This window comes from Mugil cephalus, chromosome 20 (assembly GCF_022458985.1).
Source record: "Mugil cephalus isolate CIBA_MC_2020 chromosome 20, CIBA_Mcephalus_1.1, whole genome shotgun sequence".
In the NCBI taxonomy this organism is placed as follows: Eukaryota; Metazoa; Chordata; class Actinopteri; order Mugiliformes; family Mugilidae; genus Mugil; species Mugil cephalus.
Window position 1 is genome coordinate 12,334,416 of NC_061789.1, and position 70,165 is coordinate 12,404,580.

Consider the following 70,165-nt stretch of genomic DNA (forward strand, 5'->3'; position numbering starts at 1 on the left):
GCAATAAAAAACTTGTAATGGAAACACCTACATTTAAAAAACAATTATCACCAAAACATTTTTATACAACCACCATGAGGTGGTTTTTCAGATGTATCGATATTTAAGTTTATCGCAAGAGTGCAATTCTCTGTCACCGACATCACTCAAGATGACTCAAGGGGTCATTAGACCAGTTCATTTAAAGTCTACTTTCCTCAAAGTGAAATCTCGCGTGATGAGAGTTTAAGAGATTTATGGGATATTGTGGGACGAGACTTCATGAGAGTCACAGCTCATTTGCAAAACACATTTCAATAGAAACACGTACAAAGAGCAATTATACTGCATCGAAATTTCAGAAATATCGCCTTTATTTTGCGAAAAACTGTAATGAAACGCAGCTACTGGGTTAAAAAAATATATGTTAGTATAGCCTCCATCCCACCCATTGTCCTCACAGTGTAACTTACTATTGGGGAACTGTTTTTGCAACAAAATAAATTAAAATAGTCAATGGAAAGCTGTGATGTTGACTGTTTTTTTTTGTTTTTGTTTTCTTAAAAGCTTTGCCTATATACCTCACCCGCTTGACCAAGCCCTCCATATATTTTTCCATACGTGGCCCTCAATCAAAAATGTTTGGATACCCCTGCCTTAACCTAACAGCATCAACATGAAACTAGTTTTAGAGCTCAAAATATCACAGTGCCCAGAAAAATGTCCATACAAGGACATCGTGTCCCAACAACGTTAGTGTTCCTAGAGGGTTTGGTCCCCACAGCCTAATAAAAACAAGTGCACAACCACACACACACACACACACACACACACACACACTAAGCAGCTGACAATACTTGCCACACTACACTTAAAGAAAATTATGCATCAGGCTATAAACAAAATACATTTGACCGCGAATAGATCTGTAAGAAACTTGTCCTGTTTTAGGAAACATCCGAGGAGTCGATCGATCACAGTTACAGACGTCAGAGGATCGAAGTAAGGGATAGGGGATAGGGGCGTCCCATGCTGCGGACTGTTTGTTTTAGTGTCTTTTGCCCCCCTGTCCCATCCCGCCCTCCTCTCCTCTGATTGGCCCGTGCTCTGCAGCAGCCTCCTCGCTGCCAGCGCACGCCGCTCCGGGCTGTCAGTGTTCCCGGTGTCTCTCAGACCGGAGGACTCATGAGCGACCCGGAGAGCGCCGCGTTAACCGGGACTGCCTGACCCGGAGACCGAACCCACCTCCACCCACTCGGGCCCCCACCTCCTCTCTTGTTGGACCTAACCCCCACCGGCTCTGCTTTTCTCGGATTTCTCCTCCCCTGCCCCGGTACGGACCGATATGTTGCGGAACCTGAGAGCGCGCCCGAACGGATGAATGAATGGCAGAGATGGAGCGAAAACTACTGAGTCAGGTGAGAGGAGGAGGAGTGTGCGTGTCTGGTGATGTGTGTGTTTAAAGTCAATAAATCGTTCATTTAAAAATTTTAAATGGAGCACTGTTTAATTTAATTTTGTTCTGACCGAAACAAACAAACAAACAAATAAATATCATGACTCCTGCTCAGCTAATTCCTGAGTGATCCATGTGGTCGATAACCACATGTCCCGTCGGTTAATGCAAAACAATCCATAAAATGTTTGCAGGAACCAGCATGTTGCCTTTGGGCTGAAATGCATTAGGCTTTCATTTATGTAGTAATACATGAGTCTGGTTTCTCTCTCTCTGTCTCTCTCCTTTTTTTTTCTTTGGAGGGGGGGCGCTGTCAATAAAGTATAGGCTCTGGTCTGGAATGTCTCCTTTTAGGTATACCCTAAATTAATCAGTGAATAAGTAAATAAATGTTCTAGCAAATTGAGATCTGGACCAATCTTTGCAGCAAAGATGCTGAGACACAATGATGAAGTTTTCTGTTTCCATTTTATTGGTGTGACTTCGCATCAGAGATAGAGAGGGTGGGTGATGTATAAATGGAGAAGGTTTTGGCGTTTATCCAGTGCACATCTGTCTATTTATAGGACACACAAACACACACCGCACTCGCGTGCACACACACACACACACACACACACACACACACACACACACACACACACACACACACACTCACTCACTCAGGTGCGTTTCACTAGGATGAATAATGAAATGAGGGAGAGAGAGAGATGTAGAATGACGGACAGCACCTGAGGGGGCGATCGACACTGTCATCCATCACTTCCTGTTTCTCCCTCTCTCATCCCTCCATCCTCCTCCTCACACCACTGCGGTGTCTGTGCGTGTGCTACAGTGTGTGTGTGTTTCTTGGTCTGTGCATGTCATCCGTCTCTGGATTCGGTGCGGGTGAGGCTTTGCCTTGTTAGTTGCAGGTGATCAGGAGAAAAGCGGGAGGTGAGCGGCTCCAGTTTGGCCGCTCAGTCGGAATCGACACGTTAAACAATTAAACGTTTAGATTCAGCGTGGGATAAACACCAGCGTGAGCAACCGATCAATAATGCAACAGCTACTTTGGCATCTGTGAAGACATGCGATGAACAGTGAAAACGGCTTGAAACAGATGCAGTGTCTGAACCCTGAGAGTTGCTTCACTCTTTGACGCGCCGAGTGCAACTTTAATCTGAGGCCAGATGTGATCAGGACGGAATGTGTGTTTCTGCGTTGGATAAGTGTGTGTGTGTGTGTGTGTGTGTGTGTGTGTGTGTGTGTGTGTGTGTGTGTGATTAACATGCAGATGTCAACTCCCAACACACACACTCACACACGCACACATGTGGTAGCAGCTGATCAGCTGAGGATTTGAGAACTTGTTTTATCTCTGATGCGAAGACGCAAACGTACACGCTGTCGTTCATCAGTTTGAAATGTGACAATAAAACAAAACCAGGATCTGTCCTCTAATGCAGGGGTCTTCAATGTTTTTCAGGCCAAGGACCCCCGAACTGATAGAAAGATTATAAACGACTATAAATAGATTAATTTATTATTGTTATCATTTTGCATTCAGTATTATTCTATCCCTTATCCATTTACTAAAATATGACGGATTCATGTTTATGTGCATTTAAAGAAATTTAAATTTGTGGGGGAAAACTTAAAAATATATAAAAAATGTCTAATCAACCAAAGATTTTGCGACCCCTGCAGTGACCCCCTGTTGAAGACCTATGCACTAACAAATCAGGATGAAAGTCATGGAGAGTGTTTGATTTGTTGATCATCAGTTTGAAACGGAGTCCAGTCAGCTCACAGCAGGAGCGTCAACTCTGCCACGCTCAGCAGGTCAAATCATTCACATCTTGTTCTAAGTTTGCGGGTAATTGTCTGAGCGCCAGTGTCCGGTGGCGCTGCGTGTGCTTTTCAGTTTGTTGTCTGATGCCTCTGAGCTCCTCTCAGCAGCTGATCGGAGCCAGTTATGTGTGCGTCCGTTTCTGTGATGGGTTTTGTGCACGGCTGGTTTTCTGGGTTGGATTCTTTGCTTTTTGGTCTCTTGTTTCCTTTTTGTCGGTCACTCAGAGCTCAAACAGCCTGCAGGCAGGAAAACACTCAGCTCTGCTCCAACACTGAATCAAACACCAGCAGGATGAGGACTGGGAATGAAGTTTTTTTTAATGTTGATGCTGAATGAAAAGTATAAGATAAATGTTGAGGATGTAAACATGTGATCATGTGTTTGGAGGAGCTGAACAGAACCAAACAACAAAAATAACTGAAACAAACTATAATATTAACAATAGATTCTTCTTGGTGTATTTACAATCATCAGCCACTTCATTAGGTACACCTTTCTAGTACCGTTGGACTCCTTTTTGTCTTCAGAGCTGCCTTAATTATTGGTGATACAGATTCAAGTTGGAGTTCGGCCCATGTTGATATGATAGTATCACACAGTTGCTGCATATTTGTTGGCTGTCCCAGAGGTGCTCTAATAGATTGGTGACTGTGACAGACATCTGAGTGCAGTGAAGTCATTGGCATGTTCGATGAACCAGTCCAAGATGAATTCACCTTTGTGACATGGCTCAATATCCTCCTGGAAGTAAGCATCAGAAGACGGGTGCTTTGGGGTAATAGAGGGGTGGATATGGTCAGTAACAATACTGATGGTCGGTGTGGTCTTCTGCTAGCTTTCAAGTTGTGACGTGTTGTGCATCAAAGATGTTCTCTGTTATACTTCAGTTGTGACAAATAGCTGTTTGAGTTACTGACTTACTATCAGTTAACCCTGAAAAGCCTGTGGTATTTGAATTACCGCAACTCACCGCTGGACAAAATTCAAAGTGTGGCTGAACACTTGGAAAAATATCTGCCGTTACGGTAATGATGATGAACCGCTGCTGTCAGCTGCAGGTTGGGGAGCGATGCAAGACCGGGGAGACCCAGAAAGAGCAAGTCTTTTACTGGAATTTGTTGGTAAAAGTGAAGTTAGTTATATCCACGAGGTGTCACGAAGGTCTTCCAGACAAAAGCACAACTTCACTGTGTTCAGCCACACTTTTTGTCAATTTTGTCAATAGCCCAAACCATTGTAATTCACCGTAATTCAAGTACTTGCTTTAACATGATCCATTCTGATTTACAGAGTTAAACCCAGTTTGACCAGTGCTCCTGGCTCAACTGGCCTGTTGCACTTGTTGTCAGACCATTCTTTGTAAACCCTAGAGATGGTCACAAAAACCACATTTAAAGTCACTTTAATCACCTTTCTGATACTCGGTTTGAAATTCATCAGATCATCTTTACCATGTGTACATTCCTTCCATATGATATTTTAGTTAACAAGCAATTGAACAGGTGTACTTAACAAACTGGCTGGTGAATCTAGGTCGACCACCCTGTTCTTAGTCTTGGAATATAACCGTTAACAAGAGCTTATCTAGAGGCTTGAGTTGCATTTTCAAAATAAAATCTTAACCGGGGATGAAATCAAGTTCCTTTGCCCCTGATCTGACCTTTAAATATTCAGTATCGAGCCAAGAAGACATTTTGGCACCACAGGGACAAGGTCTGCAATTTTTGGCAGACCTGAAATAAAAAACTATTCACTGATCGATCAGTAAAAAATGTCTGAATTGGCCTTCATACCAATCTGGACAACCTTAATCTCCTTAACCTCACAACCAAAACTGTCTCCTGTCCTCCTTCCCGACTCTTCATCCTCATTCTGTCTTGTTGTTTTCCAAACAACAGAATATATTTCACATCTCAGTTTCCTCCAGCTCGAACAGATATTCTATTTGTAGCTTCAGCCTTTACCAGCTTTTCTAGGGAGGAATTTAAGCTCCCAACTGCTTCTGCGTTCAGATTTCTTCAGCGCTCGGTTTATTATGGCAGCAATTATTTCAGCTGCCGTCACTCATAGAGACGTATAGTTTCTCTATGTCTATATAACATTTTTTTTTTCTTAGTCGCTGCGCAGAAATGTTGACCTGAGCACTTCAGCTGTGAAACAATCCGACAGTTATTCTTTGTGTTGGATTGATGTAGACTTGATTATGTGTCTGCAGAGTTTCACGAGTGTGACAGCAATCTAACCAACCGGAGACAGACATAAAGCAGTTCATGAGGATCGGTGTCATCAGATTAGATTTAATTTTAGAGATCAGAGGCTGGGATCATGACCCGAGTCAGAGGGAAACAACAAACACAACATTTTGTTATCAGACCTCCACACAGCAGAGGAAGAGCTTGTTAAAGCTGACATACTCATTACTGCCCACCGCAACAGCAAAGCTCAGACCACCGTTTCATTTTCTCCCCTCATTTCATGAAGTCATACTCTGAAGGCATCTGTGACTTCAAATTATTTTCGGTTTCAGCTGGATTATTAGTTGTAGCTCAGCGAGGGGCTGCTGTGCTGCCTTCACTACCCTTTGTTCCTCTGAGAGTTGGCAGTTCAGAGCAACATGACTTCAGTTTAATGTCACATTCTCGCACAGCTGTTCCCTCATCGCGATGCATCAGCTCCAGTCTGTTTGTTTCCTCAGAGAGGAAACCTCGAGGCTTTCCTTCTCATCTTTGTCCTCCGTTTATCTGGACGCTCGTACCACCATGAACTGTTTCGCATAACTTCAAACCCACTACCTGCTGGGTAATCATCGCTTGGCCTGTTAGGATTTACACGGACAGGAAATAAATATTCCTCATACGATTCCTGACACCACATGAGACGGTGAAACTCAACATGGAACTCGTCAGCTGCAGGTCTTAATGAGTTCTCAGGGGCCATTTTTGAAAATGAGCCACGGTGCTGTTTATCATTCTTATTTTAATATCTGCAAATAATAAATCTGTAACAATTCACTACGAACATCACACTGCAGTGGGTATAGTATTATTAGGATGACAGATTACGTGTTTCTATATGTGGAGGTGATTCAGTTAGAGAGCGGACCAGATGGACAACACTCCCGAGACCTCTCAGCCAATCAGATTGCAGTGCACCCCCCAACACACACCCACACACACACAAACGCGTGTTTCTATTCCTTAAAGGACTTTACATTCATATAATGCATTCCCTGCCTCCTTATCATAACCAAGTACACGTCTAACCCTTACCCTAACCCTAACCCTAGCCCTAACCCTAACCCTAACCTTAGCCCTAGTCATAAATCTACCTTAAACCAAAGATTATGTGCTGAGAGGGGGCAGCGTATTTGTGTTTCTCTCTCTCTTTCTCTCTCCCACACACACACACACACACACACACCCTCCCAGTTTGTGTTCGTGAGTGGACCGCCTGATCTGTGAGGTCTGGTAGTGCCCGCTGATTTGTTGATTTGGCCCCAGCGTGGCCGGGCATTGTCCGGGGACCTCATGAAAAGCAGTCCAGCCAGAGCATCAGAATTTCTTTCTGGTATCCTGCCTGTGTAGACATTGAGCTGTGTGGAGTTGTGTACTCTGTATTAGTGATAATAAATGTGTGGTGGAATGTTGCAGACTATAGTTTGGGGTGCACTCCACCTCTGCCTTTGTAATATATACTCTTGGATTATTGTGTTTTTGATTACATTGTTTTGAAGATAGGACAGTAGTTTAGGTCATTTTCACACCTGACCAAGAGGTTTTTTCATTTATCATTTGGTTCGTTCTGCTTTCACGCTGCAAACTTTCTGAGCAATGCCACGTGGTTGAAAGGAAGCTCGTTGATTGGACGATGTAGGAGGGGAAATCCATCCCTCCCTCTCAACCTAGGAAAACAAGACGGTAGGTCTAAAGAAAGTCAACAGTCAGTGGCGCTGAATACAAACGGCGTGTTGTGTTTCTTTTCATCATTTATCAAAGGCATAGCAAACCGCGCACTATGACCACAGGAGGCAGCAAGGCACAGAGGATTTATCTCTTGCAATTAACGTTAAACAAATGAAATAAATGTCCTCTCGCCATTTGTCATATTGCCATGTTGCATTACTTCCTGCAGTTGGTCCTGTGTTTACTCCGGTGAGCATTCACACTGCCGAACGAACTGAACCAGAGTTCACTTGCAAGCGAACGGCGACCCCCATTTCGAAGCGGACCAGAGTTCAGTTGAGCTTTCACACCTGCCCAAACAACTATTGGAGGAAACGAACTCTGGTCCGTTTAAAGTCGACCAAACAGCTCTCGTGTGAAAGTTGCTCTTGGCACAATTGCATGGTGCCATGCTTCCCCACCGTGTACGTGTAAAGACTTCTTGGTCATGTTTTGTTGTCGAAATAAATCTCTACCCAACTTCACTGTTTGTTATGTGTTCGGCCCTAAGTTCCCCAAGGGACGCAACACAAGTCTTAACAGGATTAAACCTTCAAAGGGCCTGTTCAGCCCTTGCATTAAGATTAGATCTGGGCAATCCATCAAGCGTCAAAGACAGGTGTGAACACCCCCCCGTAGAGATCCAATGTCTGACCACATTTGGAGGTGGTCTGGATTTCATATGTCCGCATTGTTTGCGTTTTTTTGGTAGTTTGAATGCAATGTGTCGTGAGAGACATTAAAGAACCCCTATACTCAACAGGGTGCTCCTGTGTTTTGCCTCATCCATTCAGAAAAAATAACTGCTATTAAAGACTGTGAAGGAAAAAAAATTATGTTTGTTCATTACTAAACAAACTAATTACTGGAGCGTTTTAATGTTTTTGTAGCTGTTAACCAACTAATAAATGAATCTAAGCAAGAAATAAGAGATGAAAGTATTTAATATGAATACACAAGTGTAATTCTGCCGTTAAATATCGTATCAGAATAAGATTTGTTATTGATGTAATTGTGTTGATGTACGAGGAGCCATGTGATGATGCACACACACAGAGATAACTGCTGCTATAATTACTGATGTGGGTATTTATTTGCATAGAGAGGTCGAACCTGAGATACGATCTGGAGAAAGATTTTGAGACACATGACCTACGTACCCAAAGCTGGTTGCTTGTGATCGGATAGCTCAGATCAAATCTTACTGCAAGGTCTGAACAGGCCCAGAGACTGTGCGGACCATAGAAACTGTGAACCTGTCTTTTGTTTCTATGTCAGAGGGAGGCGGTTGAGACGAGCATCTGTCCAAGCCTCAAAATGCAGCACAGACAGATTACGGAGATGCTTTCATCAGCATCTAAGACTAAGACCAGCAGTTAAAATTAAGAGCAAAAATCCTGCAGTGAGGCTGCAGTCCTGTCAGCTAAATGCTAACCTCAGCAAACAAACGTGCTAACATGACAATGTTCTATAATGTTCACCATCTTAGCATGATGCTAAATATCTGTAAAGGTTCCTGCTGACGGAGTCGTCTCCGGTTTAAAACGTCTTGCTGTTTGACGTGGCCTGATGGTGGTGCTAGAGGAAAGGTCAGGAGGATCTGCTCAGTTCATCCTGAGAGAAACTTGAACATCTGAAGCACATTCATCACCATCCACCCAACTGTCAATTATTTCTGTCTGCTCCGCGGCGGTGGCCGGAAGAGGATCTTTGCGTTTTTTTTTAATCTATTTATTTATTAGTGCGTCTGTTGAGTGTCTCCACCCCATCATTCAGAGAAACCGCACAAAACAGCAAATATTTGGACTAAAAGCTCAACCTCCCAGGAGCTTTGAGAAAGCTGTTTCTTACATGAAGTCTGACTGAAGGGAACAGATAACAACCCACTCAGCGTGCCCAGTCTTCATGGCCTGCAGCTATCCACTCCTACCTGAATGCATCGTTATATCAGCTAACTCACCCGTAATTGAATTCCCACTGTCACTAACAGTTTAATATATATCTATGTCTATGTGTGTGTGTGTGTGTGTGTGTGTATATATATATATATTTGTGAAGCATCTTGAGACTGTTATTGACGCTACATAAATAAAACTGAACGGACTTGAATTGTTTTGAATAGCTCCATCTGGGGATACTTGACTGAATCATTCATCCATCACTTCGTTTACAGGTTTGCAATGGTGGATGAGGACCATCTCATGCCATTTCAGTTTGATGATTGTCCATGTTTATTCGGTAGATCTGACTGCTCGTCCTCAGATGCTACATACAAGTCCTAAAACGTACTTTTTTACATCTGCAACACAACATACTTTTGGTGACTCGAAATTCCAACAACATCCAACATAAGAGTAACATTTGTGTTAAGAAATTAGATCATTTTTCACTCCTCATTTCCCTGAATCTCTACAACAGAATGTACAGTTGGCGTGACGACTAGAGACGCAGCTGACACGCGAATGAAAGCGCAGCCGGAGGATGTGAACGAGAATTTTCTCTCCGTGAGCTGAAAAACTATTGTCATTGTTTGTTTTGGGGCATCTGTGATGTACGGAGACTCCCTGACTGTCGGTGCGTGATGAGCGCCGCTAAAGTGCGAGCTGCAGAATCATCAAAAGTAACCCCCAATGGAAACAGGGCTGAATATTGTGCATAAGTGAAATAAAGAGGATGCTGCGGACACTGATACGACCCCCCCACACTAAGAGGATGCACACGCTGCCAAGACCAAAAGAAAATTTACACCCAACGCCTAGAAGACTGAGAGTGTGCTGCACTCAGCTCTCTGTCTAATTTTAGCTGCTGCGTCACAACAATAAATCTCTGCGGACGGCAGATTTACTTGGTGTATTTTAGAGTGTGTGTGTGTGTGTTCAGTGTGTTTCAGCTCGTGCGTTTGAAGCACAGATGGAAACCTTGCCAGCTTCTGAGTGCTGAATACCAAACAGAGTGAAGTCACGCTGAGTGAATAATGAGTCATGACACAAACATAATTGCAGAGACTGAACATCTGATTAATCGTCAATTACTGAGCTAATTGGAGATGAGTGAACGACTGTATTGTTGTTGTTGTTGTTCAAATGACAGCCACGAATGCCACTCCATCCCAAAGCCTCTGGTGTTTGTCGACAGGCAGGTGACAACTTTAAAACGATCAAGTGACCATCTGGCACGGCCGACACACAGCAGCTGGACTCAGTGACGGAAACAAAGCCAGAGAAGTTCAGCTCCCAGAGAGTGAGAGAAATGATCCAAGAACACACAGACCCTCTGAGCTCGTCTTTATTATCTGATTTATTATTAACGTATAATATTTTCCTCATCCCTTTACCTCAGAGGACAGGCCGTGTTGTCTGTGTGATGTCAAACACTGATATGAACGTCTGGGCAAACAGATGAAGCTCTTCACCCACCTGTCTGTCCCATGTTTTGTAATATAAACTGGAAAAAAAAAAAAAAGTAATGCGCTTCGTCATTTCGTTTCAACATTTGTAGATCAAATACTCAGACACAGCACCCGAGCGGGAAGTGTCTTGGCTTCATTTAAATCCTGGTTCTTCTGAAGGAAGCTCAGGTAGAGTTTCTCTAAAGGTTTTCAGTCTGTAGTTTCAGCTTTAGCACTAAGGTTCAGTAATATGTGACATTATTGTCTCTGCTGCTGCTGCTCTGTTTATTTCCTGTGCAGTCCCTTGAGTACTGGGCCCTTCTACTTACCCTCTGCTCTTATGGAGGCTCCACACTCTCCACACTCAGACTGCATTTGTTGGCTGTGGCTCTTTATCGACCATCTTACTGCAGGAAAGACGAGGAGGAAGCTGGTTACACTGTAAAACATTTCAAGGTGATAAACTAAAGTTCACCTGCCTGCTTAAAAATGTGAGTAAGCTTGTCTGTTTCAAATCAAAAAGCTAAATTACAACTAATGATCATTGCTTGATTCACCCTGACAATATGAGTTAAAACTATTTATTTGTTTATGTAAGAGAACATTTATTTCTCCCCTGACCCACCAGGAGGGGTCACTTCGTCGGACAGTCCATGATGGACAGGACTGTTGTTTCCTTTGCAGATTTCTGAGACCATAAAACAAAGCCATAAAACAAGCTTTTAAGTACAGTCCGGTGCCAATGAATAATAATTTAAGGTTTTCTCCCTTTCACATATAATCCACCACAGATAAGAACGACCAGACTTCTCGGCGCCTGGGCCACCTGAAGATAAAGATCGTAAATAAATTAAGGACTGCAAGATCTCTCTCTGACTAGAACTACAAACTATTAAATGTGCCCTTGTAACCAAAATTACAATGTTTAATCTATACTCAGCTCGTGATTTGTGTCGTTTTTCTAACTCGAAAAAGTTAGCCCTTGAGTATTTTAATCATGCCTCTCTACCATAGAGCCATACTGCCATCCAGAGGCTAGTTAAGGAAATGTCTTGCAATGAATGCAATTTTAACAAGTTATACTGTTATATAGCATTTTAATACGTATATACCCTACAAAGCAAGGCTGGCTAACCTAGCCCAAATATGATCTACCTTTCCTTCTTCTTGATATTAGTTAGCGTTGCTTACTATTATTGTTTCCTTATAATGAATTAGGATATTCAGAAAAGTCTTAGAAATTAATGAATGTTTCTGATAACGTGTTTTCATGCCGACATGATGTTTCATTCATTGAAAGTGTCTCTTTCATCCTACTTCTGAGTTTAACATTGTGAGAAGTACATCCATTATTTAATACTCTCTTATGAAAGCACTGATATGTAAATCATCGAAAGGCACGAAGTCCAGTGTCGTAACAAAGAGACACACCCTGGAGAGCTGTTCGGAGCGGCATCCAAGGAGTTTCCATGAGTAGACCGTCACCTTTATAATTTAGCAGAGTTGATGATCGTGTTATAAATAAAGAAACCTTAAACAAATCTGAATTCAGATAATTTTCCATTTTTCTGTTATATTATTCGTCATATTGTTTATTATTCACTATTCGCCTTTGTAAATAAACCACATATTTCACTTAAGTCGTTGTCAGACAGTCCTTGTGAGCTAGAAACAGATGATCCCTGAACTGAGAGCTGACACCTCAGATATGATGAGATTGATTATTTGCTAATAATTAATATTGATTGAATATGAATTGTTTAATTCCCAGTGTATTCTAAATCTGTGAGTGGTGCCCCCTTTCGATGAGAGCAGTTATTACACTTAATTGTGTAATAATTTGATTACCCTACATTTACATTATCCACTGAAAGAAATACATTTTATTTTGTCAAATCAACACACAATTCCCCTTTACTTAGCTCATCAACTATTCTATATTCATATCAATTGTCATTTTAAATGAGAGCACTAATGTTTTTTAATTGTTTCTACTTGGAGTTCTCATCTTGACTACTAATGACAATTTTTAAAGCGTACCTAAATCTTCGAGAGATTTAACTCGCATCTTAATTGTTCATAAATCTTAACTTTATCTTAAAATCTATTGCCAAGATGAACAAACAACTCCCTCACTTAATGACATTCAAGGAAGAGGACATTAAAACTTGATTAACCAAAACAGCCTTTTTAAAATCCATCCTGATAGTGGTTTAAAACTCAACCCAATACACTTATGGTGGCAGAATTTTTGCCACATGTTGTAATACCATGGGATATCGCTTTTTTAAAATAAATAAATAAACATAGTTGTATTTAAAAAATGTAAAAATATTATACTGGAAAATATATATTTTCTTGTATTTTTTTTCTCCATTGTTGCTTTTTTTCAACTCAAGACATGAGTTAAATGAACATTGACCTCACAGAACAAACTCATATGAAGTCCAATTGTGGATTACTTTAAGTTTATTTTGTCTAAACGTCGTTCATTTCGATATTAAAACAATATTAATGTTAAAAACTGGGAAATGGGTTTTTTTCTATCTTGAAAATCCCAGTGATGTGCCAGATACTTTCAACTAGGCTAGTTAACTGCTGTGTTCTTGTTGGTTGCTAGTTGCTAGCTGCCTGCTAGCCTGCTGGTTGGTTTTCAGCTGGACTGGGCTTCTAAATGTGTTTTGCCTGAGATCTTGGCACAAGGGACTGTAACATCTTATCCTGTGTACTAATGAATGTCACAACTATTGCAGTTAAAGAGACGAAAAAAGATTAATTCAACTTAATGAGGCTGTAATGTTTTACAGTGTAGGCGGTTTATGACTTGAAGCTGTTTCCTTATGCAAAATAAACTACTGCTTGCTATAGTTTTGTTACAGAATATGAAACTCTTGTTGTTTCATAGGTGGTCTGTGTGTGTGTGTTCCTGAGTGGACGAGTTTCCCCGGTCGAGTTAACCTGCGAGACTTTGATTCTGCTGTCGACTAACCTCACAGGTAATATCCTGCTGGGTCTCCATGTTTATTTACTAAATGGACGAAGGAGTGAAACGGGCTGATTGGTCCTTACCCTCTGTTCTTTCTTGTCTCCCAGCAAGGACGTTGGCGTTACTAAACCAGACGTTCACCATCAGTAACTCCTCAGGTCTGTATGAAGACTGTAATCCTATATTTCGATCTATCCTATATCTATTTAACCACTGGAACCAAGTACTGACTCCCCCCTTAGTCAATAAGTTGTTTGGAGTCACAGTTGGAGTCACTGAAAACAACTATAAATAGGCTACATATCATTTATCCATTTGATGTAGCTGCTATACTTGGATAAATTCTGTATACTGTAGATCACTGTTTTCCACGAGACATTTTATCGGGAAATAATGCCACCCTCTTGATTATCTGTTTTTTAGTGACCTGATTAATAAGAAAGGTATGTTACCCAATAACCAAGAAAACTCTCCTCAGCTGAGTTTGTAGGTGTAGGGTACGGATTAGGTTTGGACCTGCAAATTTGTTGAGCACTCTTGTCGCTCTCAAGGGGGATCAGAGTATTACAATGATTTACTCGTGGGCATTATTTTGATGTGCACCTGTGCAGTATTTTTAGAAAGTCAATACTGGAACTGGATGCACAATTTATGAGATCATGGATCCCAAAGTAAACACAAGCCACACTGGAGAACCCTTAGGTTCCTTAGAATACACATACCAGTACTAGATTGTATGCAAGAGTATCTTTACAGTCCTTAATGCTAAATGTATTACAGTAAAATGACTGCAGGCAATTTACTTCTTTAAGGTCTGTGTGAATGTCTATGTTGCAACATGATGGGTACATTCTCTGTACTTAACCCTCTGAATCCCAAGCCGTTTTTCTCTGCACCTCTATAGATTCATGACACCCAGGGCTATAGGCTGATGTAACTCAATTATGTCTCCATGCAGTGTAACAAATTTTAAAAGCTGTTAAAAAAAGAAAAATGGAAATTGAATTTCTCTGACTTTTCTTTTTAAAGCCAAAAAGTGTACTTATGTTTTCAAGTTAAATTGCCTCTACAGTTCTTCTCGTCTATCTGTCTGTCTGTCTGCAGGCCTGTACTGTGACCTGTCCGTGGACGGTATAGGAACCTGTTGGCCTCGTAGTGCAGCAGGAGAGCTGATCTCCCGACCCTGCCCTGAGCAGTTCAACGGCATCCACTACAACACCACCAGTACGTAGCGCAACATATCAAACCTGCTCAGATGTTCCTCGTCGCCTCTGTGGCTGAACACGTACTCTTATAACATGTATATTGTTCTGAAGTATGTCTGTAATGACTGATCAGGCTCAGTGTGAGTCATCTATCCATATCTGGCTCATAGAAGTTAAGTTTCTATTCAAGTCAACATTTTTGTCCTTCAGCGAGTGTGGATGGGGTGGAGGCTGAATACAGTCCAGGACTCTGTCACTGTATTCACATCCAAACTGGACTGAAGCCGAGAACATGAACCAAGAGCTTTCAGATTCACGCTGTCAGTCGGTTTATTTCAGAAGTTACAAAGGCAAACAACATGTCCTCATTAAGTCAAAGTTTAGTTCATACACTGTACACATACACTGATCAGCCACAACATTAAAACCATTGACAGGCGAAGTGAATAACATTGATATTGTGACAAGTCAACATTCTACTGGGAAATTTTTGGATCCTGAAATCATGTGGATGTTACTTAGACATGAACCACCCACCTAAAACAGACCACACATCCCCACCCCACAGAAATTACACTCTTTGATGGCAGCAGACATCCCCAGCAAAGTGATAAGTATCTGTTGGATGCACTGGAATAATGGTGCGTTCAATTTTTCGAAAAAAAAAAAAAAGTTCCAAGTTTTGAAAAAAAAATAAAAAATCTTGATATTATTGCATAATGTTAAACTAAATTAAGGCTGTTTAAGTTACATAAATTGTAAATCAAACCGATAACTTGAACCAGCTCATGAGTTTTTTTACTTGAATTATTTACAGTGCGGAAATTTACAAGACCAGACCAGGCAGATAATATTTATAAAAATATTCAAAAGTTTTAATTGTTTAATGTAAATGTGGAAAAAAATATATATATTATTCACACTTTGCCACAATGGTGCTTCGCACTGTTTTGGTTTCACCAAGTTTTGTTTTTAGCAGTTGTTGGCGCGGCATGGGCTTGTAGTTCACTTATAACACATGAAAAACTTAAATTACGCTGTAACAGCATCTCAACATATGTATGTCGAAAAATACCGTCTGTACGACCATATTTATTGCAACAAAAACTAATCAGAAGTGCTAAAATTACAGGAGTTTCTAACTACTGTTTACATACGGGGCGGCCATCTTGGTACTCGGGGGTGACTTCATGTAGACATGAAGACTGTTTTAAAAATCAAGTCAGGAGTTGGACAGTGGGCTGATTAGAGGTCAGTTTCTTGATGTACTGAGCTCTTCATTTGGGCTCAGACAGACTTCTTTAGTCACATTAAGACCGCACGCAGGAGTTTATACGGTAACATCCATTCATCTCAGCCAATCAGATGGTGATTGAGTGTCAGCCAATCACAGCTAATCAGCCTGCGGCGTATGAACACAACTCCGTGTGAGGAGGAGAGGAGCAGGAGAGGACGGAACTTCTTATGTCCTGAGAACTGGCTGTATTTCATCAACCCAGAACAAGTGTGTGTATATGACTGTGTGTGTGTGTGTGTGTCTGTGTTAATGTGTGGGTGGTGATAAATATCCTGTTTAATTAGAGGTTTAGTTGTTGAGCTGACTTAATCGCATGAGTCATCTATGTGTGTGTGTGCGTGTATGTGTGTTAAACCAGCTGGAGCTCTTGCCTCACTCCACCATCATAGTTATCATCATGTCTTAACACATCAGGAAATATCCTCACCATCTTCACGTCTGATGAAATCGAACCGCTGGCCTGTGATTGGCCAGTGCGCCGCTCACACTGACTCAGCCAATGGGCTATTGATCCAGCTGTTGGTCAGTATTGAAGGGGTCCATTGATCCTTTCAGCCGCCTTAGCTAGCGGAGCAGCTAAACAGCTAAACTAAGACTGACTGATCGAACAATAAGCCCACTGGATGCTAATCACTTAGTACACTGAGGGAGTGCAGCTGAAGATTGGGAGGGGGAGTGGGGGTGGGGGGGTAACAGGGACACCAAATGGGACAGCTCTGGTGTTGCCACGGTTACGCTGTAGCTCCTAATGGCACACAGATGAATGTGTGTAGATTCGTCAGTCACAAGTGTGGGAGTTCGTCGTGTACAGACCGATCAGCTCACACTGATGTTGATTGATTCTGTCTCCGAGCATCTCGAGTGTTTTTCTCTCTGTGCCAACAGGCTGACTGAATAAGTTGAGTTTTAACTTTGGATCTTCTGACAGTGAATCAATTAAGCGGTTAATTATCTAATTATTTCTGTGACTGATGTTGTCTTGTTGTTGTGTTCAGACCGGGTATACAGAGAGTGCCAGTCCAACGGCAGCTGGGCTTCTCGAGGAAACTACAGTCAGTGCACAGAGATCATCATCCTGGTGAGACCTCTACATCCTCTGGTCACTACACTCTGATCAATATATATTCATGCCTGTAACCAAATGACCACGCATTTATTTGTCAGTGTGAATAAAGTGATCTTGGCACTGTATCAAAGGAACACATAGAAACAAGACTTTGTTTTATGTGAGAGGATCTATTTACAAAGGTCTAATCAGGCTATACCATAGACTGTGGAGAAAAAATGGATGACAGTTCTCCACTTCCTTCCAAATTGAGGCTAGAGTTCTGACTACACACTGCATTATACTTTTTTAAGCAAGCACCATTATGGATTCAGTTTTTCAATGCAAAGATCTGCAAAGATCCCTCAGGCCCTTGAAGTTGAGTTTACAGCACAACTGCTCATTCTGAACAATTGGACATAGACTTATATGGCTTTCACATCAAAAATAGCGGGCTGACACAGTATTTTCAGACCCGGGACGACCCGCTATGGTGTGTCGACACACAGGAACAGCATGGTGCATCCCATGCCACCCCTACTGATCCTGATGTTTATCAGGAGGTTTTTTTTTAGCGCTTTCAGTTTGTTAATGACCTGAAGAATGCACCAGTTAAACCCCCGCTCTTTCAAAAGGCTGCTGATATTTGAATAAATCACGGTGCCCAATATCTGCCACAGAATCTCCTCTTCTACTCAGATGCAGAGCAGCTTGCAGATCTCACAGTCTTGCCAGTGCGTTGCCGTGGGTTGACAAATGTATCAAACATTATTTCATATAAATACAAAACAGATTTCGTGCATACAGTTATCTAGCCAAGGCTAATTTGTTCCCTGGTTAGACCTTTCTGAAAATGTCCAGAGCAAAATTAAAACAACACGAAATTATTAAAATACGAAACAGATAAAACGAAGACAAAATTTACAGACAAAAAAACTAAAACACGAAACAGATAAGGACAGACAAAACTAAAATAATACAAATAAACAAACATATAGAGACGGAAGAATACGATATATACATAGGAATAATAGTCAGGTGCAATAGTGACTAATAACATAGGTAACATGGAGTTATCCACTACAGAAAGTTGAGCAGTTGTACAGCTGGATAGAGTATGGTTGTCAATGGCATCACACAGCTGTCTATCATGAAGTCACGCCCATTTTTATAGCATCATATAGCCCATTTCCCATCCACTGACAGTATAAGTAATATAGATCGTACTGCAACTGGCCACCAGGGGGAGCTCCACATGAAGAATTAATAAATGAATTTATTATTTTGAGTATCACCAATGAAATGCTTAGTGATAGTGAAGGTGGGTTAATTAGGTCCATTCTATTATTAAGTTACTAACTGAAATGAAGGAAGAACTAATGGTCCTTCTTTCGAAAAATATGTTTATAAATTCAGAGCTTAGTTGACGTCACTTTGGTCACTTGACAACTGAAGATAAATTATTACGCTTGCTTGAACATAGCAGATTGTCTTCAGAAAAACGGCTGTCGCACTGGGCCGGTGTGAATCAAAATCGGCTGCAGTGGTGATGATGCAGGTTCAGGCCAGCAAACAGCTGATACTGGCCCGGTCCATTGTTCTGATGTCAACTAAAACTCTGAATTATTACTCTCTCACTCTGGCTACACGGGCAGAGAAATCTGTGCACAGCAGAATGGGCTCATTTGGGTTCCTATGTTACCTCAGACTCACCAGGCAAAAAAAAACGTACCTTTGAGCAAAAACATAAACACGCAGAAAATATTATATTGCCACCATGTTGAAACTGTGACTCCAGTGTCCCCCACGTCGCTTAACACGTACGTCCCGAGACACACAGAACAGGAAAACACTTTTAGTGTGTGTATGTCTGTGTTAACACATCTGTTGGCTGTTAATGTGTTTCTCTGGTAGTCATCTATAATAAATCACAGTCTGCAGAGAGATTTGTTTCTGTTTGTTGACCCGAAACTGCTTTGGACTACGTCTCTGTCTGTCTGGCTGGCTGGCTGACTCTTCCACCTGTTACTGGCTTCTGTATCTTTGTATTTCTGTCAGAGACTGGAACCTGGAGGAAACCTTGTTTGTTTGTTTGTTTGTTTGTTTCTGTGTGCTGTTCTTTCTCAGCTTCAGTCTTCTGTTCACTTGGCGTCGCAGGACATTAACACACACATCAATGTTCAGCCTTGTGACAGGCCGATCTGCACAAACTCAACGACCAGCAGAGCACAGCACACACACACGCACATGCACACACACGGACACACACTCAATAACTCCACACACAGAACAAACAAACCGAGGCAAACAGAGACGAGTGTGAGGACTCGCATGAGTGATCAAAAATCAAAACGTCAGTGTGAACAAGAACTGTGAGAGAACCATCTGGACCCTCACTCTGTGTGTGTGTGTGTACGAGTTCATCTATCTATTCAACCTTACAGAAAGGGTCCTCTGATACAAAGGCCAACATATGTGTCTAAATATACATTACATTGACAAGAAAGACAAACAAAATAAAAAAAGGATATGTGTGTGTGAGTCTCGGCGTGTCCATATGTTGTGTCATGTGCCGCAGTTGGTCTCTCTCTCTCTTTTTCTATCCCACTGTGAGAATCTGTCACCTATTTCCTGCCGTCTTCTGATTGGACGGCAAGTCTGGCTACCGGCCAGTCGCTGCACCGTAATTAATAAGAGAGAAAGGTGTGTGTGTGTGTGCGTGTGTGTGTTTATAGTCAAAGGACGATGCGAGAAACATTTTCATTATGAAATGATGCACACACACTTTCCTGGGTTTGTTTACCAGCACTTCTATGAATTAAAATCAAACACAGCACAAAATGTCAGAATGCACCGTTGTCTGAGCAACACTACAAAACTGAAGTAATGTTTGAAGAGATACGATCATCTGACAGGTGAATTATGAACACATCTGTAACATCATTATTACGGTTGTCGCTATCAACAGGCTCACCCTTATCGTCATCATTATTGTCAGTGTCATTGTAATCATTATCATGTCATCATCATCATCATTGCCATTATTATTAACATCATTTGCACCATTTCCAATATTATAATTGTCATTGTCATGATCATCATCACCATAACTATAATCATTCTAATTATCATTATCGTTGCTATCATATAATAGTCATCATCATTATTACTATTATTATTGTCATTGCTTTCATATCATTGTCATTGTTGTCTTTGTTATTATTATTATTATTGTCATTATCATTATCATTGCTATTATATCATTGTCATCGTCGTTATCATTATTATTATCATTATTATCATTGTCATCAACATTATCATCATCATTGTCATTATCATTACTATCATATCATTGTCATCATTGTTATCATTATTATCATCATTATTATCATTGTCATCAACATTATCATCATTGTCATTATCATTGTCATTATCATTACTATCATATCATTGTCATCGTTATCATTATTATTATCATTGTCATCAACATTACCATTATTATTATCATTGTCATTATCATTATCATTATTATCATTGTGATCAACATTTTCATATTATTATCATTGTCATTATCATTATCATTATTATCATTGCAAATGTTATCATCATTATGGCCATCATTATCCTTTCTGCTACCATCATCATTGTTCTCATCTTTAAACTGCAGCTAATACCTCAATAAAACGTTTATTGAACGAACAAACTGCACAAACTTATCTGTTGTGTTTCTGCTTTCAGTCGGTTCCAGTTTCCGTGTTTCAACCTTCAGCTGTTGTGAACCTTCATATCTGAACGTTGAACTGCTTTTTATGCATTTTCCGTGTTTTCAGAGGAAGAGCAAAGTTCATTATCAGGTGGCCGTGATCATCAACTATCTGGGTCACTGCATCTCTCTGGGAGCTCTGCTGCTCGCCTTCACTCTCTTCATGAGACTCAGGTAGTCCAACCGTCTGTCTGTCTGTCTGTCTGTTGTCTGTCTGTTGGCTGTTGGCTGGCTGGTCGTCTGGCTGTCTGTTGGCTGTCTGGACCTAGTAACATGATACCAGCCAATAAGAAGTTTGTTTGGCAAACTGTGAACCAAGAGATCAGTGTAATAAAGCATAAATAAAGAAACTAATCAGCTGACACGCAGATGAACCTGAAGGATCAAATCCTGTCTAATTAAACAAACAACAAACCAATCGGTTAGTGTGTGTTGTGGTTTAGTGTGTGTTTCAATGTTGTCTCAGTTTGTGAATCAGTGTGTGTCTGTGTGAGTCAGTGTGTGTGCTGGTCGGCGTCCAGTCATTGTTGGAGGATTAAAGATCAAAGACATCATGCAGAGGACGGATTAGAGACACACAGATCACAGATTCTTTTCTTTTCTTGTCTCCTGCTGTGCAGTTGCGTTGTTTACTTAAAACCACACACGTCTTACGGATGACCCGTTTCTGTCTGCTGTGTTTGGCGTGCAGGGGGTGTGCACAAATAGCCACAGCCTCACACAAAAATGTAACACCCGTTGTGTGGGGCCATGTTGGTTTCTAAATGTGCTCCATTCGTGTGTTGTGTTACAGGAGTATTCGTTGTCTGAGGAACATCATCCACTGGAATCTGATCTCCGCTTTTATCCTGAGGAACGCCACTTGGTTCATTGTGCAGTTAACGATGAACCCCGCTGTTACCGAGAGCAACCAGGTGACACCCACTCCGCACCTCCCACACAAACACTCACATATGTATGACATCTGGATTGATGAGATGATGAAACAAAGACACAAAGCCCTGATATCACGCACCTCCTCCTCCCGATCCCTCTAGGTGTGGTGCAGGCTGGTGACAGCAGGTTATAATTACTTCCATGTAACAAACTTCTTCTGGATGTTCGGTGAAGGTTGTTATCTCCACACAGCCGTCGTCCTCACCTACTCTACCGACAAACTCAGGAAGTGGATGTTCATCTGCATCGGTTGGGGTGAGTCCACCCGTCTGTCTGCCTGTTCAACGGCCTCTCTGTCCACCTGTTTACCTGTCCATTCACTTGTCCACCTGTCTGCCTGCTTACAGGTATTCCATTTCCCATCATTGTGGCATGGGCTTTCGGGAAGCTGTATTACGACAACGAGAAGTAAGTCACATGTTCTTGCCACAAGTGTACCGATAAATAAAACACCTTTCTCTGTTGGTCTGTCGGTGAGTTGTGGGGCTTCAACTCAGGGGTCTGGAGCTGAAATAGTAGCTCACGTAGATTCTGATGACAGCACACCTGTACCCGACTCAGGGAACTGAACAACAGACTAGGAGATGATTGGTTCTTTTATTTTAATTCGCGTATCCCCCGTCACTCATGTCCACATGTGGGCGGTCGGACTGAAAGCAGCCCAGCATCAAAGCAACACCAGGTGCTGAGTTGGTGTGTTGCTTCAAGTGAGAAAATAAAATGTGAAACAGGAAGTTTGTACTGTCAGGCGTCTGCAGGCAAAGAGCTCAAAGACAGACTTTATGTCATGAAGCCAGCCGACGAGATCTAACCCCTGACTGATGGCGAGTTACCACATGAGTCAGATTCATTGGAAGACCGTTACCGCCAACGCAATGCCATGTATTAACAGATGTGATATGTCATTTGAGAAAACAGAAGACAGTTTTGAGTCTAATGTCATAATCATGAAAGATAACACATATTTCATCTGACAGATATTTCTATTTGGATTGGCAGGTGCTGGTTTGGAAAGCGGGCGGGGGTTTATACAGATTACATCTACCAAGGCCCCATGATCCTGGTCCTGCTGGTAAGACCACATCCAGTCCAACTTAAATACAGCATGTCCAACTTTAATCCTGCCATAAGACCTCTACTGATGCTTTTGAGATTTACGTTGCAATTGAAAGAGTTTGTTTTATCTGTTTTCGCTTTGACCTCTGGTTTGGAAGCTGCTTGTTTTCGCCACAGAACAGTTGCAATGGATTGTTAACGTTAAAGTTTATTTTTGTCCAGTTCATTTTTAGAAAAGGACAAAATCACTTGAGTGGAGCTTCAGCTCGTAAAAAAATACGTAAATAAAAACTGTGTGTGAAAGGGTCTCTTCAGTGTGTATTCTTGACCTCATGTGGCCCAGCTGGCCCAGTACATCATTTCTCCCACTTCCTGTATTTTCTAATGTGAACACAGCACAGACTGTAAACCCATATTTCTTCTTCTTCAGATTAACTTTGTGTTCTTGTTCAACATCGTTCGGATCCTGATGACCAAACTGAGGGCGTCAACGACCTCAGAGACCATCCAATACAGGTATGAACTCCCCAAGCACCTTTTTAACAGGTGAGACCCACAATCTCAGCCACCAAGCCAGCTTGCTCATCAGTTAGCGGGTCAAGATCGCAATAATTCTTCTAGAATTCAAAAAAGTTAACATGTCTGACCAATCTGAGCATGTTGCTATGCGTATCGTTATGAGAATCATAGATGATAAATCTGTAAAATCTCAGTGAAGTGCTGCTGCTGTTTCCACTCTGCTCTGATATTCCCTCTTGTGTTTTTTTTGTATGTGTGTGTGTGTAGGAAGGCGGTGAAGGCAACTCTTGTGCTGCTGCCGCTGTTAGGAATCACCTACATGTTATTCTTTGTAAACCCTGGTGGAGAAGACGAGGTTGCACAGATCGTCTTTATCTACTTCAACTCCATACTGGAGTCCTTCCAGGTTTCTACCCACTTTCATGCTATAATTTTACTTTGTCACAAGCAGAGTGTGCTCAGAACTAAAAAAAAAAAAAAAAAAAACTAATGATGAATTCAAACCTTGGTCAAATGGAAAATATAAATTAAGTTTTACATAACAATGTTAGCTTTGCACCTATTTGCACCAACATGTAAGCAGCTTGTTGACCTTTAACCTTTGTACTTACTAGTATTAAACTCACACCAGGTTTGAGAGACAACATGCTAGCAGCTTGTTAGCACTGTCACCACCTAATGCTGTCACTCTTTCTCTGCAGGGATTTTTTGTCTCTGTTTTCTACTGTTTTCTCAACAGTGAGGTAATTTATTTTTTTCCTGGTTTTGTTTCTATGGTGTTCCTCAGGGTTCTTTACTGGGTCTCATATATTTTTTTAATTTACATATTAGTAATCATGTTAACAAATAATATTTATCGCACAACATGTAGCTGTCTCCCAACTTGTTTGTGTCCAGGTCCGCTCTGCTGTCAGGAAGCGCTGGATTCGTTGGCAGGACCGTCACTCCATACGGAGCCGGGCAGTGCGTGCCACGTCACTGCCCACCTCACCCAGCAGAGTTTCCTTCCACAGCATCAAGCAGTCCTCAAACCTCTGACCTCTGACCTCTGACAGCTCTCTGTTGGACCTGAACTTACCCACTTGGCCAATCAGAGGTGTTATTCTGGATCTGACCAGAATGTCCAACCACAGATTTGTGGAGCCAAAAAGAAGAGGATCAGTAAGGCTTTTCTGGCCCTGCCCATTCCACGTTCCAACCAATCAGCTGCTTCCTTTGGGTCAAATGTATATCAGACATTCGCTGTCTATATTGTAGTACTGATCACCAGCTTTCTACAGTTTACTAGAAGTGACACTCACGCACACAAACACAAGTGGTGTAGCTATATATCGCTGCTACAGCTTCAGATCCATCTGCCTTCGGACTGTTTCAGCTGAGCTCCTGATCAAAGATATATCAGACAGAAAACCTTGTGAACAATGTGAAACAAAATGTTTAACAGTAATAAATTAATAACCAAACAACTTTGGAAATAGTTTAAACAGACTGATAAGATACAACTTAATAGTTCGGCAGTTTTTTGAAGTTCAGAGATTTTATTGAAAAGTCTGGTTAAACTTTATTTTAGTTTTTTTCTCAAGTCAGCTGGTTCAAGGTAAAACAGCCCACAGAAGCAGATTCCTTCCAGAGCTCCATCAGTACAGCTGGAGATCCTGAACGCAACATAAAGCAGAGCGCTGCTGGAAGCAGGGAGCGCAATGGCTGACTGAAAATGTAAATTCTGTTTTGGTTCCTTTGCTTATATTGTGTCACCGATTTTTTAGAATAAACTCTCTTCTGTTCTAATTCATTCAAGCACAATTCATAACAAAAACATTTTAAATAACTTCTGGCAGCACTATAATCATTTTATAGATTATACTCAATTATAAATGTAATGATGTGAGTTTATAATAGAGTCCATCACAGTAAACTTGGACATTTAGTGAAATATAGAGGGTGCTAAAACATGACGGTTAGTTCATGTTGAGTTCTGATATTATAATATATTCCACAGTTTTATTGCAAATTGGATGACAACAAGAAATTTATGGATTACCTCAAATTCTGAGGATATGTCAGTACAAATAAAAACCCATCCCAGGTTAAACCAATTTGAAGATTAATAGAATTTTGGCGAGACACAATGACACATGTGAGGATACAACAATGTGTGCATTACTACAAATATTGGGTGAACTGTAAAAAATATATTAGTGTCAATAATAAATTTGGAGTTTGTTAATTAAAATGTGAATTAGAGAAAATTCTGGGCAGTGCTGCATTAAAACCAAGGAAAAAAAGCAGAGACAACACCAAACTCCTAAACATATTTAACATATTTATTTGCTAATTTTGAGGTTTGTGAACCGTGTGTTTTTGAGATATTTGCACTTTCCATGAGATGGACACTGTACAGAACAGGTTTAGTTTAGTAGAAAATCTATTTATCATAAATTGTTATTGTTGTTGTGCAATTTGCACCCTGTAGAGGTATCTGCAAGTCTTTATTGAAATAAAGATTTTGGTTGGCCCTGATAAAAACCAGTATTACTAGCACTAGCTGTAGTAACCGCAGTAACCATAGTAACCCGTAGTGTGTTTAGTACTTATAAGTCCGCGTCGCAGGAAACACTCAGGATAAAACACAAACTGCTCCTCTTCCTCCTTTTCCCTGTATTCATATTTTTCAGTATTGTGCCTGGATGTGTGTATGTATGGCTGCGGGTGTGTGTATGTTTGTGGGCCGATTGTCCAGCTATCTTTGTGAGGACCTGAGTTTTGGACCCCAGCATGAGGACATCTTGTGCTGAGGTTCTCACAATGATAGTCGTACATATGTCTGTGTGTCTGTGTTTATATAATTATTGGTTAAAATATCTGTGGCATTATTTGCTGGAAAAAGCTTGATAAATATCTGATGTAAAAATATTAGTTTTTGTATATATTGAATTTATAAGAACATCAGATTAACATCTTTATTTAATCTGTGATGGTTTGATAACACAGTGAGCGCTTGGTTTGCGACACTGGAATAACGTAAAGCTGAGTGGGGTTTAAAGTTGATCTGATGCTGTACATTTAGATGTGACCCCTCCGTATGTATGTATGTCTGACATGTAAGAAATAAACTTGTCCTCAGGACGAATGTTGTGTTTCTTCAGCATGTGTGCGAACCGGGAAGTCTGCGAATGACAGTAAACATGCATCTGTGATAAATAACTCTCAGGGTGCGTGTCCACAGCTCATCAAATTCAGTTTTGTAAGACTTAGAACCAGCTGTCAACAGCTTTTCACAAATCCATTACTCAGTTTGGGTAAAATCCTTCATCCATCCTTCTTTCTCAGTTATTCGTGAAGTTCAATTCCTGATTTGCAAAGCGTGTATTCTTGCTATTGGGATTTAAGTAATCCAACTTGATTATTGGGAAGGGTTTTCATACAAACACTGGATTTGACCACTGTGATCAGAAAGTAAGCACCTCAGGGATGTAGCGAAGGAATGGAAGCTGGCATTCATTTGTAAAAAAAACTGCAGGATTATTAAGAACGTATGGTGAGGTAATGACAACCACTGGGGAGAAAAAAAACAGGAAAACACAAAAAGGCAGGCAACTGACAGAAATGAAAGAACGTCAAAATAAAATATGAAGTGTTAAAAGATTAAATGGACAAAGGAAACACAAACAAAGGATGTTGCTGTGAAATCAGTGTCCTGAAAAACCACTCTTCACTTTATTTCCAGTACATTTATTTTCAGTCAGTTGCAGGGAAACAGGAGACAGTGGCTACAATGGTTTGTTTGCTGGTGATAGTTCCCAGAACGTAAGGTCATATAAAACAAGATAATCGGCTGATAGATTTTCAATGAAGCATGTTTCAAAGCAAACAGCAAAAAGGAAAAAAAAAAAAAAAAAGACTTTTTTAACCTCCCCATTGTCACGGTTATGTAGCAGTAGAGCCCAACTGCAAGACACAGAGGGAGGGCAGGGGTGGGAACTCAAAATTGCTTCAATCAGAAGTAAAAAATCAAGGGAACAAAAGGAACTGCAGGGACGGCGGGGTACACAAACAAACACAGATTCAATAGCAGGTTTAATCTAAAAACCAAGAAAACCCCAAAACACGGGGAGGGAATTGAATGGAAACACACACACAGGTGAATTCACAGCAAAGGATAACAGCACAGAAGAAAGTGCAACAGCGACTTGACAGGGGTCGCAGAACAGGGGTAACATAGTGGACAACTTGACAAAGGACAAAGGGAAAGGCAGGGTTATATATGTACTCACAAACGAGGGCTGATGGAATAACGAGAGACAGGTGAGACCAAGGAGGGGAGGAGCAAGCAGACAAAAGACACAAGGCAGGGCAGGTGAGTGAGATCACAGAGGCAGGAGCAGAAAGACAGGAAGTCAAATTTCAATTCAACAAGAAAACTGAGTACAAAATAAAACAGGAAATGCCAGAAGAGCCAATAAAAGTGACTGTATAGAATGCTATAATCAATCTGAGATGGTCCAAGTTTTGAACCCGTGGAGACGTGCTGGACGTTTTCAGGACAAACACATCAAAACACCAATGAAGATTGAGAGGTTTCTATAAAGAGATATCCAATTGGGAAAGTTGATCAGAAAAGAAAAACAATTAAATAATTCAGCCACACAGACAGGAGAAAAACCAAAAATCAAAGTGTCTGCTCCTTCTTTTTGCCTCTCTTCTCCATCCCTGTCGCCCGTCTGTCGGTCTAAAGGTCGAATACGATGTAAACAGACTGATCAGCCTGTCAGATATCCCTGTCGTCATGGGGACTGAATATAAAGTCCCTGTGATGGAGTTGAGACCGTTAGCCTTCGTTAGCTGCTCCACTGTTTATGAGCTGCTGTTGCTGAGACAACCAGAAACAAAGGAGACTTGATTTCTTCTTCCAAGGTGAGCAAACAAGAAAAAAGAGTTGCTTACGCTGAACTCTTATATCACACATTTATGTTACTGAGAGCAGAGTGTGAACATCCCTGAATAAACACAATCAATCTGAAGAGCTTTTATCTGTGATGACTGAAGTTCAGCCAGCACTTATTCTGAATCACAAAACTGTTTTTCTCTTTTAAATTACTTACAAAAGATTAATTAGATTGAAGTCGTGTGTGATGTTTGCTTCAGTCAGTTTGATGACTGGCTCTGATATCAGCCAGGAGATGTAAAAACAACCAGTAACAGAGCAGTTCAAAAAAAATGAATGAAATAGATGTAAAAACAGAATTAGGGATTTAAATGATTGACTCTATATAAACATGGACAAGTTTGGAGCCAGAGTCTGTCTGAGAGTGGGGCCATGCTAACGATGACCCGACCCCTCTTTAGCCACTCACTCGCATTTTCGTTAAATTAATACTACGTTCCACTCGACCTCCACCAGTTACAGGGAAATGTTGGATTATACATGATACTTATAAAACTTTAAATTTTTTCTATCCAACTCTCACAGTCCCACAGGACAGCTTTATGGCCCTGTTGACATGGTTGACAATAATAAAAAAAAAATCATATACATGGCTCATAACGTGAATGGCACTCACCCAATACACAGCAATCAATATACAAACTAACCACACACAATACACCACAAAAATTATTTGATGTGTACTTTAGTGTTTTAGTTTGACCCAAGTCATCTACAAACATCTACAAACTTATCTGACAGCCCTCCAGAACGTAACTTAAGGTATGAATTCATCAAAAACTACAGCATAAATTAATATTACCTCACACTAAATGTGAACCACAACACCAGGTTTCGGTGCCTGGATCCAGTTGTTTCTTCGCAATGAACCACTCCATTTACTCTTCTTTTCTTTGTCAGTTGAAGATATCTGTAAAATATACTTTCAACTGCTTTTCAGATCTGTTGGTACAGTCAGTCGCGCAACAGCTCCTCCCTATTTTTTAAATTATTTTTACAATTTAGATGCTATTAAAGCCTATGATTAAAACTAATGCTGCTAATCTCCATGTTCAACTGTTATGTTTTGCCACTAAATTTAAATCTGTCCTACTGTTTGTTTTTCAACAACTTAAGTCCCAATACCATTAATAATAGAAGGATTGAAGTGAAAAAAAAAACAGCATTACGAAGTTCAGCTTTTCTATCCACTGTTTGTGAAGAAGAATGAGACCAAGGATTTTTCCGACTACGAGTTCCTGTCTGTATTTGTGTTCTTATGAAACATCACCGTACACAACTACTGTTCAAATTCAAAGAACGCAACTGGCCGAAGGCGCTTATTGACCCCAAGTACATGAAGTTGGTAGTTTACAATTGACATGCTCCACTCTGAAATACAGGCCTGAGGACACCGTTCGGTCATTGTGTAACTGGAGCAGCAGAGTACTTGATGATGTCCCCAAAATGCATTCTGGGATACCTGGCTGTGCCAAGTCTGAACAAATTACCTCCCAATGTGTCCTAGAAAAAAAGACAGTACTGTGAATGATGATGTTTCACAAGTCCGCAAGAACAGTAGGGACAAGAATGTGTTTTAATAAATGCCCCTAGTGTGGACTTGGGTCACCCAGGTGTCCCAGAATGCATTTCATGGGAGTCATTAAGCACTCTGTTGTTGGCTGTTAGAGTTACAGAATGACCGTATTGTCACAAAAGTCCAAACTACCAAACTCGACACTTGTATACTTGGAATTGATGAAATTTTGACAACAAGAGGAGGGTGCTCAGCATTTCTCTTCGGTCAGGGGGAAAAGATATGTAACAAATAATGTGTCCAGAGGGGTTCCTTGTATTTTGACCTATTAGCCTATTGCATAATTGCCGTCGTATCTTTCGTAAAACAAGCATGTTGGTAGTTTCATTGATATTGTAACAGCAAGTCAAAAACAACTTGGGCAATTATGCTATTAGGCTCCTGATATATGAGGATACATTGATGCAGGGAGATGCAGTCATTCAACTGTTAAATAAATAATATCAACAAAGAGCACTCTCTACGTAAAGGCAAACAGCTTGCGTATGCCCCATTTGTGTACATCTGTGGGATCAGATCACAGCACATGTTTTTCTCACATGACCTTATCAAACATGGCAACTCACTAACATCAGTGATTCAGCGGCAGCGAATTTTAACTTTAGTTATTCATGGAGAACAGAGACATGATGTTGGAAATGGTAGTTGTCATCAACACGTTTAAGAATGTTCTCCCGGCACTGGATGGAGGATGATTCACAAACAAGTCACATATGAGTTACTCTGTATTTAATGGTTCATCTGCAGTTTAGAGTAAACTTGACGTCAGATTCTGTAAATGGTCAAGGTGGCACCAGCTGAGGTGAAGGAACTCAAATTCAGTCAGATGTCCGGCTGTACTGTCCTCTCCAGTCTGTCTGTATCTGCCAGTACGGAGCCAGCTGTCAGATAAACTGAGTTTACAGAGTAAGTGACAGATTTTACACAGATAATCGAGTTTTGTTGCCAGTGGAGATTTGATCTCTGAGAATTAAGCAGTGAGCTCCCCTGGTGGTGAGTAAAGGTGCAGCACAGACAGGAGAACTGAGTAATAATTAATGTTGTTTACTCTCTGGCGGATGTAGTCAGATGTGAAATTAAAACAACCAAATGAAAAAAGTCAACTTTGACTGACTGGTTGATAAGTAGATGGGGAATAGATGGAGTTCTGAGATAAAAGCCAGGATGATCGCATGACAAGAAGGATCTCGAATGTACACAAACACTGATAAAAGAAAAAAAAATCTGTTTGAATTCATTTTCATTTTCTGCTCAGGTTTCTACAAACACCAGCAAAGTATCTTCTCAGGTCATAGCTATGCGGCTCTGTTCACAGAGGCACACTGACACCTAGTGGACAGGCGGAGAGCATGCAGCCGCAGCAACAAAAACAATATACTGTATTATTATTATTAGTAGTAGTAGTAGTAGTATTATCATTATTATCATTCAAAGATTAAATCATCAATAAAAAATAGTAATACAATTGAATATTCTATATTTACATTCACACGCACATTGGTTTAACACGTATTCAATGTCCTCACAAAAATGGATAAAACAACTAAACAATCAGAGACAGACTAACATAGGTTCAGGTAAACAGATTTACATAAAAACACGATTTTACTGTGCTTTTCTAAAGTCTATCTACCAGCAGCAGCCACGGGTGTGTCTAGCCCATTTTTAGGAGCTCAAGCATCCATAAATTTTGTCCCAGGACCCCTAAAAATAAGAGTTGTTTATGATAAGATGACAAAAATACATGAGCACGATAGTAGAAAGTGGTGGTGGTGGTTTAAACATAATATATAAGTAGATTAGCTCTCCCAAAGAATGATGTTGTCTCTTGTCCCTTTAACACTCCTGGACAGCAGTAGCTTTTTGAATCAATCAGAGCTCTGCAAAGGAGTTGTGTTTGAGTAAGTGCTGCATGCAATAATTGTCTCCTGATTTCATTGATAAAAGTCATTATAGGATTCAACCAACACAGTCAAAAAGCTCCAAAAAGTTCACGTAAACAGTATGCACTTAACTTTGTCCTAAATAGGGGGGTTATTTGCCAAAAACACAAAGCTGGAATGATAAGCAGGGTCGCCTATCTTTATTCACCTTCATACCTTTAAGTGTGCTTTGCACTTATTGTTCCAGTTGCAGAGAGATAGCTTTGCGACACAGGAGTTTGGCATTCAAACACCCTTAAATCCCTGACCCTAGAATCGCCCCTGTGCATCTGATCAAACCGGGTGAGACAGAAGATGACCGTTTATGAGGAGGAGGAGGAGGCTCGTCAGCTCGTGGCTGGACGTTGAAACAAACGGAAGCTCCGGTGACTCCTCTCGTCCTCCGCGTTCCATCGCGACGCAGGGATGCAGCGGGTCACCATGGCAACAGCAGCCTCCTCCCAGCATGCAGTAGCCTCCCTCCCTCCCTCCCTCTCAGAGCGGCGTCAGGGTGGAGCAGCAGACAGACGGACATCAGCAGCAGCAGAAGCAGCAGACAGGAGGTAAGACACAGGCAGGCGTCCTCCCTCTGTCCTCCATCTGGGTCCCGGCCTCCGCGTCTCCTCGTCCTCCGCAGCCTCGGGAGGTTTCTCGGGAGGCAGCGGTGGTTTTTTTTTTTTTTTTTTTTTTTTTTTTCCGCTCCGTAACCGTCTGTCACCGCCCGCTCCGCCGCTAGCCCGCAGGCTAACACACAGAGGAGGTGCAGGAGGCGCGGGCAGGTGGAGGAGGTGTAGACAGGAGGTGATGGTAGATTTTAAAGGACTTTGTGTGTTGCTGCTGCTGCATCATCATCATCATCATCATGGAGGATTGATTCTGTGTCTGAGCATGCTCACTGACCACTCCTCTGCTCCTCTCCACCACTTTCCCGCTTCCCCTCATTCCCTCCTCATCTCTCCTCTTTTTCTACTCTTCATTCTTTCCTTTCCACCTCCTCCTCTTGTCCCTCGTCTCTCTTCTCCGCCCTCTCTTGGCCTCCCATCCCTCCACATGTTGCTCTCCTCTCCCCATTTCCCCTCCATTCTGGTGCTCTCCTCCTTCTCCCCTCCTCAGTGATGATGGATGGAGACAGCGCCCCCCTCAGAGACGGGTCCGCCCAGGACGCTCAGAAGATGATGGGAGGTTTGTCACTGAGGCCGTCAATCAATGGTCAATGAGTTCAGTTCTGATGTGTTTGATGAAACTGATTAAACTTTAGACTGACTCCTCCTGTCACACTGACTCCTCCCTGAAGACTGACTCCTCCTCCTCTCACACTGACTCCTCCTTCCAGACGGACTCCTCCTTCCAGACAGGCTCCTCCCTCTAGACTGACCCCTCCCTTTGAAAGACACAAATTTTCACAGATTGACACTTCTCCTCATGCTGACTCCTCTTACACAGACTCCTGTCAGACTCCTCTCATAAGGTGTCCACTTCCTTTCACGTCTCTTACACTGACACCTCCTCCTGTATTGACTCCTACAATCCAAGTGAAAGCAGGAGTCGGTGTGAGCTGAGACTCCTGCTTTCACTTGGATTTTTATTCTCAGATGAACTCCTCTCCCCTCACAATGACTCCTTGCCTTAGATAGACCCCTCCCTTTAAAATTAACTCCTCCTCCCAGACAGACTCCTCCTCCCAGACTGACTCCTGTCAGACTCAGTTTGCCTCCTTCATCTGTGATGTTGTCTGGACTAGTGATGGACCGATATGGATTTTTCGGGGTCGATACTAATACTGATACCGTTTTTTTTTGTTGTTTTTTTTGTTTACATCAGCCATGAGCCGATATGTGGAGCCGATACTACACTTTCACCCTCAATTTACATGATAAAAATGATACAATGACATGATAACAAATGTTACAAGTCTCAATTTAACCAAAAACATAAACATTTATTGAACTCAAAGAATATTTAAGGCTCTCAAGTAAAAAGAGATAAAGCACAAGAATGGGGAGGGGAAATGTATGGGCTGCACATGTCCAGTGTCCACAGTGTCTCCGGCATGTGTTTCTGTTGTATGTGTGTATGTATATGTATTGGCGAATGCACCTGTGTATCGGCCTTTACCGATACCAGTAAAAAATGCAGGTATCGGTTGATCTCTAGCCTGGAGCCCCTCTCCTCCTGTTGTCTGCCTCTGTCTCTTTTCTCCTCCTCTTTAAATTGTTCTACACTTTCTTTCTCTGCTGTCCTCTTCCATCTTTGTCCTCCACTTCTTTCCTTATTGTCTCCTCCTCCTCCTCCTCCTCCATTAGACCAGGCATCTGTCAGGTCTCTGGACAAATACCCAGGTGGAAGCGAAAGGGAAGAGCAGGAGGTTCAGGGAGAGGACGGTGACCAGCCGAAGAGCAGCACTGACGAGCAGCAGGATGAGCCAAAAGAGCAGCACTCCGAGACAAAGACCAAACAGGAGGAGGAGGAGGAGGAGGAGGGGCAGCAGCTAGTAGGTGAAGAGGAAGACAAGAAAGAAAAACAGTTGGAGACTCCTTGCGCCTCCTCCACACCTTCTCCTGGAGACGAAAGAGAGGAGCGAGAGCTGACAAAAGAGGAACGGAAAGATGATGAAAAGGAAAAGGAAGAAATGAGCGAGGAAGAGGGAGTCAAAGAGAAGGAGGTTCTGACCACCACACCTCCTCCGTCACAAGAGGAGGAGGAGGAGGAGGAGGAGGACAAAGTGGGAGGAGATGAACAGGAAGAGAAGGAGAATGACACGATTGATGGAGAGAGAGAGGAGGCGAAAGAGGAGAGGGAATCTACAATGAAAACAGAAGAGGGTCAGCTAGGAGGAGGAGGAGATGGAGGGATGGAGGTGAAGAAACAGGAGCAACCAGAGACACCACCAGTAGGAGCTGATGAAGAGGAGGGGGTAGAAGAAAGGATGGACAGGGGGAATGAGGAGGAGATGGAGGAGGAAGAAGCCGCAGGTGAGAGAGAGGAGGAGCAGCTGAAAGGAGGAGCGGTGACGTCAGCTGAGGAGGAGCAGGTGGAGTCTGTGGAAATCCCTGACGGTAAGGCAAGCGCTCCTTCCCACCCAGGGGAACACGCCGAGGAGCAGGCGGAGACCCCCGACACACTGACCCACCAAACTCCCCCTGCTCCTCCGTCTTCAGCAGACCTGGAGATCCCTTCCAGTAAAACAAGCGCTCCTATGACCAACGGACCCAGCAAAGAGGGAAGAGGTCTGAGTCCTGCTGCAGCTCCTCCCTCCAGAACCAGAGCTCCACCCACAGCGGCTGTCCCCAGCCAGAAAACAAGCAGCTCTCCTCTGAAACAGGCTGCGCCAGCTAAGAAACCAAGCGCTCCTCCTCCCCTGACTAAAGGTCTGTCCTTCATACCAACTGTCTGCGCACTTTACACATTCCCTCCACCTCCTGCTCGACCTCCACCGTCCCCGTCCTCTTTCTCGCTCATCTGTAGCTTGCGCCTCCTCCTATTTTTCTTCTTTCCCTCCCTTCACCCTATTAACACCTCCTTCCCTCTATCCACCTGAGTTGCATTCCTCTTCTTTTTTCCTTTTCGCCTTCTTTTTTTTGTATTTTTTTTTTTTACCTCCCCCTCCCATCACGCCTCTTCTCCTCCCTTTTCTCCTCTGTGTCATATTTCTAGATGTTAAAGGAGCATTGCGTATATATTTACGTTTGTCCGAAGCTGAAGGTGACACAGACTGGACATTTCCTCTTTAACCTCCTGGGTTGCTGTCACGGAAACGGATTGACCGTCACTCTTTCTCTCTCTCTCTGACCTCTGACCTCTGCTTGTCTTTTCCGTTTGCTGCTCCCTAACACAGCGACATAACCACTCATGTGATCAGATTCAGTCGCAGCAGCACGAGTTTATTAGTGATAATCAGTAACACAAACCTGAAGTTTGATTTTCAGACCCTAGTTAGTGTTTCTCTGGTTGATTATTGATTATTACTTGGGACGTGTTTCTGCTGCGGCTGATTCCAAGACAGTTGATGTTTGCCGTCACCAGTCTCCCCCTCTTTTGTTCCCACCCCAACAGCAAAAGCAGCTGACGAAAGCATGAAGGTAAAACAAAAAAAGAATAACAACCAACATATTGATACAAAACTAGTAACATATCTGATGGGCGGAGCTCGACTGTCTCACCTGTCGTTTGTAACTGTGCGTGTGTCCAGGCCTCTAAGACGGCCGGAGCAGCCAGAGCAGCCAAGCTGATCTCAGCCAAGAGTACAGGTACGCCGCACCAGCTGTCCCACCTGTTGACCTGAGCAGTTGAGCCGTTTCTGACCTCTCCTGTCCGTCTGTCTGTCAGAGTCGGTCGACGGAGTCAGCAGTCCAGGGAGTCGTTCTCCTGCCAGCCGCTCGTCCACTCCGAACAAAGACGTGAAGAAGGTACGAGCACCGGACTCTCTCTGGGTTCAAACGAGCACAGCTGTTTGGCACACTTAGTCCTGTCCAGATCAGGGAGATGAATGGAAACCACCAACTTCTGTTTCCAATTTGAAGTATTGAAGTACACATCTGATCAAGTGTGGTCCGGGTATCTCAGAATGCATTTTGGTGAGGGCTGATCCACAGACTGTATAAATATGGACAACAGAACAGCTCCTTGAAATGAAGCCAAACAGAGCCCTGTATTACATAGAGTCTGGCCAGCTCAAATCATGGGCGCCATGTTAGATACAGTAACCCTATGAGGCGGATGTGCCCCATAAATCACTTATTATCACCATTAACACATCCATAAATGTTATTGCCAACATCTGTCAGTACACCATAAGCTCCACCCCCTCCATGTTAGTGGGTGGGACTTGGGCACATATCAAATACATTTTTTCCAAGGATAGTTTCAGATGTTTTAGGTAGCTAATATACTACTGATGCATACTCAAGCATCAATTTTAGTTCAGATAGAAAATTTTAAAAAATAAGTACAATGTATAATCCAACATTTCTTTGTAACTGGTGGAGGTAGAGCAGAGTGTAGCATTATTTAAACAATGGGTCTGGAGGAAGTGCAGTTGGGGAATCAATATCACGGCTCCAGGTGGTTCCTCTCACGGACCATGCAGATTCTGCCTCCAAAGTCACAAGATGCTGCCGCCCATATCCAAAGGAAAGTAGCATCAGTTTGGCCAATGCAAGGAAGTGGGGATGCATTGTCCATATTTATATACAGTCTATGGCCTCAACAAGTGAACTGCTGTCCCAACTACAGAATGGTCATGCTGTGGTCTCTGGTCTGTGAACTTTTGAAGTCCAAAGTCCAAAATTAGCATACTTGTTTGGTTTTGATGAATCCCCATAGATTCACTGGTAATAGTTTCTGGGGTTTAACTGGTGTTTGTAGTTAACACGATGCTGCAGGTGTGGATTGTCACTAGTCCTGGGTTAGGGTTAAGATTATTGATTATTGACCTTGTGGTTCTCTTCAGTAGTTGCTGTGGCGTTCTAACTGGTAAAACTGGTCCTCCAGGTGGCAGTGGTCCGGACCCCTCCCAGGTCCCCTGGTTCTGCTCGTGGACGGACGGCCCCACTCCCCTCCCACCCCATGCCCGACCTGAGCAACGTGAAGTCAAAGGTGGGATCGACGGAGAACCTCAAACACACACCCGGAGGGGGCAAGGTAGCGCACATCTTTCCCTCTGCACTTGTGAGGACCCCGATCCTCGTCTGATATGACAGACCTCGACTCAGCTAAATACTGACCGCTTGTCTGCAGGTTCACATTGTTAGCAAGAAGCTGGATCTCACTAATGTGGCGTCAAAGTGCGGCTCCAAAGACAACATCCGTTACAAACCAGGTAACACTTCCATCACACCAGTGGTTCATATTTCATGGCCGTGCATAGAGCTACACCTACCGCTGATGTTTTTATCAACTGGAATACAGCAGACTGTAATCTACCTCCTGTAGCTGATAAGGCCGTAACAATGCACTGCTGACTTGATCGGTGAGAGCTCTGCCTCGTGTTTCTCTGCTTCTCAGGTGGAGGGAAGGTGGAGATAAAGTCAGAGAAGGTGGATTTCAAAACCGTTCAGTCTAAAGTCGGTTCCCTGGAGAACGTCACTCATGTGCCGGGAGGAGGGAAGAAGAAGGTACACGCCAAGACCAAACTATATATTGTATAGCTACCAAATAAAAGAGGCTAACATCAGGAGTACGTAGGGGAGTGTGTTCGCCTTCACTTTGAGAGAAAAGCATTGTCTTGGGGTGACGCTATGAGGTACTATGAGGTTTTTAGCATGTGATGAAGCTTGGCCTTGCATGTAAGGAGAATAATTAAAATTTTTATTCTGAATTGTACAGGAAGCTAATGAAGAGAAGCTGAAATTGAAGAAACAGGATCTCTTTTGCTAGCTTCCATTAATGCTCAGCTGGGTGCTTTTTAAAGAGCTATGTGGACAACCTGTGGCTAATGGATAACGGTAGTCCAGAGGAGAAGAAACAACTGCATGCGCTACTTTTTCAGCATCACTTTGAGACAGGATGTTCCTAATTGTGACAGTGTCGCACATTTGACTTAAAGGGCACATCCTGGTCAAATATCACCCTATGTATGTTCACAGATTGAGAGTCAGAAACTGACCTTCAGAGAAACCGCCAAAGCCCGAACCGACCACGGTGCCGACATCGTCGTTCAGGCCGACTCCAGCCCTCGCCTTAGCAACACTTCCTCCCGTGGAAGTCTTAACGCTGCTGAAGCCACGCCCCTCGACACCCTGGCCGACGAGGTGAGAGATTCACCCGTTAAAAGAAATGACTTAAAACCACACAAAGCAACACACCTTAATGAAAACCTCCTCTTCCTGTCAGGTGTCCGCCTCCCTCGCCAAACAAGGCCTGTGATTGGATGACCCCTGTGCCTGAAGCCCCCGTCCCCTCTGATACCAAGGAAACTGCTTGATGGAAGAAAGAAAAAAAAAGAAGTCATCAATTTGCCTTTTTCTTCATTACATATTACATTCACTTCACACCAAAGATCGGAGAGGTTTTATGATATTAAAGTTTAACTGAATGCAGCTAAACCACATAACAGTCAGCCAGGTGCTCCAGATGAACAGTTTAATCCAGATACACCCAGCATGTTTTTAGCCTAGTTTAGCACAGACGCTGCATACAAGATGAAAATATTAGCGTAGCTCCATTAAAAGAGAGAACAACTGCCCATGTTGGTTCAGCAGACTCATAGCTGGTGGATGGCAATTTTCCATCTTCCTTCAGTCGTTGTGCTAAGCTAGGCTAAACAGATTTTAAATCTCTTTGTACGGAGGCAGAGATTAGATTTTGGAGGTCTTGAATACAGGGTCAGAGAGATGGTTCTTTGAGGAGGTTATGAGCTTAAACAAGTTGTTCCCTGAGGAGAAGAAGCTGAGATCCATCATCTGATCTGACTCTGAAGACGCAGAAAATGCACTAAAGCATGCTAATTGCTAACTTGCCTGGACCAGCCTATTCGTTAGCTTTGTTCATAAAATCCCTCCAATCGAAGAAAGCCTCTCTCTGAAGTCGCCTCTTTCCGCCAATCGCCATCACTTCTGTGTTTCTCAAAGCCCCATGATGACCCCCTGCTCCCAACAACTCCCATCAGTGAAAAACCTACCCAGAATGCAGTTTGATACTAGGTGCCAAAACCATTATCTCTCTCTCTGCCTGTCAACTGTTAAAGTGCTCTGGACCAATAAAGTTTCTCTTGGTTCTGACCAGTTTGTCGTCTCACTAAAACATTGTAGACTGTGTACATGGCCACACACATAATCGCTCGAAAGTTTTCGTTCAACAAATGGGAACTCATTGACCTCATAATAACTTGACATGGTTGTATTCATCATCATAAGAAGACCATGTTATGACAGATGCTGTGTCTAGTTCAAGTTCTCATGGGCTCAGTCCTGGAATTGTCCTCCTCTTCTGCCCATTGTCAAGTCCCAACTTCCTATATTACCATTAGGATATTTTAGATTTGATCTTCACAAGTTGTGGAAGTGAACCGTGATGATCTCAGACTGAGTTACAGTGGCTTAGATACAGATCTGCCCACTGTTGCAGAAGTCTCACAGTGGTTATAAGGTGAAGCCTTGGATTTTATAACTGGTCGTCTCAAATGACCAATAAAGTCTGGTTTTGAATTAATGGTCAGGCAAAACTTTTTATGTGTTTAAAGTTTGTGGATCTTCATCAGATCAACATTTTGTCGTTGTCACTTGTTGATTTTCTCTCTATAATTGATCATGATGATGAAGTCACCTTCATCATGAGAAACACTCTTCATTCCTGTAACAATTTTTAAAGCGACGTACATACGCCTTTAAGTCTAATTGTGTATTGCACAGCATCTACAACCACACAAAAACATACCTCACTTGGCCCAGAGGTGACACACCAGGAAGTAGACAGACATCGATGTGCAGGGTTTACATGTTTTTATTTATTTCCATAAGGATGATAAAAAGAACATAAAAAACAGCTGATGTCAGAGGATGAGCTCGATGACATACAGGAAGAGAAAGGGGACGGGGGGCGGGGCCTCAGGGCAGCAGCAGTCTGTTTCAGCCAAGCAAAGAACAGGGAGGAGGGCAGGGGTGGAGCTAAACTCAAGATCTGTCTGTCAGGGTGTTGCCTAGCAACAGTACTCCTCTGGTGGATCTGAACGGGGGGGCGGGGTTAGAGGGAGGGGGGCGGGGTTAGAGAACGTCGTCGCTCTCGGCCGTGTGGAGCTGCGTGTCGTCAGCGTCCGTCATGATGCTGCTGTCCTGGCTGTCGTCCACCTCTGCCGCTGAGGGGAGGCACAGAGACGCACGGGTGAGACAGGTAAGGGAGACAGACACAGGACAATGTAGGTTGATTGGAGGATATGGACTGATGCTATCTGAAGTAATTTTATGAGCAACTCTAGTCGAGTTATGTATAAATTCCAATGTGTAATCATTGTGAAAATGTGATGTGATGTCACTGGACAATAATGAAAGTAGCAGTCCATCCACCCTCTGCACAAACCCACTAGTCAGCTTCTGACTGACAACCTGACTGCAACATTAATCATCACTGATACCTTCGTCCTCAGGCAGATATCTCTTATCAATGGCTTCCTTGATCTGATTGTTTGCTCCTTTTGGATCCAGATCCATCGCCCAGCTGAAGTTCATCAGAGCCAAGTGAGTCTGACCAAGCTTCTTGTACACCTGGAAGAAATGTAAGGGTGAGGCGGAGACAGGTGGAGGTTAAAGTGGGACTAATCTGCTTATTTGTGACGGTACTGATGAACACAAATGATCCACATCTCCATTCAGTTTTGATCAGATCTAAGTGTGACACTGAGACCTGAACAGAGCATTAATTAGCATTCATCAGTCAACACAAAGGTCACGGCGGATCAGCTGATGTTTGTTACCTTCCCGATGAGGAAGTAAACCAGAGACTCTTTGGGAACAATCTGCTTCAACTCCTCCAACTCCTGAAGAGCCGCCTATGGAGAGGAATGACAGGCAGACATGTTGTCATGGCAACACTGGCAGCAAGCCAGACAGGCCAATGAAAAACTATGAAAATGTTTTTAACTTATAATGATCAAAAACAGAAAAGTGGCCCCTCTGACTTTTATATTGTTACACTTGCATACATTAAAAGAAATAAATCAGTTGTATTAAAATAAAATAATTAATATGAACCAATGTTGAGTGTGGCAGTATACATCTACAATGACCTATTTAATACCAGGTAAACTGCTTGGTTATATATTTTATATATAAGCTCAGTAGGTCATACCAGTCTGTGGGTTAAAGAAAGCAGCACCGACCACCTTTTACTCATTTTTAGCAAATAGCTCCCCTCACTGGTTGGTAATCATGACCTTTGTTTGTTTATATTGCTCAATATATATTCATTACAATTACCTTGTACTTGTCATTGGCGAACAATATCGATGCTCGGTGGAACTTGCAGAGCGGATTTTTTGGGTCAATCCCAATCGCTCTGTTCAGAGTCTCTAAAGCTGCATCCGACTTCTTCAACGCATGCTGCACCTACAGAAACACACACACACACACACACACACACACTCACAGTGTTACTGTCGTATTACAGGCGGGGGAATAATGCTGCACGTTGACAGAGCTCCCGTCACCAGTAGAGGATGCTACAAACAAACACATCTCATAAAGCGGCTGCTGATGGGATTAGCTCGGTGCTAACAGAGCATGTCTGCTGAGTGAACGGTGCCGTGTGCTAACGTACCACTCCGATGTGACAGAGCAGCACGGAGCTCTGAGGGTTGATGCTCAGCGCTTTCTTGAAGTGGATTTCTGCCAAGTTGAACTTCTCTTGTTTGTAGTAAATCATCCCCAGACCATACCTACACACACACACACACACACACACAGTATTATAGGCTGAACACTGACACACGTGTTAAGATCAACTTTGTATTTTCAAATATTATCTTATCGGGTCCATATATGTCTGGGCCATGAGCTTTTGATACAAAGATAAAATTACAAAAATTGCACCCAAATGTAAATATGTGGATACATATGGCACATACAGAAGATACTGCAGTAACTATGATGTATGTGGTACATACAGTATATACTGATCACGTCTGCCTCATACTCTATTAGGGATGTTTGTTACCATGCGTTGTAGTGTCTGTTGTTGACTCTGATGGCATTTCGGAAGCAGGCGAGGGCCCGGTCCAACTCTTCAGTCAGGACAAACTCGTGTCCCAGCAGAGTGTAAGCGTACGCAAAACCTGGGTCCACCTGAGGGACGGGAACAGAGGGACAGACAGGTGGAAAGTGAGAAAGACAGGCAGACATCAAATGACGGAAAAATCTGGCCCCTCCAGGTCACGGACCACAATGAGTCGTGCGACCTAATTTTGTAACTATCCTTACAGTAACCATGGTAACAGTGGGTAAGGCTGGGACCAAGTCAAGAACCAGTACTTATTTCCTAGATGGATTCTCACACTCATAGTGAACATACTCAACTGTGGCCAAGTTGACTGTGTAGCAGGGGAGGGGGTTGAGTGTCATTATCTTAGATGTTCTTAATCACACTAACATCACATACATACGTCATGAAAGATGAAAAAGGTTGCCAATTTATTTTAAATAACTACTAGAAACAACTAAAATCCAGTTGACTTCCCACCCAACTCACTTGGATAGCTCTCTGGAAGAACTTGATGGCAATGTCGTGCTCCCTCTGCAGACTGAAACAGTTTCCTGCAACACACCAGGCCTGAGATAGAGAGGTAGAGTCGATCAGATATTCACTTCACAGCGTTAACTCATCACCCACCCAACCGGACCAGAGAGTCCGGACAGCCGCAGTTCTCACCTCGGGACAGTTCTTGTCCATGTCCGTCAAGTCTTTGGACAGAGCAGACAGTGCGACATCTTTCTGCAGGTGCCACAGTGTGGTCGAATAAATCTCCATGCCTTCAACTCTATACGACTCGATCCTACGAACCTCACTGAAGAGCCGCTCCGCCTGCAAACACGCAACCACGTGACAATGACGACATGAGCGGGAAAAGACAAAGCCGCCGCGGAACGCGCGACTGCGTCGGCTCGGCTAACGGCGCGCTTCACGCGCGATGACTTACCTGCGTGTACTCGGCCAGCTCGAAGTAGGCCCTGCCGATGTGAGTGAGGACCCAGCCGGTGTTGTAATGCTGAGGAGGGAGGGAGGTCAGGATGCTGATGGCTTCTCTGCAGTTGTACGTGCACAGCGCCTGGTAACCACGGCCCAGTTCCCGTAGCAACGCCATCACACTGTCTGAACACACAGAGTCCCGACATGTACTCAACATACAATGAAGATGAGCTTTTTTTAATGCACGTTGAAGAATGATATGTTATCATGGAAGCGGCTGCACCTGTTCTTGTTATACAGTACGTTCACGTGCAAGTGGAAAAAAAATAAATAAATAAAAAAAAAATATTGCCTTAATCCGACTTTAACTGGACAATTAAAGTGCATGTAAAACTGTTACTCCAACTAAAATCTGAGTTCTCCTTATCTGTTTAAGACACACAGATAATGCAATTAGAAACTGATTTTCTCTGGCATCTTTATGCCTTAATTGATTATCCATCTGGTTATTGCTCGATTTAGCGGTGCACGTAAACACTGATTTGTCTTGAATCGCCGAATACTAGCAGGCACGAAAGAATAATTACCGCTTCTCCTTTCGAAAAATAAAAAGATTTTGCTGACTTCTACTATCGATAGTAGGTATATGACATAACCTACAGAACACTACATATTATATTTGTGCAAAACCAGTTCATGGACTCAAAATGTACATTTCAACCATTTCCTGTGATGATTATAGGGGTTCAACACAGAACAGGCTTTGGTTGGGTTTAGGCTTAGTTCACCTCTCAGCACCAACAAATGTGATCTGTAATGCCAGAAGATCTTGGTGGTGGGTAATACAAAAATAGTACAAGTGTGACCTCCAGCAGCCCTACTTGTTAGTTGCTTTGATAGTATCTGTATCCTTAGCCTGTAGTTATAAAAGACACGGATAAAACGCAGCAAAGTGAGAAACTGTGGGTCTATTACTTGATGGTGGATAAAAACACAGTAAGTCCATTTATTGTCCAGCTCTAAATCAAAGACACATTAGGGCGAATTGAGCTGGCTTCACTCATGAAACCCTGTAAGATACTGGAACACTGTCAGAACTCAAGGGGAGATTATTTTGAGATTTCACACGTGGCTTGTGGGAAGTGTGCTACCTAACTTAGCCTGCTGCTACCAGGACCAGAAACAAGATACATGCCAGACAGGATGACGGAAGTAGTATTTGTAATACCTGCTGCAGCCCTTTGGTACTGGGGGATCTTAGTGTCCGGTAAACTAAGACTGGAATCCAGTCTCAGGATGTCTAGACTCTCGTTGAGGTTGCTGCTGTTTGTCGTCTTTGCTGATTTACATTTAGTTTTCCTATTCGGGATCTTCGTTGGAAACTTCATCTTTAACTTTTTACTGTTCTCCTACAGGGGCAGAGACAACATTGGAGAAATGGATCAGTACAATATAACACAACGAGCGGAATACGTCAGTGTATGCAACGTAGAGCCACAGTACCTTGGCAGTAGAGCTGGCACTCGTAAACAGTCTAGAGCTTCTTCTGGGCTGAACATTTGGAGGACCTGACATACTGGGGCTGAGGACCTGAGGGGAGCCACTGAGAGAAAGACAGGCCATCAGACAAACAGATCTAAGAAACTTACATCAATATAAGCCGACTGTCGCCCTGTCTTTCTGAGAACCAGCTGATATAAAGAGGTCAAAACACACTCCTACAACAGGCGATAAAACATGCTGTATCCAAAATCAATAGATACTACCACAGCATGTGAATTTATCCACTATACGTTGCCGTCAGACGTGCCCAGACAACACCAAAAAAATAGTTGGATATCACTTCCTGCTAACAACCACACACAGCGTAGATTTTACAACAATGAAAACCAGTCAATAGCTAACAGACAGCAAAATAACGATGACTGCCAGCGCCTCCTGTTTATTGGGAGGTGAGTAAGTAAACAAAGGCGTGACTCCGGACACGGCGTAGCTTACCTGGTATGTGGTGCAGAGGTCTGTGATTGGTTGAAGGGGATGGGGAGAACATCTCTACTATTGCCACTCTGACTGAAGACAGACTTCGACTGACTGATTCTGGAAACAGACTGAGAGCGAGTATAAATATGAGAAAGTGGAAGTGATAGGAGGGAGGTAAACCAACCCACGGGTCTTTTATTGGTAACATCCTGCATAGTGCCCCCTGCTGGATAATTATTTCAATGCATAGAAGAGAAATCCACTGATCAATAAGGCTGATTGCTTAAGTTTTTAAACAACCTTTCTTTACTTCAGTGACCATGTGAACACAGCTTTGTACAACATAACACAGTTTAAACATTTTTGTGTAGACGTGGATCTCAGAGACTATGTTTGGTAGTACATGTGCATGTTTGTGTACCTTCTTGCTTGGAGCTGTACTTTGTGTTTCCATAGAAGCTGAATAGTTCTGAAGATATGTAGGGTCTCCAGGGCTGGGCTCCAACGGCAGGATGCCAAAACTACACACAGAGTCAGATCATCAAGATCAACGCGTTGACACACTCTCAGATTTGGGAGAAAGTCGTCAGACTGACTTGTGTCTGTGTTGTACTCACCTTGGTGTGAGAGGGCTCAGGGCGGCAGGCCCTCCCAGTAAACTCCGCCCACTTTTGGGTTTGTTCTGTTTTGCCAATAGAGAACCGGCTGACGCCATGGAAACCGTGTTGCCCAATAAGGACCCGGTCTCTGGGGAGATGAGGGAGGAGTCGATGTAGGAGACTGACAAATCAGATGTCAGCTTTCCATTAGACGATTCTAGATTCAAGCGATTCAACTCCTGAAAAACAAGAACGAAATTTAATCCGATTATCAACCTGGAAAACATCAGTAATGTTCGGGGCAAACTGCAGTAATGGTTGTGTAGCGCACCAACGTGTCCTGCGGCGTCTCCATTAGGGCAGTGTCGAGGCGATGGGAGGGGTTCTGGGCGGGGCTTACGGATGGAGGGGGTGGGGCTATCGAGGAGTTCTGTAGAGAAGACAACCTGAAGACCTGATCTGGATCTGGTTTCTCTCCTGAAATACATAATAACCCTTTAAGCCACATGATCACTTGGTCTAAACCATGACTCAGCAGGTAGCTGTGTCAGTTAGTTACCTAGGTGACAGAGGTTCTGGAAAGGTGACCAGAGGAACGGGTTGAGAGTTAAACTTTTCTGGAAACACTCTGAGCCTTTGGCGACACGATCTGTCTTACTGCTCAGAGAAAGAGAGACAGAATTATCAGTGATCAATATGTGAAAGAAACACAAGTTGCCGTCTGGGAGGACTGGTTCTTTACCAGTAGATGTGTCCCAGTAACGACAGCGTGAAAGAGGCGGAGTCTCCGAACTCTGTGATGATGTCATCCTGACTCTTCTGTTTGTTCAGCACTCCACCAATCAGAACCTGTTCTCCTTCAGCCAACCTGAGACAGAGAGGACCATTGAATACATTTCATTGACGATATCCATCGATCCTTTCAAGAAAGTAGACGTTTCATTGACAAATCTATATTCTCTTTTGTATCATTTAAAAACCGTCATTAATAAACAGAAAAACGAGGCATTGCAATAGATTCCATTTAATATTAACACATCTACATTCACTCACTTGCTGAGTTCGACGCAGCACTTCGCCAGCAGGAATCGGACCTGTGGCGTAGAGCAGCTGTGAGCCTTCAGCAGCCGGTACGCTTTATATGGCTTCCCCGAGCGGTAATAACATGTAGCCAACAGGTAGAGGGCCTCCTCCGACCTCACTGGCAGACAGACACATTGACAGACAGATCAGCATGTAACCTATAGGCGGAGAGACTCGTCTGACCTCACTGACATACAAATAGACAGATGTTACCTTCAGCGTAGAGTCTCTCAGCAAGGAAAACAGCGTCCAGGTAGGCGTAGTGGTTGAGAGCCTGCCACACTGCAGCCTGAGCACAGAGAGAACAGACTTAACATCATATAGGCCCCGAAAGCTGTTACAGAGTGCCGGTCTTAAACTAAAACTGGTTAAGGTAAACCACAGTACTGATAATTTTAAGCAGCACTCAGCACAGTTATCTGCCATCTGTTTATGCGTCTGCTTTTAAACATGACTACACCACCCCCCATGTTGACTCTCTGTGGGAGTCACCAGAAGCACCGTCACAATCGGATTTTTATTGCGATTCTGAACCTCTGGTCATGAGTGCTCCGATTACACTGTGATCTTCTTCCCTCGCAAATTAAGTATCGGAAGGAATAAGACCTTTGTCTGTTTGTCTCCTTTCATCCATTTCATTGCAGCAAAATGGGATTGATAGGCAGACAGACTGAATAAACAACACTGTCATAAGCTCTGTTATAAATGCTGCGTGCCCCTGAAATACTTCACTGAAATGTTTCTAGTCAAAGAGCAGTGTCACTGTAAAAACCTGTCGGTCAATAAAGCATACATCGATCACACAGGCAGACACACAAAACCAGTTTAGGAACAATTAAAAAAAAACATGCAAAATAGCACAAGGAGTTGACCTAGCTTCCAAGATCTCTAGATCCCAAACTGATCAAGTATCTTTGGGATGCACCGGAACGAGTCTGATCCACAGAGGCCTCCACTAACAACACTCTGTCGCCAGACACCACAGGACACCCTCAAAAAGCTCATGTCCATTCTCTGATGAGTGTTTGGAAGCACAAGGGAGATCTACACAACATTAGGCATCTGTGTATGCACAATTAATACATTTTCTTCAATAAAACAAACACAAGGGGACAATATTTCAGTTTCCGTTGAAACGTTCTGTCAGGACATCATACACTGATGTTTTGACTATTTTTTTTATGCAGAAATGTGGACAATTCTGAGGGATGCAAATACTTTTAAATTGCAGTGTTTGTGCTTGCTAATGTGTTCCTTTGTACAATGAAACAGCTCTAAGTGTTTGTAAAGCGCAGCCCCTATAACCTTGTACAGGTATGTGTTGGCTGCCAGTAAACTGTGATAACTTTGCTAAAATGTTTAAATACATTCATTTTATATCCTTTTTATTATTACAGTAAAATCTTATTATTTTATTATATTATTTTTTTTTATTATTATGATCCTGGGAGGCAACAGCCATAATCTGTGTACAGGCTACAGGACTTTCTGTTGGGTCAAGTGAGGTGTCAATCAAAACATCACAGTGCATGCAGTGATCTCGTACCAAGATATGGTTAATATTTACCAACTCATTACATGTGGGAGAACATTTAGACATTATCTGTTGTTGGTCTGACAAAATTTGACCTACAGTTGTGGTTGTTTACATCATGTGAATCAGCTGTAGTACACTCTCACACACTGGAGTGCTGTGTACATAGTGTAGACTTAATTAACACCAGCACCATGCGAGTGATTGTCAGGTTCATCCTCACGCTGTAAGGGCCTGACATTGATGGTTTCAGAACAGCCAACTGTGCTGGATACGCTTCACCAGCAGCACGCTCCATTTCTACACAGTAAAAAGCAGAGGAAGCAGCTTCCACAGCATGGGGGTCACAAACCGAACTCTCTGAATCCCTAATAAACACAACATATTGTTGTCAATGGGTTCACCAATACACTCAATCCACCAAGCAGAGATCCCATGTAAAGGGCTGTGACTAGGTGAGATGCCCTGAGATCAGCTGCCTGTTTAAATCCAGATGGTTATGGGTGGTTAGCAGCAAGCCAGCAGCCTTGCGTTTAAAGAGCATCTACTGACCAGTGATTAAAGAAACATGAGTTGTTTATGAGACATTGAGCTGACACCTTCTCGCTGAGCTGCATGTCAACACGGGTCATTTTGTTGTGCTGCTGCCATCAAAAACAACTCCATTCATTCAGAAGATGTCCGTTTTGACTGAGCATTTAACATGAGTATGTTAAACGTTGGCTGACTGATTGACACGGAGGCTCACAGCTAATGTTGTTCATGTTGACCGGCAGCTAGCTGGCGTTAGCCTGCATTAGCAACGAGAGGCTAGTCAGCTGTTGGTTAACTTTAGCCTGCCGCCACTGGTCTGAGGTCGGATCTTAACACCGAACTCATCAGATTTTTTTCACGCGAGTTGCTTATGTTCACTTACTGATGTTGAAGTCGTATTCCCGCGGACTTAAATGCGCTCATCTCAATGTTAGCCAAAGCGTTAGCTGGCTAACACAACTCTGTTAGCATTTCAGTTTTAGCGACGCTAGCAATTCAAAACTCCATTTGAAATCCAGCGGTTTGGTACCGTCCTGCTCATCTACAGAAAACATAACTATATAACAGGCCTTTAAACATTCGGCCGACTCCACTCTTAAATTCGGCACGAATATATTAAAACACACATGTCCTGCCTCCGTAAAATATAAACTTTAATAACAGTTTCCGCTACTCCAGCCAAACCTCCTATGTCCATTTCGAGCTCAATCAGACAGGAGGATCACCAGACGAATATGCTCAAATTTCACTGTCTTGCATATGATTAAAAGCCAATACTTGTTTTAGACCTATGCCGAAGCGACTTGTGGCACCAAATATGTCATAAAAAACCGAACGAGCTGTTCCTCTACGTCTATTTTTACCAATAGCAACTAAAACTTAAATCTGACAGTTTTTAAAAGGGATTCGGCATGACCTATCTGAACTGCAACCAAGCTGGTATTAGCCGGCGAATTGATATTTTATTACTCCCAAATCCTACGACAGACCAAACAAAGGCGTGAAGATAATACTTTAACATTAATAACACCAAAAATAGCCCTGTGTTTCCAGCGGCGGGCAGCGGGGCCTGTAGCGGGGAGACAGCTCTCTCACCGCGGATTGGACGAGCCGCTGAGGCCGAGACAGAGAACGCAGCACTGGCTCATAAATACTCGGCACCTCGCTCATGACAACGACCTGGAGATGTGTTTTTACCTGGACAGGTTCCTGCAGCACCGTCATTCCGCCTCGAAACTCCGTCTATCTATTCCTGTCGCCTGTCCCCCTGTTTTCTCTCGTTCTTTCTTTACTTCAGTCCCGAGCTGCAGCCGAACATTTGAACACACCGACCGTTACCAGCCGAACACAGCCGAAGAATCCCGAAGAGGGTAAAAGGCCGAGGCGGAGATGAACGACGAGTTTCTTCTTCTTCGTCGTGTTAACTGTTGGCTCGAAAACTACATACTGCCCCCTAGTGTAGCCGCATGTGTTTCTATTATTACAATGACCTTATTTTTTGTCAGTGGGGTAAGTATAATAATGATTCAAATATGTTTGTGTTTAATTCAGCCCAGTTTAACAGCACAAAGACTACATGTTCCAAAATTATCAGCTAAAATAAAAAAAGTTTAATATTTTCTTGGTTCTCCATCAACAATAAACAGGTTGTACACGTCTCCCTACAAACACCACAAAAAAGATGACGGGCAAATAAAATAAACACAGAAGAAGAAGTGGACAGTAGTGATGTGCGGATCGATACTGAAATATCGATACCGCCTATACCAGGTCTTTATGCTCTAAAATCGTTTATCAAATTTAAAAATATCGATACTTCCGATACTTCAGTCATCGGAGGTAACGTAAGAACACGGTGGAAAGTAGCTGAACTATTGAGTTGTGGCAACATAACAAATCCTGTGAAACACCACAGGTTTAAACCACAACACAGAATGCGAGCCATTTATTATGAGGAGGACAGAAGAGGAGAGCAGTGTCAGAATAAATATGCAAGTTTTCATTTTATAGTAGTCCTTTATAGTCAAACAATTTATTATTCTACTTATTTGTTTGAGAAAGCATTTTCACATTTGTTGTATGGCTGTGTCCTCTGTTTTTCTCTGTTGTTGTTCTAGTAGTAAATTATATTACTATTACTATATTTATATTATATTTATATTTTATATACTATATTTATATACAGTAAATTATGTCACATAAGTGTTTAAATAAATAAATAACTCTGTTGTCTTGTATTCTTTATGAAGCTGTGATTTGAAATAGAATACTTATTTAGATTTACCAGACACATCGAATCGGTATCGGCGATACCATCCTGAATATCAGATCGGAAAGAAAATCGGTGATAACGAACATCACTAATGGGCAGTCCTACAAGCGTCATCCTGTCGGACTACAGGTAAAACAAAACAAAAACAAAACACAAGTCTATGCAACACACTTTATTTCACATTTAAGACAGTATGAGATCAATCGTTTCTAGTGACATTAGAAAACCACCCACAAACCACAGACCAGGGCTATGCTAATGCTAATAATTGAAAGATAACACACATAACTGTATCATAAAGGGGTCAGGACTACAGAGTGCAGTTTGCTTCCGGAGAGAGCCGACATTTAGCCACCGTCAGGTAGGTCTCCACCTGCAGAAAACAACAGCATCATTATCCTCACTGTCAGCAGCAGCATCACATCACCATGACGTCACTCTCCTCTTCTTCCTCACCTTGTGCATGTCCTTCTTGAAGCACGCCAGCAGCTCATAGGTTCGTCTCAGCGACTCTTCTCCTCCCAGACTCTGATAGTAGTTCCCGTACGGAGCCAGCTGGAGGGCAGAGCCATCAGGGAAGATTTCGGCCGCATCCTGATTGGCCTGCGGGATAAAGTGGTTTGTCACACGGCTGGTCTAGAGATGACGGGAGCAGTGTGTATTCGTGTGTATTCTCACCCTGAGCAGCAGCAGGATTCCCGTCTTCAGCTCAGACAGTTTCATTGAAATCTGGTTCCTCGGAGCCGAGCCTCCGGACAGATAACGACTGGGAAACTCCCAGGACTCGACCAGTCGGTAGGAGATAGACAGCAGCTTCAGGACCTGGGACCAGACAGGGACCAGATAACAGCTCTGTAGGTTCTTTACCTGAGTACTACAAGGGTAGGTTACAGTATTTGTGTAGTGTACTGCGTGTAGAGCATGTACTCTCACGTGACTTGATTCCTCCCGTGTTTGATGTTTTTGATGCATTACACACACAATAATACTGCACACTACTACTAAAGCTACTACTATCACTACACTACTAATACTAGTCACACTACGAATATGACTCACATCATTAGTATTACCACACATTCTACAATAATAAGTGAACACTAATACTACACACAGTACCACTAAAACTAGACACACTTATACTTATACCACAAACATTAATACTAATACTCCATACAGTACTAATACTAATACTACAGACACTAATAGTAATACTCAATACAGTACTAATACTAATACTACAAACACTATAGTGATACTCCATGCAGCGCTAATACTGATATTACAAACACTAATACAGTACTAATACTAATACTACAAACACTAATACAGTACTAATACTAATATTACAAACACTAATACAGTACTAATACTAATACTACAAACACTAATACTAATACTACATTCACTAATAATTATACTCCATACACTACTAATACTAATACTACAAACAGTATTAGTGATACTCCATACAGTACCAATACTAATATTACAAATACATACTACAAACACTAATACTACTAATAAATGAACCATTCTTTATACTACACAACCTTTAACTTATGCTACACACTGCTATTAATACTACAACTACTACACACACTATCCATGTACTACACAATCTACAGATATGCTCCTACTCCAACTATTTTTGTGTATTTTTTCATGAGGCTAATTCTGTAAATCTTTTGATTACACTTTTTATTTTTATTTTACTTTAATCTCATTTTATTTTATCTTTCTCATGTTCACGTTTGTTTGCAACGAAGCTGCGGTGACAAAGTAATTTCCCTCATTGATCATTAACGTCTGTCTAATCATGTGTAGCATATCTCATCTTTGCAGCTCTGCGGTGTACTGTGTAGTCCTGTGAGTGCGGTGTACTTCTACATGCACTGTGTTGTCCTGCATTGTGCGGCGCATATACTGACAGAACTGCGTTGCGTCTCATGCTTGTCGATGGGGCTGATGATGTAGTCAGAGTTGCAGAAATCATGCAGAAAGATCTTGTTGAGTTGACGCTGCTCCTCAGTCTGCAGAGAGCTCTCCTAACACACAGAAACACAAAGAGTTACACACAGCTCCGGGCCTGGGATCCTCTGTCGAGTTTGTGTCCCTGCGAGCTGCCACAGACGTACAAAGTCGGTGAAGAGTCTCTGGGCGAGCAGGTGGAGGTGCTGCACCCTGCTGACTGCGATGGAGAACATACGCTGGCCGTCTGTGATTGGCTGAGGTGAGACGCCGAGGAACACAACTGACAGCAGGAGAACAACTGAGAGAAACAGACAGAAGAGACGGGTAAAGACTCAGCATCACTTTGTGGTTGTTAATGTTAACTTTGTTTCATTTTTTATAAATCAAACTTGCAGCAGCAACATTATCAGACGCCACAATAGTTACCACGGTAACTTTTATCACAGTCACTGCAGTCTGTGGTAGTTTTAATCTCCACTTTCTAAATCTTTCCTGATGTCTTTATCAGACGTGTCTTACCTTTGTCCATGGCTGGTCCGGGATTGATTCAGGTTCTGGAGGAGATCAGTCCGACCTGAGACCAGGAGTTCTATGTTGTGATAGTTTCAGCTCAGAGCTGGTTTGTGGCTTTATAGCGGAAAAACGTGATGGTTAAATTCATCAACAGAAACATGAAACGGACAAACAAGTTTGTGACGGTGTCTAATTAATATTGACACCTCGATGATGATATTTATGCATGCATTGAAACCGACTGCTGGTGATCAAACTGTTTTTGAGGGGGAAACACTGAAATTCACATGTTATTCACAAAGGTTTAGGTGAAGAAAACTTCATTTAGAAGGAAAAAAGCAACATTTTAGACTTTTAGAATCTGAAATCATCAATGATTTTAAAATAATTTTATAAAAGCAAATCAATTTAAAGTTTGTTTGTTGAAGAGAAATGAGATGATTTACAGAGTGAAGAGTACTCCAGAAGAGTACAGTAGAATGGGATATAGAGAACAGAAGATTACTGTAAACCAGAGTACTGCAATACACTAAAGTACAGTAGAAAACATCAGCTACAGTAGAGTCCAACAGAGTATGGTAGATTATAGCAGAAGTAGCAGTGAAGTAGAGAAGAGTACTACTGAGTACAGTGAAGTACAATAGAGAAGAACAGAATAGAGTAGAGCTGAGTTCAGTCTACGCCTAGAGTAGAACAGAGTACAATAAAGTACAATAGAGTAGAGTACAGTGTAGTGCTGCAGACTAGAGTAGAGTTGAGTGAGAGCAATGCAGAAAAGAGAACACTTACCAGCCATTTTATTAGGTACACCTTGCTAGTAAAAGGTTGGACGACCTTTCGCTTTCAGAGCTGCCTTAATTCTTCGATTCGTATTGTCAACAAGGTGTTGGAAACATTCCTCAGAGATTTTGGTCGCAGTTGCTGCAGATTTGTCGGCTCCACATCTATGATGTGAATCTCCCATTCCACCACATCCCAAAGGTGCTCTACTGGATTCAGATCTGGTGACTGTGGAGGCCATTGTACTACAGTGAACACAATGTGATGTTCAAGAAACCAGTTTGAGATGATATGAGCTTTGTGACATGGTGCATTGTCCTGCTGGAAGTAGCCGTCACAAGATGGTCCACTGTGGTCATAAAGGGATGGACATGGTCAGCAACAATACTCAGGTAGGCTGTGGCATTTAAATGATGGTCAGTTTGTACTATGGGGCCCAAAGCATGCCAAGAAAATATCCCCCACACCATTACACCACCAGCAGCATCCTGAACTCTTGATACAAGGCAGGATGGATCCATGCTTTCATGTTGTTGGTGTGGTCTTCCGCTGTTGTAGCCCATTATCTTCAAGGTACAGCGTGTTGTGCGTTCAGAGATGGTATTCTACATTCCTTGGTTGTACCGAGTGGTTATTTGAGTTTCTGATGCCTTTCTAACATCTCCAACCAGTCTGCCCATTCTCCTCTGACCCTCTCACATCAACAAGACATTTTCGTCCACACAACTGCTACTCACTGGATATTTTCTCTATTTTGGACCATTCTCTGTAAACCCTAGAGATGGTAGCGCATGAAAATCCCAGTAGATCCGCAGTTTCTGAAATACTCAGACCAGCCCATGTGGCACCAACAACCATGCCACATTCGAAGTCACTTAAATCCCTATTCTGTTGCTCGGCTACATGCCTAAATGCATTAAATTGCACCCATGTGATTGGCTGATTATCTATTTGTGTTAACATACAATTGAAGCGGTGTCCCTAATGAAATGACAAATGAGTGTATTTTAGAGTGCAATAGAAGTAGAGTACTTCTGAATACAGTAGAGTACAGTGGAAAACAAAAGTTACAGCTGAGTAAAATGCAGTAAAGTAGAGTGTAGTATGGTGTATGACCGCATTTCCCCCATATTTATTAATATGTATATGTGATATGCTGTCACCACTGTCACCATTCATTCTGGTGTTTCTGAAGCTTCTTTTGAACTTGGAAATGTCTCTCAGAGTTTGTCTCGGTCCCCAACCTCTAAAAATCAGTTCAACCATAAAACATTGATCCACTTCTGCAATATTCATATCAATTTTGGAGTAGTTTTGGTAAAACACAACTGTGATTTTCAGCACAGCAATCAAGAACATTAAATGGACAGGGTCTCTAAAACGCCAAACGATTGAACAACGTTATAACTTTCACAGGACAGAAACTAATCTGAATATTTATTCGTATTGATAGTATGAATTTCAGTAGGTTACGGGAGGAGGTGTGAGAAATCTCCTGTTTTGCTTCTAAAACAACAGAGTCAGATGTTTTTGTCCTCAGCGGCGTGCATTTATTCAGCGCTGTCACTGATCTGAGGACAGACGCTCGAGCAGAGGTGGCTTACATCACAACACGCCGGCTGAATTTATTCAGCGCACATGAAAAGAGAGAGGGGCCGACATTAGTTCTTCAGCGGGACCTGGTGGAGTGACGGAGCGCGGCGTCAGATCAGATGACATTGCTTACGATGTCTACTGGCCACTGGGGTGCGTAAGTGGAATTGGGACTGTAAGGTCACATGGTTAAATCACATGGGTTAAAAGCAGAGAACAATCTCTTTCGTAAAACTGGTTTGAGATGAGCACGAGCAGAGAGTGAAGAGAGGCTGAAGCAGCAGCAAGTGCTCTGAATACGAGGGAATTACACTTCAGAAAATATAAAAAATTACAGAAAAGCTACAGAATGACGAAAAACTTTGTGTGTTTCTGTTAGCATGTGTTATGTATACGCATGCTAACTGTGTACATCAACTACACCCATTATCTCTCTTGGCTGCGGAATTTATTAAGAGACGTGAAGTAAAGGCTGTAAAGGACATGAAGTGTTTATGACCTGTGTTTTATAATGAGATCAACTGTGTTCTCACTGTCCTCATGTTGCACGAATGTCCTCACTCGATGGTACTCAACTCTGGTCCTCAAAAAGATAGCTGTACCAGAACACACACACACAGTAACACGTTTGTATGACTATCTTTGTGAGGACATTCATTGACATAATGCATTCCCTAGCCCCTTACCCCAACCCTATACCTTGCCCTAATCCTAACCATAGCCTAATTGTAATCTTAAAACTTAACCCTTAAACATACATTTGTAATTGTATGTGTGAAGACCAACCAAAATGTCCTCATTTCGAACAAAGGGTCTCGTTCTGATGATGTAAAACTCAAACTGGCGCTTGCAAGGATAGCTGCACAAGACAACACACACATTCAGTAACAGACTGAACACTGTTAAACTGAACTATTTCCTGGATGAACTCTATTAAAGGTGCTGCAAAGACTCATGCAGATAAAATATCAGACAATACACTATTAGCTATATTCATATTGTTTGTATTAACCTGCTTTAATTTTCACTGTAAGCTGTTCCTCTTGCAACAGACTAAGGGAGTGGAAGTCAGAGGACGTCCAGCATGTGGTGAATTCAGTGCAGGAGCTGTTTCACTGTTGGTATTAGAGCAAATAATCTGCTATATATACACACACATGCATATATATACACACACATATATATATACATACATGTATATATATATAACATGTTAGAAAGTCATATCAAGCTGGAATCACATTTAAGAGAAGGAACATTTTCTGCTGATGATTCCGGAAATGTTTATTTACAAATTTATGTGAAACTGCAGGAAAAAGACAGTTGATAACAATTTTCTTCAGACTGCTGTTGTACTCCCAGAGGCTGATTGGTTATAGAGCATGTGTAAACATGTGGAGATGTAAAAATGTGCAGGTGTAAACATGCGCAAGTGTAAACATGTGAATGTGTAAATGTGCATGAACATGAAGACAACATTTTCAGTTTGAAGCTTTAATCACTTATCTGCAGGTCACAACTATCATTCACCATCTTTTATTTAAACCACTCAGAAGTGGAGAGGGTTTATTAACTGCAACAACAAGACACAGTATGATGAATTTCCCTAGTAAGAGAATCCAATGAAGAAATTTTTGAAAAAATTACCACCGATGTTTCAGCTGAACAAAGATTACTGCACATACCAGCCTGATACCTCATCATACCAGACCTCATACAAAAATACACAAAAATTAAAAAGTAAGAAAAAAAGAGCATCTGCTAGCTGAGGCAGATCAATTACTCAGGTCAGGTCACATGACTCACTGAGACTTACGGACTTTCCCAGTGACAATGTCGTATCTTGGCTGTAATCATTTTCGACTTTGACTTGATGATTAAGTTGAGCTGCCGTTGACTGGAGTATAAAAAGACAATTATCAAGACATTCTATTCTTTTGCAGGCAAAAACCAACCCTCTGAAATCCACAAAATACAATGAACAACAATAGTGACTGAACATTTCTGAAATAATGCTTAAACTGGCAATGTTTTATTCACGTATCATAGAGAAAGCTTTGATTTACATGTTATATTTTTGCGTACTGCTCTGACAACGTGTGAAATGCTAAAAGTTTGCATAGGCTGTGCCGACACACCATCACAACCGTGTCACAGCATGGGTGGTTGCAAAAAAAAAAAAAAAAAACCTTAGCATGTAATTTTTTATTTTTTATTTTTTACTTTTTATTTAGCAATAAATGTTTCCCTCCATACCCTGTATCAAAAATTTTTCAAAACAAGGTCTACTCACGCAAAAAAAATAGTGTTTTCCTGAAAGGTTTTAAGGCCAGACACAACTTCAGTCTTTTGACACAAAATTAAATATAGGATATAAGTTTTATGAAAACGACAAGATTACTATATTGCCAGGGGCATGAAAAGAAAACTGGCCTAACATCACGACTGCTGTTCCAGTTTTCTTTGAAAAAAAAAAAAAAAGGTAGTATACAGGTTATACCTGCCAGTGGTGTCATAGAAGTGGTTCGAGTTAGCGCAAGGCCTGACTGTGAAAATTACAGCCACCAGGCTTTAATGCAGAGCTGGTAAAAGTTAGATAACATCTCTAACCAGCATGAATTTTTTTATGTCCAGCATGCATCAGCTCACTTATTTTATTGTCCCCCTTGCTTGGCAAAACATGTATGTTAGTCAATTGCGCCATGAATTATACAAAGCATGTTTGTCAATTTGATAAGAATCAAGAATAAAAATAATTTCAAAGTCCAAGAAAGATAGTGAAGTACCATTTAGTTTTGCGAGAAACTGCTTAACGCCATTGCCAACACCAGCGTCATCATCTTCTTGGCACAATTATCTATCTACAATCTGTTTTTCTGCTCAAAGCTGCTGACATGGCTCCCGAACATGTTAAAACACTTTAGGTTAGTTTGAAGCAATCACCTGAACTGGAACCAATGGGCAACAAGAGATAACATATTAATAAGTGTTAGCAATATTGTGGGCACATAGTTGGTGTCTCTGCAGCAATCGCAGTCGCCTCTGCTATGAAGTTCCGCTCTTTACAGAAGCTGAAGCTGACAGAGAGGTTAGTGTGCTGCTCCTCTGACAGGAAACACTCCACGGGTGAGTTCACACAGTGCAGAGGAAAACAGGTGGAAACAGAGCAAACATGTTAGTCTGCTGTCATCAGACGATGGACTCCCTCAGGTTCTCATCACACATTAAGGTGGGGGTGTTGAGTGGAGGAGCAGCGTGGAGGAGTAACTCCCTCTGAACCTCCACGTGGACAGTAGGTTCCTTGCCTGAACCTGCCTCCTGGCCATCTCCATAGAGCTCACTGATTCGTTTACAGAGAAGGCCCTCTGTCTCTAACGGCCCTTCCCCGGGCTTCAGTCCCACTGTCTTCTCTCTGTATTTGTGGGATGCCAGTTTGACCGTCCGCTCCAGGAGGTGTTTCCTGTATGCTCTCTGAATCACTGTTGCAGCAACCTCCTCCTGTTTTCTCCGCAGGGTGCTGCTGATTGGTTCATATGACACCTGTAGGTGATAATCAGGTTTGAGGAATCATTAGGCTTCAACAATCTTACTTCCAAATATGAATGAGGGACTTAATTTATCCTGGATGAAACACATTAAAATCATGTAGAAGGTTTAATCATCTGCATAGAGTGAGATGCTAACTCAGATAATGGAAACAACAACAACAACAAATGCTGAAATTAATCAGGAAGCTATTTGGATGTAATGTCTTCAAGAAGATCGAGTCATCCATGTTTTTTTTTTTGTTTTGTTTTTTTTTTGGGGGGGGTATGATGAGAGGTAGAATAGAATAGAATAGAATACAATAGAATAGAATAGAATAGAATAGAATAGAATAGAATAGAATAGAATATGACCTTGGAGGGGTTGTTGGCCATGAACTTCTCCTCCATGCTGGCTTTTAGAGCATCCATCGCTCCCGAATCACCCAACACCTGGATAATATAATATAATATAATATAATATAATATAATATAATATAATATAATATAATATAATATAATATAATATAATATAATATAATGACCAACCCAGTGACCACATTATTTTACCTCTGCAGTGAGTGCAAGTAGGATGTCCAAACAGTGAATCTTGTCTCCTGGGACTAGAGGCAGATCCATTTGGATTAGTTTGATGGTGTTGGGTTTGGGAATTCTCAGAGGATCCTGCAGAGTGTCACAGAACTTTGACAGCTCGCTGTGGAACACATTATAAGCTTTTTAGTTCTTTAGGGTTTCTGAATAACACATCACAGTCTTAACAGAATAAGTAACTGTAAGTACCAATATTAAGCCACAAAAAGTAAAGCAGTTATTGCTAATGCTTTGAGACTCACCTATATTGTATAAACTGTGAGGCATCAGGATCAAATTTTTCCCAAGTTTCATAAAACATTTCAAAGTCGTCCTCACACAGTGGGTCAGCGCTCTCCTCTGTGGCTACGTTAAAGTTCTCCAAAATGATGGCAATGTACATGTTGACCACCACCAGAAAGCACATGATAATGTAGGTGGTAAAGAAGACGATGCCCACTCCTGGGCTTCCACAGTTGCCTCTGACATTCGTTCCTGGGTTTTCAAAGTTAGGGTCACAGTCAGGCGGCATGTTCATGATGGGATGTAGCATACCATCCCATCCAGCTGATGTGGTGATAGTGAACAGGCAGATCATGCTGTTCCCAAAACTCTCAAAATTGAACATGTCATCAATCATTGCTTCCTTTTTCACATAGGCAAAGTTAGACATGCCAAAGATGGAGAAGATGAACATGATGAGGAAGAGAAGGAGGCCAATGTTGAAGAGGGCAGGGAGGGACATCATCAAAGCGAATAGCAACGTCCTGATTCCTTTGGCTCCACGAATTAGACGAAGGACTCGACCAATACGAGCCAGTCGAATCACACGGAAGAGAGTGGGTGAGACAAAATACTTCTCTATGATGTCAGCTAGGAGGAGGCCTGAAGGGGAGGACAGGAGAAAGGAAGTAAGAAATAAATTATGGAAAATAGGGTGGCATGAAAAGTGGCATTACTTTTTCTGGGTTAAAGGAACAGACCATCTCACCTACAATGGACAATATGACCACCACAAAGTCAAAGATGTTCCAGCCAACAGCAAAGTAGTGCTGTCGGAGAGCAATGATCTTCAGACTGCACTCTGTGGTGAAGATGACAATGAAGACAAGGTTGACCCAGTACAGGATCATGTCTTTCTCAGCGCTCTGCTCATCTGTTTCAACCATCATGGTCACCATGTTGAGGCAGATCAATACCATAATGAGGATGTCAAAAAACTGCTTTGTCACCAGGTCAAACACCAGACCCTGGAACTTATTCTGGACAGACAAACAAAAATAAAAGCATTACAGATTGCTGAACTGAATCAAATGGGCATTTAATTACATTTTGATCCTAAACCTTTTACACTTGAATTTGCTGTCTGACAGGGAGTAACCAAACTGACCACAGGTCGTGGAACAGGCTTCTGAGGTTTCTTGGAGCCTAGTTTTTTCATGGCGTTGTAATACTTCTTCTGCTCCTCCGTCATGAAAATATCTGTCCCTCCCAAGTAAAGACAAGAGACAAACACAGTTAACTGTCTGACCGAAAGAAACCATACTGGTCGAACATTTACTGATGAAATCTAATCAGAGTGATTCTGATGTCAGTGAGTAAAAACATATCTTGGCTTTCTGCTGGTTGAAGTTGTCGATGATGACTCCGATGAAGAGGTTGAGAGTGAAGAATGAGCCAAAGATGATGAAGCAGACAAAGTACAGGTACATGTACAGGTTGGCCTCGTACTCTGGCTGGGACCCCACCTACACTCACAATATGATGACCATGATAACAAAACAATTTGAAATTGATCTCATATATACTGTTATCATGAGAAAACGATTATGCAAAAACACGTAACACACTATGTTTACCATCCTTCCTTAGGTGTGAACACTACAGGCATGTATGAATACAAAGGACCAGAAGGTAGAAGCACAAAACTTAAAAAGGTGGTAGGATTGTTTCATTAAACTTTGAAACTGGCTGTTTATTAGTAAATTACTAAACTGAGAGTGATACACCACATGAGGTTACTTATCATACCTAAGTGAGGCATAACATGACACTGAAATGTTATAAAGACTATTACTGTTAATGTAAATATTAACTTTGTATCAGGATCAGTATTAGTACTGACCTCAATGGAGTCCACTGCTGCATACATGATGTCCATCCAGCCTTTAAATGTGGCCTGCCAGAGATAAAAATCAGGAACATCAGCTTTAATTTTCGTCAAGTCATCTGCAGGCATTGACACATAGAAAGTCAAGATGCAAGCATGCAGCATGACATTATATTGATACTCTTATGTGTTGATGATCGTGAATGCCTTATGGTATCTCATCGAATTATTATGTGTTCAGACTCACCACTTGCAACAGCGACAGGTAGCCCATCCCCACGTTGTCAAAGTTGACCTTAACATTCTTCCAGCGGACTTCGGTGAAGTTTGCCTCGATCAGAGCATAACACTCTGACTTGTTCCTGACCTCTTCAGGCGAGAACAGCTCCTCTGATGTCTCGTTGAAACAGTAATAAAACTTTCCCGCAAACAGGTTCACACCCATGATGCTGAAAATCAGCCAGAAGATTAGACACACCAGCAGGACATTGAAGATGGATGGGATCGCTCCAACCAGAGCATTAACCACCACCTGCAGACACATTGGTGACAGGTAGAGGGAGGGAGAGAGAGGTGAAAAACTCAGCCTATGTTAATCTATTTTCTGATGCACCTGTCTGTGAGTGCTTTAAGTGCTCAGTCTCACCCTCATGCCCTCAAAGCGAGAGAGAGCCCTCAGGGGCCTAAGAGCTCTCAGAGTCCTAAGAGACTTGATGGCTCCCAGCTCAGAGTATCCCAGAATGTTTGCCGTCAGCGATATCAGAGACACCTGGATAACATAACACATGTGACAATGATTGCAGGTGACCAGCTGAAGCAGACTATACAGAACACCCTGGTGTATTGATGGCAGCATCTATAGTTTCTTTTCATAAGAAACAAGTTTATGAGTGCTACTGTTTTGTAATTTCTCTTGCATGTCAGCCTGGACAGGAAGTGAGGGAAGGAACAATGGAAATGTCAGATTTAATGTCAGCATTTAGCAGATTCACATGAGACATGAGAATTGATTGATTAAACAAATGGAAGACGTTCTTACGTCAACAATGAGGAAATCGAGCCAGCACCAAGCATTGGTGAAGTAAGTCTTGAAGCCGTAGGCGACCCACTTGAGAATCATCTCCACCACAAACACGTAGGTGAACACCTGGTCTGCGTACTCCAGAATTATCTTGATGACACGACGCTGCTCCATGTGGATATCCTCAAACGCCTGTTCACATAACGACGACTGTTACTATCTGGACAGGTGTTGACTGAAAGTTGTGTCATACATCAAGCTGTTTTTCTGTGTCAGGTAAGGGTCGCTGCAGCAAGCTAGCAACGGTTCATCAAGTGTTGAAAATACTTCACTAAAGATGAATCCCATACTATCCAGGCATATAAAATATGTAAGTCAGACCAGATATACAACAAAAGTACTACTACAAGGCACAATTGTCTGACAAGGCACCCACTAAGGCCAGTGGGCTGCACTACGCCATCTTACTGTATGTCTGTGAAGGTTCTCAGTGATCCAAGTCATGGTATATAAGATCAGTGATGTCACAGTAGCATTAGCTCCTTTCTTAAGAATGTTTTGGATAGCCCATCTTACAACACACCGTGGAGTACTATTAAATGCTATTGATGGTGCAGGGCTTTAGCCTGTTTTTATACAGGCTATACATATCTGCAGTGCACAATACGTGAAGCATGAGCTCTCTAGTCATAGCATACGTATGCAGGTCGAGAATATAGGTTTCACTGTTGCAGAGCATGACTTTCTACTGTGTTTTTATTAATGACATCATCTGGGACATCATTAGAGTTGACATGACTTTCATCACAAAACAGTGGACTTTAAAAAAAATCTGAACTTGCACAACCTGTATTTTTTTCCTGCCTGAAAGTCACAGCAATAGTGTATCTCTCATCTCTTGTTAGTAAACCAGTAGTAGTTGACATTTCTTGACATTATCCTCATGTTGTCTCCGTTAATCAAGGATTAAAGATGACAGATCTCACCTGGCTGACATATAGCAGTAGCCGTGTTAGTAGTCAGAATACCAGTAGCCACATCAGCCATATTGACTCCAGAGGTTAGTACTCACACCGCACACATTTCTGAGAACCATTCAAGACAGTTAGAGTACACGTATCAAATCAAACCAACCAGCACTAGTGAGACTGAGACACAGTCAGACTAATGGAGTGCATTAAATATGAAAAACTTAAAAAGAGAAAATGTTAGGAGAAAGCAGAAAAATGTACATTATAACACTTTTCAGATTTCACTCTATTTCCCATTCTTACCTATAAAGGTGTGTTTCACTCCTTCATCACAGTTCTTTACCCCATCGCTATTTTTTGTTAGTTTCCTATTCCGTCTTTCATTACAGTAAGTAGTAACCAGGGGGGTAAGAACATAAGGCTTCTTGAGATGAGCCCCTAGCCCGAGTTCAACTCCCTGGGTTACTCCACATCTAAAGAACCTGAAACTAACCTAACCATGCACCTTGATGCCGTTCATCCCTTCTCATTCTCTCAAACCCTCAAACCCTTTCAGCCCTCCATCTATTTGCAAATATCTTCACTGGAGAGAGCTGAAGATGATTAAAAACATTGAACTGTATTTACCAGAGCTCCACTGCTCATCAGGATCATAAAGATGATGAAGGTTTCAAAGTAGTTGTGCTCTACGATGATGTAACAAGTCTTCCTGATGTTAAACCAGATCTTTCCTTTGCCCTGGGAGGTGTCTATATTCAGGCAAGGACATCTGACGTAACAATCTGAAATACGCACACATAATCAGATGCAGTATTTGTATTAGACAATAACATTACAGTACATATAGAACTCAAATGTTTACAGATACCATGTGTAAGGAAAACATTAAGGATAACAGACTACCTGCTGAAATAATAGTTCAAAATCTGTCATGTATAGTTGGTATGGTTACTAAGTGCTGTGCCTGTGTGTGCATACTCTCAGTGCAGCAGTCTTCAGGTATATCCTCATTATTGTCGTCGCTTTCTTCTTCCACCGGGATTTCAACAGTGCTGCAAACTGATGACTGTTCATCCTGAACATACACATAACAACAATGACAACTCGTTGATGCTAACACTAGTAAGCTTCACATTTGGTCTAATTAACATGAAAATACTGAAGGAGGCTATAGACACTAAAGTTCAGTTTTAGATGAAATGTTGAAATGTTGCAACATAGTAGAAGAGAAAAGTGCTTACATTGGAGTGTTTCTCTATCTTCTCGTCATCCTGTTCATTTTCTAGGTCGTCACCATCGTCCTCCTCCTCCTCCTCATCATCATCTTCATTGTCAGGGGTCTCAAAGTCGGACTCGGCTTCAGCGATGGGGACCCTCAGGGAAGCAATGATATGGTAGTTGCTGGTAGAGTTTCCATGGTTAGAACTGGGGGCTTTGACATGTGACTCTGGCTCGTTTGAAGTCAGCGATGTCAAAGCTAAAACCTCCTTTGTTGCGATATCATCTTTCTCGCAGTCAATGGCTGAAATTAATGATAAAGTTTTCAGATGTAAAAATAAATTTAAAAAAATACTCACGCGAAGAACATCCATTATACCCAAATCATCCCCAAATCATCTGAAACCATTCAAAATATTTCACTTAAATGACATAAACAAATAAATAAAGTTTCTATTATAGTTCAGGTCTGGTCCAACCTGGGGGGTCTTGGTCAACGTAAGACTTCTTTCCCAGTAGAGCCAGGATTTGTTCTAGGATCCAGGTCTTGACCCAGGCCACAGCCCTGCTGATGCGGTTTATAGCAATCTGCAAATTGTTTTCTCCTTCATCGTCTGAAGCTGTCAGATTGTCACCACTGAACGAGCTCAGCAACAAGGCCAAAAACAAATTCAGGACCTGGAACCAGAATAGGACCAGATTCAAGACTTATTAACCAGATGCGTAAATGTTCACCACAGATATTCTTTGTATCTTAAGCTGCTCTACAACTCTGGAGGATAAATGATTCACTAAAACCAATTCAGGTCAGAACTGTCGACCTCCAGAAACTTACCACCAGGTTTCCAATGACCAGGACCATCATGTAGACAATCAAACACATGGTCTGACCCGCGACCTCCATGCAGTCCCACATGGTCTCAATCCACTCGCCACACAGGACCCTGAAGATGATGAGGAAGGCGTGAAAGAAGTCGTGCATGTGCCAGCGAGGAAGTTCACAGTCCGATGATATGCGACAGACACAGTCTTTGTAGTTCTTCCCAAACAGCTGCATGCCAACGACAGCGAAGATGAAGACAATAATGGCAAGAACTAGAGTCAGGTTCCCCAGAGCCCCCACAGAGTTCCCGATGATCTTTATCAACATGTTGAGGGTCGGCCATGACTTGGCTAGCTTAAACACTCGCATCTAGAAACAAGACAGGTGAGAAAACAGGCAGGGATACAGATGAAGAGGCGGGTTAACAGTAGTTTAATTGCTTTTCATAACAATGTTTGGTAATAAATGAAAATAATAATGATGATGACAGTGATGAGGCACTGACTAATCTGAATGAGCGTAGCACAGACAGTCCCTGAACATTGGCGAGTCCCAGTTCGACCAGGCTCATGGTAACGATGATGCTGTCAAAGATGTTCCAGCCCACCTGCAACCGTGACAACAACAGGTGCATTTTATCATGAGAACAGCTGCCAGTCATCATTAGCGAGGTAAACTAACAATCAGTAAGGCTGACCTGGAAGTAGTAGTACGGATCCATGGCCAGAAGCTTAAGGACCATCTCAGCTGTAAAGATTCCTGTGAAGACCTGAGGTCAGACATTAGCGATTAGTCAATTTAATACAGGAGCCAATACTCTGGATTTGGATTTAAGGTAATCCTTTTCTGGCAGACCCAGTCTCTTGCAATGAGGTCACAGCCTGCAACAAGCCCCTGAAAACCCCTCGTCTCATTCTTCATGTCCTTCAACAGGCATCTAAAAACTTTTACATGCTAATCAAAACATAACCATGAATATTATCTCCTCTACAAGTTCCCTCTTACTTATATGCTCTGGCCCTTGAACAAATAGGAGGAACGGCTTATGAATGTGTTTATGCAGGCGTTTATCTAACCAGGATGATGATGACATTATATTTAATCACAAACAAACTATAAATATGATGTGTTCCCCCCAGAGGACGCCACATTCACGTGAAATACAAGAGACTTGCTCTTTGAGTCATTTCCTCTGTACTCCAACTCTGGTTATTTTAAAGACTAACTCACTAATGCCGAAGGGAACATTTGTGTTTTACTTTTCAGTGAGCCTTTCACCCTCACCAACAGATGGCAGTAATGTCACCCACACCCAAGCTTGCCTGGTCCTACTCTGTCAACAGAAAGAGCTTCCATGTCTCTTCGTCACCACTGACCAGATTTCCGACACTCAGCAGGTTCTCGAACTCCGCTGTCATTGGGTAATGCTCCATGGCCATGAAGACAGTGTTGAGGACAATGCAGATAGTGATGCCGAGGTCGACAAATGGGTCCATGACGATGATGTAGAGCCACTGTTTGAGCCACATCCAACAGCCACAACAGTTCCACTTTAGGAAGATGTCCGCAAATGCATACCAGCACGGGGGGCATGGCCTCTGGTCGTCCCCGAGTTCTGAAAAACACAGCTTGTTACCAGAGTTAGGGTAAAGTGGAATGGTTATAGCCCAGAAGCAGCACCCTGATGAGCTTTTATGAGATATTTCTATCATCCAAATATTCCTAGCATTTTAATATTGTTCTCCACTGAGATAACAGTGTTTCTCACTGTGATTCACTCAGTCATCTTTGCTTCTGAGCCCATAACTGCCCTGCTCACCCTTGTGCCTTGCGACATTCACCCCAAGACATGGCCTGCAACTCAATTCATCACTCAACTCTCCCCAAAGACTGCTCACTCAGCTCTGCCTGTACCCAGCAGTCTCAGGTCGACCTGTACAAGACTCTAAAGACACGTGGGGATGTTGGAATATTGTAGTAGTGCCTTCAGATAGCAATCAGTGATCAGACGTTTTTCATCAGCCTTCAGATTCAGGCAATAGAAGCCCTAGGAATGATCATTACAAATACATAAAGACGTATGTTTCTCTACTTAGCTGCTACACTAAACACAAATTGGCATGTGTGATCGTAGTTGAGGCTGAGCTTGTGTTTGACTGTTTGACTTCTAGACATCAAGGAGTCGCTTCCACCGCTCATTCCTCACCTTTTCTCTCTAACACCAACTGGCTGAATCAGATGACCGCTCACTCTGTCGGGTTCTCTCAGAAGTTTTGCTCAAAGAAATTTCTTATTGGAAATTGCTCTATAATGCTATAAGTTTGACTTACTTTATCTAACGTGGCCTGACATGACACACAGTTATGATTTTGGTGCAATATATATATATAAAAAAAAAAAAAATCCACTAATGGGAGCCTCACGGAAACTTTGATTAATAAAATTAAAAAAAACTGAAGCATGATTTCAGTCAGAATTGTTATTATTATTATTAGTTCACGAGCAAAGATTTATATAGTGTTATGTTCTTGTCCTGTTCAAGGTCGCAGGTCAGATATTAAGGAGAATGGACTGGATTTCTGTCTGTACAAAAAACATACTGGTGGTAACATAACTAACGATGATCAGTTATTTTAATACAATGTACGGTGTCTCTATTACTTAGTACCGAGATGTAATAAAACTCACACAGGTAGACACCTGACCATTCACTGATCTCTGTGTTCATACCTTCCATTGCAGTGTTTTCTTGCTCCTGGTCGTTCGGGTCACTTTTCGCTAAGAGCTCTGCCTTGCAGGCCGCTTGCTGTGATGAAACGATAAAAAATAAAACAACTTTAGCACTTGATTTAACCGATCATGAGTGAGTCTTCATGCATCAGATCGGACCTCCTCCTCTCTCTTTTTCAGTGCCTCCAGGATCTGAAGGTACTCCTCTTCCTTCTGCTTGGCTTCGGCGATAGAGGCATCGTTCTGCTCAGCATACGCCATCGCAACCACGGCCAGGATGAGGTTAATGAGATAGAAGGAGCCCAGGAAGATGACGACCACGAAGAAGATCATGTATGTTTTACCTGCTGCACGCAGCGTCTGCACAGATAGAGGTGAGAGTGGGTGGTGTGGGTGGTTCTGTTCTTTGAGTTTGTTGTATTTACCTCCAGAAATGTACTTTCTTAACACTCCTGCTGAAACTCCTCAAAACCTACTTGGTTCCCCTTACTGCTTTAACATCTTTTAAATTTCGGTAAGTCTGATTGTTTAGTTTGTTTTTCTTCCGGTTTAGTATGTTTGCCAGCCTACTGACCAGTTGGAACAGGTTTTCCCAAAAGTCTTGGGTCATGAGCCGGAACAGGGACAGGAACGCCCAGCCGAAAGAGTCGTAGCTGGTGTAGCCATAGTTTGGGTTTCTCCCTGCCTTCAGACAGATGTAACCAGTCGGACAGACCCTGAAAGTATCATCATCATCACAATCATCCTTAACATCATCCTTAACATCATCATCATTATTGTTGTTGGTTTTTATTATCATTATGTGGACATACCCGGCATCAGAGCTGTTTCCACACAGCAAAGCATCAAGCTGA

At 42.2% G+C, this 70,165-nt stretch overlaps 5 protein-coding genes across 7 annotated transcripts in view; 2 read left to right on the top strand and 3 right to left on the bottom strand.

Moving 5' to 3' along the window:
• Positions 1–1,140: 1,140 nt before the first annotated feature.
• Positions 1,141–26,531, top strand: crhr1 (corticotropin releasing hormone receptor 1). Its single transcript, XM_047572578.1, has 14 exons — positions 1,141–1,397; positions 13,504–13,594; positions 13,692–13,742; positions 14,689–14,808; positions 17,082–17,164; positions 20,962–21,068; positions 21,688–21,808; positions 21,932–22,085; positions 22,178–22,238; positions 22,830–22,902; positions 23,317–23,402; positions 23,673–23,811; positions 24,107–24,148; positions 24,303–26,531. Exons 1-14 carry the CDS (start codon positions 1,365–1,367, stop codon positions 24,441–24,443), a joined length of 1,302 nt encoding a protein of 433 aa, XP_047428534.1. The 5' UTR covers positions 1,141–1,364; the 3' UTR covers positions 24,444–26,531.
• Positions 26,532–31,935: 5,404 nt separating this feature from the next.
• On the top strand, positions 31,936–39,566 carry maptb (microtubule-associated protein tau b). Its single transcript, XM_047571671.1, has 11 exons — positions 31,936–32,411; positions 32,962–33,030; positions 34,152–35,216; positions 35,902–35,927; positions 36,038–36,095; positions 36,175–36,254; positions 37,339–37,488; positions 37,585–37,666; positions 37,852–37,961; positions 38,433–38,597; positions 38,680–39,566. The coding sequence occupies exons 2-11, from the start codon at positions 32,964–32,966 to the stop codon at positions 38,710–38,712; spliced, it is 1,836 nt and encodes a 611-aa protein (XP_047427627.1). The 5' UTR covers positions 31,936–32,411; positions 32,962–32,963; the 3' UTR covers positions 38,713–39,566.
• A 703-nt stretch (positions 39,567–40,269) lies between these two features.
• On the bottom strand, positions 40,270–50,576 carry cdc27 (cell division cycle 27). The gene is made up of 20 exons (XM_047571670.1): positions 50,389–50,576; positions 47,337–47,412; positions 47,094–47,241; positions 46,783–46,908; positions 46,600–46,697; positions 46,372–46,517; positions 46,059–46,279; positions 45,863–45,962; positions 45,460–45,569; positions 44,965–45,064; positions 44,690–44,870; positions 43,472–43,644; positions 43,204–43,356; positions 43,024–43,104; positions 42,493–42,620; positions 42,097–42,214; positions 41,757–41,885; positions 41,255–41,329; positions 40,916–41,045; positions 40,270–40,639 (listed from the first exon to the last, which is right to left on the bottom strand). The coding sequence occupies exons 1-20, from the start codon at positions 50,413–50,415 to the stop codon at positions 40,548–40,550; spliced, it is 2,412 nt and encodes an 803-aa protein (XP_047427626.1). The 5' UTR covers positions 50,416–50,576; the 3' UTR covers positions 40,270–40,547.
• A 1,044-nt stretch (positions 50,577–51,620) lies between these two features.
• On the bottom strand, positions 51,621–54,043 carry gh1 (growth hormone 1). Its single transcript, XM_047570845.1, has 6 exons — positions 53,957–54,043; positions 53,602–53,735; positions 53,395–53,511; positions 52,142–52,285; positions 51,920–52,066; positions 51,621–51,836 (listed from the first exon to the last, which is right to left on the bottom strand). Exons 1-6 carry the CDS (start codon positions 53,964–53,966, stop codon positions 51,774–51,776), a joined length of 615 nt encoding a protein of 204 aa, XP_047426801.1. The 5' UTR covers positions 53,967–54,043; the 3' UTR covers positions 51,621–51,773.
• Positions 54,044–57,801: 3,758 nt separating this feature from the next.
• Positions 57,802–70,165, bottom strand: part of scn4ab (sodium channel, voltage-gated, type IV, alpha, b) — a 29,849-nt gene continuing 17,485 nt past the window's right edge. For all 3 annotated transcript variants that reach the window (XM_047571606.1, XM_047571607.1, XM_047571605.1), the window contains exons 9-31: positions 70,124–70,165; positions 69,886–70,027; positions 69,471–69,671; positions 69,312–69,387; positions 67,958–68,196; positions 67,279–67,350; positions 67,087–67,188; positions 66,594–66,950; positions 66,238–66,436; positions 65,782–66,062; positions 65,519–65,615; positions 65,168–65,322; positions 63,588–63,761; positions 63,195–63,317; positions 62,796–63,080; positions 62,564–62,617; positions 62,049–62,186; positions 61,829–61,933; positions 61,430–61,700; positions 60,702–61,323; positions 60,418–60,562; positions 60,223–60,300; positions 57,802–59,863 (exon numbers count right to left, since the gene is read on the bottom strand). The exon at positions 70,124–70,165 is cut by the window's right edge and continues 22 nt beyond it. In XM_047571606.1, coding sequence (XP_047427562.1) covers positions 59,513–59,863; positions 60,223–60,300; positions 60,418–60,562; positions 60,702–61,323; positions 61,430–61,700; positions 61,829–61,933; positions 62,049–62,186; positions 62,564–62,617; positions 62,796–63,080; positions 63,195–63,317; positions 63,588–63,761; positions 65,168–65,322; positions 65,519–65,615; positions 65,782–66,062; positions 66,238–66,436; positions 66,594–66,950; positions 67,087–67,188; positions 67,279–67,350; positions 67,958–68,196; positions 69,312–69,387; positions 69,471–69,671; positions 69,886–70,027; positions 70,124–70,165 — 4,309 coding nt within the window. In that variant the 3' untranslated portion in view covers positions 57,802–59,512. The remainder of the gene's footprint in view (positions 59,864–60,222; positions 60,301–60,417; positions 60,563–60,701; positions 61,324–61,429; positions 61,701–61,828; positions 61,934–62,048; positions 62,187–62,563; positions 62,618–62,795; positions 63,081–63,194; positions 63,318–63,587; positions 63,762–65,167; positions 65,323–65,518; positions 65,616–65,781; positions 66,063–66,237; positions 66,437–66,593; positions 66,951–67,086; positions 67,189–67,278; positions 67,351–67,957; positions 68,197–69,311; positions 69,388–69,470; positions 69,672–69,885; positions 70,028–70,123) is intronic.

What these genes read in the sequence shown, in the direction of transcription:
- crhr1 (XM_047572578.1), top strand. Translation starts at nt 1,365, where the DNA reads ATGGCAGAGATGGAGCGAAAACTACTGAGTCAG. An exon ending in CCATACTGGAGTCCTTCCAG is followed by an intron (nt 23,812 to 24,106) that starts GTTTCTACCCAC and finishes CTTTCTCTGCAG; the next exon opens with GGATTTTTTGTCTCTGTTTT. An exon ending in ACTGTTTTCTCAACAGTGAG is followed by an intron (nt 24,149 to 24,302) that starts GTAATTTATTTT and finishes GTTTGTGTCCAG; the next exon opens with GTCCGCTCTGCTGTCAGGAA.
- gh1 (XM_047570845.1), bottom strand. An exon ending in AGAGACTCTTCACCGACTTT is followed by an intron (nt 53,512 to 53,601) that starts GTACGTCTGTGG and finishes TCTGTGTGTTAG; the next exon opens with GAGAGCTCTCTGCAGACTGA. An exon ending in GAATCCTGCTGCTGCTCAGG is followed by an intron (nt 52,067 to 52,141) that starts GTGAGAATACAC and finishes TTTATCCCGCAG; the next exon opens with GCCAATCAGGATGCGGCCGA.
- cdc27 (XM_047571670.1), bottom strand. Translation starts at nt 50,415, where the DNA reads ATGACGGTGCTGCAGGAACCTGTCCAG. An exon ending in TGCTCTGTCACATCGGAGTG is followed by an intron (nt 41,886 to 42,096) that starts GTACGTTAGCAC and finishes GTGTTTCTGTAG; the next exon opens with GTGCAGCATGCGTTGAAGAA. An exon ending in ATATCTGCCTGAGGACGAAG is followed by an intron (nt 40,640 to 40,915) that starts GTATCAGTGATG and finishes GCCTCCCCTCAG; the next exon opens with CGGCAGAGGTGGACGACAGC.
- maptb (XM_047571671.1), top strand. Translation starts at nt 32,964, where the DNA reads ATGATGGATGGAGACAGCGCCCCCCTCAGAGACGGGTCCGCCCAGGAC. An exon ending in CGCTCAGAAGATGATGGGAG is followed by an intron (nt 33,031 to 34,151) that starts GTTTGTCACTGA and finishes CTCCTCCATTAG; the next exon opens with ACCAGGCATCTGTCAGGTCT. An exon ending in CAACATCCGTTACAAACCAG is followed by an intron (nt 37,667 to 37,851) that starts GTAACACTTCCA and finishes TCTGCTTCTCAG; the next exon opens with GTGGAGGGAAGGTGGAGATA.